Source organism: Ornithodoros turicata, chromosome 5 (assembly GCF_037126465.1).
Source record: "Ornithodoros turicata isolate Travis chromosome 5, ASM3712646v1, whole genome shotgun sequence".
NCBI lineage: Eukaryota > Metazoa > Arthropoda > Arachnida > Ixodida > Argasidae > Ornithodoros > Ornithodoros turicata.
Window position 1 is genome coordinate 34,110,623 of NC_088205.1, and position 72,089 is coordinate 34,182,711.

General features: G+C 46.9%; 1 protein-coding gene and 1 long non-coding RNA gene across 2 annotated transcripts; both read right to left on the reverse strand.

Annotated features, from left to right (window-relative positions):
* Nucleotides 1-11,975: 11,975 nt before the first annotated feature.
* LOC135394334 (CD9 antigen-like) lies at nt 11,976-35,544 on the reverse strand. The gene is made up of 7 exons (XM_064625028.1): nt 35,435-35,544; nt 28,209-28,406; nt 26,528-26,608; nt 26,285-26,380; nt 23,405-23,506; nt 18,422-18,505; nt 11,976-12,091 (listed from the first exon to the last, which is right to left on the reverse strand). Exons 1-7 carry the CDS (start codon nt 35,519-35,521, stop codon nt 12,032-12,034), a joined length of 708 nt encoding a protein of 235 aa, XP_064481098.1. The 5' UTR covers nt 35,522-35,544; the 3' UTR covers nt 11,976-12,031.
* Nucleotides 35,545-39,610: 4,066 nt separating this feature from the next.
* LOC135395495 (uncharacterized) lies at nt 39,611-40,290 on the reverse strand. The gene is made up of 3 exons (XR_010423123.1): nt 40,260-40,290; nt 39,926-40,003; nt 39,611-39,760 (listed from the first exon to the last, which is right to left on the reverse strand). It is a non-coding gene; the product is annotated as an uncharacterized LOC135395495 (long non-coding RNA).
* Nucleotides 40,291-72,089: the final 31,799 nt, after the last annotated feature.

Below are 72,089 nucleotides of genomic sequence, written 5' to 3' on the forward strand. Positions count from 1 at the left end.
ACTCGTTCTTTTTTTTCCTTTTTTTTTTTTGTTACTGGGCTCTGAATGAAAAGGATGTGTTCCTGTGATGTATCGCCCTGCTTGGTCAGAAAGTGTTTCCCGAAATTAATTACTGCTTTGAGTTTGCTTCAGATGATCGCTCGATTGATATTAATAAAAATATTCTACTAGTTGGGAAAGTATTTTTAAGTTGTGTGCGTTGATTTTCACTGTAGGAAACTTTTACATTAATTTGCATTTCAGATGATTGTTTGTTTGCGGCTTCTGCGTGTAGAAATTACTATTGCAAAGTTATCATAAAACGATGTAATTAAATTTGATTCTCGTTTTCGAATGAGTATTGTTCCTATCAATGAATAAATTTGACTTTCTCTTTTTGTTTCAGATATTCACTCGATTGATATTTTGTGAGTTGAGAATAATGTATGCATAATAATTGTGTCAGATGTGAAATACATTAAAATGCATCGTTTCTCGTTTTGGTTGAGTATTGTTTGCGCCGATAATATTTCTCATTTGCTTAGATAATGTTTCTTTAAAACCAGTTTGCACTGACATAAAAGTCTATTCTTAGATTTTTTGCGTGCTATTGTTTGTTGATAGAATTCTTATTGTGTTCTTGAGAATCGAATAATTCCAATGTCTATTGCGATCAATAAAAAATTTCGTCTCTGTACACCGGTCCAAAGAATATTTCATTTTGCAGGAAAGAGTGTGAAAAAGAGAGAGGGTTTCCCCACTCCATAGATTGACAAAGGATGTGCGGTTTCTTCGCTTTTGGGCGTATAGAGGGAGAGAGTGACCCCACCGGGCTCAAGTAGCATAGATTGGCTGTACTGTGTAAAGCATAGCTGTGTTGCGTGTGTACCTCTGTCAAAGTAATGTTTATAGTGCCTGAGTAAGATGAAAATTCTATATAGTTAGGTCGCAAGCTTGATTTTATGATAGTTCAAAAGATAGATTACTTCCATTTCAATTTATTAATGATTGATAGTTTGTTTCAATAATATTTTCCTGTCTGTTGTTTACACGTTGGCAGATGCGCTGTTTAGAGTATTTCTCTGCTATGCAGTGTTAAGTGCGTGCATGATTCTCGTTTTGATAGATTGTTCTTCAACTATTTATCCTTTGTGTACCTCTTGTTTACGTGAACATTGGGTTTTGGTTCTCTATTAGCTGTTAATCTTGTTTCAATATTATTTTCCTGTCTATTGTTTACGTGTGGATGATGCGCCGTTTAGAGTGTTTCTCTGCTATTCAGCGTTAGCTCCGTGCATGTTTCTCGTTTTGATAGATTCTTTTTTAATTATTTATCCTGTTTGTACCTCTTGTTTATGTGATGGGTTTTGGTTCTCTAAGCTGTTGATCATGTTTTTTATTATTTCCTCGCGTGTGTGCTATTGTTTACATGTGGATGGTGTGCCGTTCAAAGTGTTTCTCTGCTATTCATCCGTGCATGTTTCTCGTTTTGTTAGATTCTTTTTCAATTATTTTCCTGCATGTGCCTATTGTTTACACGTTGGCTAGATGCGCCGTTTAGAGTGTTTCTCTGCTATTCATCCGTGCATGTTTCTCGTTTTGATAGATTCTTTTTCAATTACTTTCCTGCATGTGTCTGTTGTTTACATCACGTTGGCAGATGCGCCGTTTAGAGTGTTTCTCTGCTATTCAGTGTTAAGTGCGTGGATGTTTCTCGTTTTGATAAATTGTTTTTGAATTATTTATTCTTTGTGTACCTCTTGTTTACGTGTGGATGATGCGCCGTTTAGAGTGTTTCTCTGCTATTCAGCGTTAGCTCCGTGCATGTTTCTCGTTTTGATAGATTCTTTTTCAATTATTTATCCTTTGTGTACCTCTTGTTTATGTGATAGGTTTTGGTTCTCTATTAGCTATTGATCGTGTTTCTCATTATTTCCTTGCGTGTTGGCTATTGTTTACGTGTGGATGGTGTGCCGTTCGAAGTGTTTCTCTGCTATTCATCCGTGCATGTTTCTCGTTTTGATATATTCTTTTTCAATTATTTTCCTGCATGTGTCTGTTGTTTACACGTTGGATTGTGCATTGTTTTGGCTCTCTATTAGCTGTTGATCGTGTTTCTCATTATTTCCGTATGTCTATGGTGTTTACTTAATAAGAAATTGATTAACTAAAAGCTGTGTAATGTTGGAATAATCAACTTATCTTCCCTATTGCGCTCGAAAATGTTCATAACTGTCACAAAACAGTCGTACGCCTCCCGTCTTCAACAAATCAGGGCAGATATTATTAGAGCTGGTTGTTGGCTAGGAGTGTGCTATGCGGTGAAGTTCATTTTTTAATATACTTTCGCTTTTACCTGTACACTTTCTCTTGACGGTTGCTCACGTGATGCATTGTATTACTGTCTGGTTGTTTTCTGTTTACTTGGTTCTGGAAACCTGTTTTATTGTATCTGTTCTCTTGGGTTATATATATATGTATATATATACTTGTGTCGCATTTAGTTGTGTAACCTGAAGATGTGCAGTCTCTTGCACGAAAGTTCTTGTTCAAATAAATCTTAGTTGCTCCTAACCGTTTTTCATGTTACGTGTGATTCCCTCATCGCGGGCTCCTTGACAGTGTTTCTCCTTTTTTTTTCTTTCCCTTTCTGATGTATATATTTTCTCTGTTGGATTCATAAAACAAAGTAAGGTTTGTAGTGTCTCTTAGAATGAAAATTGTATGGGGTTCGACTAGATTAAGTCACGAGGATGATTTTATGATAGTTAAAATGATAGATAATTCTCCTCCTCTGTTGTTTTGATTAAGAATATCTTCTTTGGTTAAATGTAGTGTTATATATTTTATTTCCTCTTGTGTTCGTGTTATTCTTGTCATTCGTGTCCCATGGTCTTCCAGGTTCTCTGCTGTCCACAATTAACTACATACATCTATCGGCAGTTGTAATTAAAGCTCCACTATGGTGGTCACGTATAATATTGTTAGACTTTTTATAATAAAACTTTTAATTTTGATTGTAATCATATTGATTGAAAATATCTTCTTTGATTAATGTGTCATCAGATTTTTTGCTAAGTTTTTCTCCTTCACATAAAGTCATAACATAATTCCTGACACTAATGACTTTAATAAATATATTTTCACTTGTACTTTTGTGTATGGCTATCCTTTGCATGTAAACCGCCTACTGCACACCTGTTGTATCAGAAAAAAATTGTGAGGGAAGTCGTCCCAGGCGGAGAAATGACGAAAGAAGTCGGCCCAGGCTGAAAAATGTGAGCGAGTAAGCGCGCACGTAGCCCTCCCCCCGCCGATAAGCGCGCGGACAACCCTCCGCACACGCACCGCGCGGGGAAAAATACGCGCAGGGCTGAGGGGCAGGGGTGGCAGGGGTGCCATAGTTTAACATGGCCGTAGTTTAACACAAGTTGTATACTACTCGTAGAACAAAAGAATGACGTCGAAATAGATTAGTTTTATAGTGGAAGCGCTGAACCTTATTAGCATGGTCTAAGCATGGAAAACTGGCATCAGAACGAATTATGGGGGTTCGTTCCGTAGATGACATGGAAGAAGCGGTGAAAAAGAGACAGTCGAGCGGCATGGTGACGGTGCTCAAGTAGGGTCAAATTATAGTGACGTTTTAATGATGATACTGATGTGGAGAAGGAGAAGTCGTTAGCAATGAAACCGGCAGCTCTGTTCTGGATCCTCTCAATGGTCTCGGACAGGTAAGTTTGTGGAGGGTCCCAAATTGCGGAGGCGTACTCCAGTTTTTGCCTTACGTAAGAGGTGTGTGCCAGATGCTTTAGGTAAGGGGGTGCTCTTTTAAGTTGACGCGTAATGTAGCCAAGTGAACGATTTGCCTTAGTAGAAATGTGTTATATGTGATTGCTCCATGTGGGATTGGATGACAAGTAAACGCCAAGGTATTTATAACAGTCAGTGAAGGGGAGGATTGTGTCATTAATCGTGTTCATCCGGGGCACGAAAACTATGGTGACGACAGAAGGGAACAACATTACATATAGGTAGGTTTAATGGCATGTGCCATCCCATGCAGCACAATGTACTGAAAGTCGAGTGCAATGGGGGTGGACGGTATGTGTCTTATCAATGTTCCTTAGTTTCACAGGTCTGTTCAAGGCCTTTCACCTACCCGTCCACCCCCATTGCACTCGACTTTCAGTACATTGTGCTGCTTGGGATGTTACGCACCGCTCGTGTAGTGTACACCCTCAAAGTGGTCTTGTAACATACGCTGATCAAAGGAAGAAACAACTTTTCGGTAGATAACGCAATCATCTGCGAACAGTCTGACAGTAGACGAAATGTTACTTAGTAGGTCATTAATATATATCAAGAATGACAGGGGGTGGGGAATATGTTTAATAGAATGAAAAGAAAGAAGAATGGAAATGTCAGCCGAGCTAATGCCGGCTTGCTATTCCAAAAAAGAAAGAAACTCAAAATAAACAAAAAGTAAGAAGGAAAATGACAAAGTAAAAAAGAAAGTAAGAAAAAAAACAGTTCGTACAGCATAGGCACGACATGGCACAAGAAAGCCCAGTCAGAGGGCAGACGCAAGGCCCGAGTCTTTCAGGAAGCGGAGCAGGCCTGTGATGACTGGTGACGGCCCACTGGGTAAGGCCGAGGAACGGGACCAAGGATGGTAGCCATGGGCATTGTGTTGCAGCCAAGCTGCATTAGACAAGCTTCGATAGACTGTGTTGCGGCATGTGTAGCAAGTTTGTAGTAATGTTCTAAAGTTGTACTTGATCACATTTTGAGCTCTTAAGTGCGATATAAATAAAACAAAAAAGCAGTCTGACTGTGTTCCTTCCCTTGAGCGAACTCATGGGTCACAGCACGGGCGGCGTGAGTTCTCACGTTTAAAAATTATAACCCTCGAGATTTTTCTATATGTTTGAAACGAAGTGTTATACTGACCATCTGCACTGTAGTAAACGTTCTACTTCGGCCTCCACAGCGATTGGGGTGAATGTAGGCATTTCTGGCAAAATTGACTCTTTCTTCATTTTTTTACTCTGAAACCGTTACAGCTTAGATGTTCATTTTTCGTATGTAGCTTGGCACATCTATTGGCTACCATGTGATTTTTTGTCCTGACGATCAGGCGAAAGAGAGACGCTCAGCACTCCAAAGTAATATCACGTTTTTTCGCCATATTCGCGTCTCAGAAAAACTATCGTAATTATAAGCAATGTGAATTTGCATGCCTAGGTTGTATGAACCTGTTCTTTGTACAGAGTTCACAGTTTACAGCTGAGAGCCGAACCAAACCCGAACCGAAAACCGTTATATTTGGCCGAACCGGAACTGAACCGAACCGAAAGAGTCGACGCCATCTTGGAGCTGAACCGGTGCTGAACCGTTAAAAAAATTCCGGTTACCGGTTCAAATAACGGTTCACACGGAATTAAGGGCGAACCTTGCATGTTGTGCATGAACATAAAAACTTTTTTCTTTTATTGGCTTCGTAGCCTTCCTCTTGCTTGCCGAAAAATTCATGCCCTGCAGGAATGATCTGAATTTTTTCGAGCCGCGAAATAACAACAAATATAGTAACTCAAAACCGTTATGACTACTAATGTCTAAGACATACACATGAATATACAGGGTGTTTGCTCTTACGTGTCCAGAAATTATATTTAAAGATAGCGATAAAAGAAAAGCGCGTGGTACTTTTCTGCTACTTGAGTAAGAAACAGGTACTGCTTCACTAGTAGCACCTGTTTCTTAGTCAAGTAGCTGAAAAAAAGTAGCACTCGTTTCTGTTTTATCGCTCGCTTTAAATAAAATTCTGGACACGTTAGAGCAAACACCCTGTATATAAGAATTAGGGATCAACGACAGTTTTGGGTAGCATTCATTAAGTGACATATATTATAATATACTAGTGTCCACCCTAACAGCATAAATGATCGCTGACCAGAGCCGTCGCGAGGCGATTTTGCGCCCAGGGCAGGGCAAATCTGAAGCGAATCCCCCCCCCCCCCCCCCAGGATCTCCCGTTGCCGTCAGAAACCCTGTAAATAAGGATATCTAAACGCTTATTTCCACTGCCGAGATCGTAAATTCAAATTCTTTTCATTTCCGCTTTATACTGTCCAACCAACCTATAGGGCCTGCCGTTCGGCGCCCTCTTTGGCGAGGACGCCAAGGGCGGCTGCCCCTCTCGCACCCCCGTCGCTACGGTTCTGTCGCTGGCACATAGCGCTGTCAAAGAAGAACTGACACTACCCTATGACGTTTGTGTTATAAACAGGTGCTGCATTGTAAGATCAGCCCGTTTGTAACACAAACGTGATAGGAGATCTGTCAGTTCTTTGACAGCGCTATGTGTTAGAGATCATTTCGACAGTTATCGTGAGCATTCTGTATATAAATACGTGTACGCGGACCAACCGATGGATATGTCGTCGGCTGTGCGACTTTCGGTCTTTTAAATTTTCTCTTCTTCGCTTTTTTTCTTCTGCTCTTTTTTGTGCAGTGCATTGAGAAAGCAAACTATATGAGCATGCGTCCGTGTGTACGACGTTGCAGGATTAACTCCCAACACTCCTCTGTGAACTTGCATAAGCCCCTTAGAAAGTAAAGCGCCAGCCACCCTCATGCTGGTCAGAATGAAAAGAACATACCAAGCTGGCTTTCTTTGTGCATTTGAAATACAAGAGGTAAAAACAACCATATGACATCGTATCTAAAAATCGCCAATGGGTCGAAAATGAGTCGAACTCTCTGTTTGAACTTACTCTGTCTTTGTTCTACAGACACTTCACTCTCACGGCGACATGGTAGCACAGCTGCGGGCAGCGCTGACACGATAACACAGCTTTTACATAAAGACCCCGAGCTCAGAATCGCACCATTCCAATCCAATTACTATAAAGTGTCGTTTGCTGATTAACGTGTATTCGCGTCTCTGACTGGTAATCAATAATTTCAATGACTTAAATGACCTAGGTCAAACTAGCAGGCTTGGTCGACTGAACGAGCGTAGAAATGCGGGGTATAGTTGGTAACTGTACATAATGATAAACGGAACGCACGGACGAGGAAGTGCACAAACGAACTGCTGGTCGACTGTTATATTCCTGACGAGATTCTGCGAACAACCCGGTGGGTTAGTTAAACACCGCGACATGAGCTACGTGCTGGGACAGTCAACCGAAACCGGTAATTCATGGTTATGCTCCTGTCGTAACCACTGCTAATCTTGTCTCTCTATGTCGCAAAACCTTTCAAAATCTGGAACGACTGTTGACGTCTTCCAGCCCACTTCAAGTACTGTACTGTGACGTCCCTCGCCGTAGCCGGAGCACAAAATTCACAAAGAATAGGGGATACACTCAACGCGGGCACCCGCAGAGGCGAGAAGGAATGACAATTACACACTTCGTTAACAACAACAAAACATGATTTAATGAATACCACGAAACACGTATTATTCACTTTAAATTATCCATAACACAAACCGCGACAATAACAAACGTGATTTAGTATAAACTCTGTTAAACGCTATAAGACATTATACTTCAAATGGACAGTAACACAAATCGCGACAATAACACATGTGATATCAAGCGGACACAGCTTAAATATATGACGTGACATGCTTTAAACAAATGGTTACGCAAATCGCGGACAAAGAAAAGCTCGAGAATCATGCGCAAACGTGGGAGAGACAACAACGCGGCAAGAGTGACTGACCCTGATTTTGCGCACCCCGACGACACCACATCTTCACCAGGGCATGGACGATGTCGTGGCAGACGAGCTCTGAAGACGACTTCGGCAGTGACCTACGCAGCCGGCTTTCCATGCTGTGGCTTTCGGTTGCTGCTTCCGTCGATCTTTATCTTCTCTGGCCTCCATTCTTGGTCCACGGCCGGGTCAAACAATAGCGAAGACGGCGACTTGGCGGCTGTCTCACTTGGCTACTGTCCCACTGTCCACTGTAGTGGGGCTACTGTCCCACTTGGAGGCTCGATCCCAGAAGCTCGCCCACCGCCCTCGTTGATCCGTCTCTTCGCTCGCCACACCGTCGTCGGGTGCACCTCTTTCGGTCAGTCACCGCCAGCTGGGCCTCCAGGTCGTAACTTCGGTTCCCCTGACGTCAGCGCTGGTCGAAGGAGACTTTGGGGACGAACCCTCACGTCGAAGGTGGGTTCCAGGCATCAAGGCGCCGCCGTCGTCCATCTCTTTCCGGGCATCCGTCCGGGCTTCCGCTCTGGATCACATCTTGACTCTTCTTCACTGGTTCCGACCCTCGACGCAAACTACGACGACTGTTTAGGCGACTGTCTCCCTCTCTCCCTCTCTCGAAGTCATCCATGGTTTATATACCTTCCCGCGTCATGTCACAGCCCGCGTCAGTCACGTACGCAAGACCAAAAACACATGTGCGTCCGACACTGCATTCGAAGAACGCTGTAATTGCCACTGCTTCCGTTAACATACAGTTATGCTGCTTTCTACACAAAGCCGCCTCTAGGGGAAAACAACACACAACACTGTCTAAGGGGGAGCAGATGTCACCCTTCCCACGGAGAGACACTGCGTACATGTCAACTAAAGTTTTATGGCTTTCAACTGTAGGGGAACACGAGCTTTTGCGACCCTTTGAAAGCAACAGGGCGCGCTGTCCCTTTGATGTTAGAAAATTTGAAAAAGTCTGTGAAACGATTTTATCAAGAAACTCGGACCGTCACAGTACCACACAAACGGAAGTCTGCTTTAACCTGCCTGTTGTGCTTCATTCCCACCTGTGGCCCCTGAACGGGTTCGAGAAGCGAACCGTTTGGAAAAAACCGGTTCGAACCGTTATAGTTGCCTTCCGAAGCAGAACCTAAACTGAACCCTTATCGTCGAACCTAAACCCGAACCGAACCGATAAACGTTTCGGTTCGACTCTCTGCTTCTTAGCTCTCTGTTCGACGCTTCTGAGATTCGTGGCAGCTTCAGAAAAAGATACGTAAAATAAGGTTTGCGGCATTTAGCAGAATTTGAGAGGGCTATAAACTCGAGACGGTTAATAATTGGACTTGAGAATTTCTCGACGATGTTATATACGTAATAAAGAATCCACACAATTTTATTCATGGAGATCTGAGGAGGTCGAGCGACGCCCCCGGGACGTTTGCCGTGGAATGACCCAGCTGGCAGTCCATAGCTCAGCGTTTCGGGCCTTCGAAACTCACGATCATAATCATCCGATAAGGCGTGAGTTCGGGCCCTGCTGCGAACTCACGTGAAGGTCGACATGGCGTATCGGTGAGCTCGATCATGGCGGATGTTAGCGCACTCACCACATAACATCACACCTGGGGCACAATGTTCAATATGTCGTTATCCCATAACGAGCGTTAAATGCATCACTTTGGCCCGTGGTGGTGGTGGTGGTGATGGTGAAAGGGTCACTTCGGCCCGTGATTCGCCTCGAGCTCTTGCGTGAGCCTACCACAGTGGCTTTGGAGAGTGCCAACTTTAAATATAACGATAACTATCAGTTCAGCATCGGGCCCCTGCTCTGTTTACAAGTGTAATGTTATCCGGTGAGTGCAGTAATATGCGGCATGATCGAGCTCACCGATACGCCATGTCGACCTTCACGTGAGGTCGTAGCAGGGCCAGGACTCACACCTTATCAGATTATTGTGATCGGGAGTTTCGAAGGCCCGAAACGTCTATCTATGGCTGGCACACACTGTATAATGCAATTTCGTTATTCCTGAGTTACTCAGGCAGTGACTCTCCCAAGCAGTGCCTCTGATACTCATGATTTATTATCTCAGCGTAGGGGACACTAGGGGCGGAGACAGGAAGAAAACTTCAAATCCAGCGTCTACGCTAAATTCCTCGCTCGTTACACACAAAATGCAACTTTGTTTCAGATCTTCCTTTCTGGAGGTACTTAGGTACACTAATTGTAACTTAATTACTTGGAATTTGGAACTTTATACTTATGGTGATAGAAATTGTGACAGCGCTCTCGGGCAGGCACATTGCAGCGCCGCATCCAGCTATCTCACAGTGCCTGGAAGAGGAGGCCAGCATCGTGCCCCTTTCCACTCTCTTCTCCATCTCCTCTGCCTCCTCACTCTCTCTGTACCCTTAATGGGTGCCGGAAATGGTCTCTCCATGCGAACCAATGCTGCAGCAGCCAATAATGCTCCAAGGTCCGGCGGGAAAGCGATAGCGGTACTTTCTCTATCCAGTGACCTTATGTTCACACATAAAGACAATCTTAGACAAGCTTCCTGTTGCACTGTTGAGATGGACCAAGCCTGAGTCATTACAGAAACTTCTTGTGCCTTGCTGTCGGCACTGCAACTATGTTAAAGATGCACTGGGTTTTACTTCAAAGACTGTTTTCGAAAGGCGAGACGCAGCGGGTGTCGTTGCTTCGAACTGGTTTGCATGGTTGTGATACGCTGGCTGCAGTGCCCTGACGTTTTTATACCATACTGAATTCGCAGATTGTCATCCGTTGACCACCCGTATTTCCCTCAAATAGTGTCTTGCGAGTTGTGAGTGACAGCCAAAGAATGTGCGTATTAACAAGCTGTCCTCTTACTCGGTCCAAGTGGTTATTCGTCTCAGCGTGTGTAGGCCCAGGACGACGTCAGCCACAGTGCCTGAACGTTAAACAGCGCACACTCGATAAAAAAAATAATAACGAAATGACGTCAATGAAACACATTTATTCCACATCCCAGCAAAGTAATTTTTACTCCCTTTGAGAGTTAAGTTAATAAAGCGACTACTATGAAGAAAAACGTTAACTGCTGATAGAAGGAGGCGATACTATTTCGTCGTCGTTCTGTTACCACCGTTTTCTTTCAAGACAGACTGTACTACATATGAGTGCCCATATGAGTATGCATGTCAAAGTGACAGACAAGTGAACACAACATGTGAATATTGGACACGTACATGAAAGTGAAAGGTCAATGATGCACAAAAGCAACGAATACCAGGGTATGGCACACAGCAAGGGGTGGCGATGGTGGGAGTTACCAAGCTCATGTACAGCCAAATATCATCCTCACGACAGTCACTCTTTCGGTTCCTCAAAGGCAACGCCGACATGTGGACTACAAGGCACATCTTTAAGGCAGTCTTTGCCAGGATGGTTTCCAACGTCTCTTTGGAGTGACACATTAAACATCGTTCCAATGTCCCTTTAAGCATTCATCCTTCTATTCGCTGTCGCGCACTTTTTTTTTGTGTATGTGTGTGTGGTGACACGAAGTGGTGTGGAGCACTTCGAAATAATGTTTCAAGCCACGACCAAGGTGATGGCTACACTTGCGAATGCCCTCATCTGCACGCATCGTCGGCCTGGGATCGGCAGTCTCGACTCTGGGGGTTCGGGTGTCCCAGAAACCGCGTCATTCAATGATAATAAATCAAATACCACGCGACCTAGAATCACGCGGTCAACGCCATTTGTTCTTACTTGGTTTTCGGCCACTTCCTGATGCTAAGTTAATAATTTAAGTTTTATTGTGGAAGCTTTTACGAATTGAATTCGGAATTTGCCAAGTAAAGGTCGCGTTTTTCCCTATCAATGTAAAGCGCGTGCCGAAATGACTCAATTTCATGATAATTGGCACGGATATTGAGGAGCTACCCCATCGGAAAAATAGCCGAACATCACCCTCCTACCTTTCCTCCCTTTTTTTTTCTTTGTTCTAATAAATATACCCCCCCCCCCCCCCGCCACAACATCGCGCGTGTCAGAGCCTAGCAGAGTATATAGCGCTGGACCACTTTTTGCACGACCTCGCTGTCTATCTGACGAAAGGAGGTTGCTAAACGCGTTGCAACGGGGCATCCTGCAATCAGCGCCGTAACGTAAATTGCAGGGGCTGATAAGAGCCTTCAGCAGTTAACGCGCATATTTCCACTCATTAACAAATTGCACCGGACACGCCTGAATTAGCACGAGACACAGAGGCATTCAATGAAAGTAAGGAAGAAGTATATGGGTGATTTATTGTACATATTGAGGATACACTTTCTATTTGCTGTCCTGGCGGAGGGTGCAGAAGAGGCACAAGGAGATGATCATGACGATGATCTGCGGAAAGAGATAAGTCGCATAAACGGAGAGGGACTTGCATTTCAGTTGTGACAGAGACGACAAATAAAAGGAAACCAGGGCGCTTTGTACTCTACTGCCATAACAGGGAAAAAGTATATTTGAAAGGAAATGCCGAGAAGAGATACATGTCCTGATACGCCGTTTCGGGTTTTGGATGTTTCAGATAGATTTTGTTTCTCTCCATTTACAGTTTGCGCTGAATTTCACGTTTCATTAACGAAATTTTACGCGAAATTTGTATTTTCCCCTTTTACGGTTCTTGTACAATTTTTTCCTCATCCTCCTTTGACTGTCTTTTTTTTTTTTTTTTTTCGTTTGAATAGTGCGATATTCTTGCTTGTGGGGATCGTCGTATTTCCAATCCCTTCGTTCAATCTACTCAGAAGAAGGTCAATCTTATAGCAAGCGTCCATACGTTCACCATCGAGTGTGCCGCTCACTACCGTTTGTTAATATGCGAAATCAAAATGTTAGAAGAGCATAACAGAGGCGATGCAGATACAGGTATGTCTGACAGTAGTCCTGTAAAAGGAAAAGAGAAGACAAAATTTGCTGACTTCATAAACAAAGGTAGATGCAATAAACTCTTGCAATTTCCTCGTCTGAGCAGCATCTCTCGTCTTTTTATAACTTTTTTCTTATCATGCGGTAAGCGGGCTCACATCTCCCGCACATGTTGCAGTGGAAGAGACCAGCATCTTCAAGACCGAAGAAGGCGAGGAAGGTCAAGAGTGCGACCAAGAGCATGCTCATCGTTTCCTTCGACATTGGCGGAGTTGTGCACGGTGAATGTGAATTCGTCCCTAATGCCCTGATCGTGAGCTCCCGTTTTAGTGCAATGTTATGAGGCGTCTAAGGGGGGACATTCGGCGCAAAAGACCGGAATGGGGGGTGGGGGGGCTGGGGGCAATTGGATGCTCCATCATGACGATGCACCCGCTCACAAAACTTCCGAATCATATCCGTTTTTCGGTCGCAACAACAGGACCACCATTCCTCACCAGCCCTATTCGTCGCTCTTGGCCCCCTGCGACATCTTCCTCTTCCTGATGATGAAGCCCAAGCTGAAGGGCCGCGGTTCTGAAAGCGCAGACGAGATTCAGAGCAAACCGCAGAAGGTGCTTTACACCCCTGAAGACCTTTCTGGGAGCTTTCCGAAAGTTGAAAAAGCGGTGTATCGCCGCACGAGGGAACTACTTCGAGGTAGATTGTGGCTAGACTAAACAAAGTACGTACTCTGATTTATACAGCCCAGCCGTATTTGCAGCGCGGCAGTCTATCGCGGGATTTCTTGTTATGGCAAAATTGAGGTTCTTTTTTGACACTCCCCCCACACCCAATGTGCACTGGCCCTTCGTTAGACACTACGGTACGTTCGCCTGAAAAACTGGATGCAATTTACAGCTGTAGTTGAAGGTAAAACATATCAAGTCGATGATTTCGACATGTTCAGTGCCACTGTAGTGGAACAGACGATCGGTGCTACCACGACCATACTCTGCCGAAAAGTCAGTCATAGTGGACGTTGAGTATGAAAGGTTTCGAGCCAGCCAAGAGCAGAACTGTGACAACATAGAAGTGTGCAGATTTCGCCCGCTACTCGGCATATGTGGAAAATCATTAAAGCAAAGAGAGTTCGCCTGCTACTCCATTCCGACCGCAGGCATTACACCACGAAGGCAGCCTTCGGGCTGCTTTCGAAACAACCGGAGGGGTCTTTCTCGGACACATACAGACACATATCTACAGACACCAGCCGAAGACGAGTCCTTGAACGTCCAGTTCACGATAAGGGAACCAGGCGGTGCGCTCCGCTGCTACCAGCACGAGTCTGCGCCAGGTGAAAGCGGCGTATCGTATGAAGATATCTAGAACTCGGAAATGGATCCTGAACGAGCGGGGTAAGTTCCGTCTTCACGGGAAGCGTGAGTGGTTGTCCTAACATAGAAAATACCCTAGGTCAATTGTCTTATTATGGTGAAGTCCATTATCTGGTCTCCTCACTCAGGCAGATTTTCTATACATTAAAAGGGTATACGATTCCGTCAGCCACATACATGTAGTGAGCGCTCTTTATCAGAAGGGAATCTGCGGCCGCATAATAACGTAGATCGGACGACTTGACAGACAAGTCGTGGACTTGTGCTGACAAGTGGTGGTGCCAGCAACACACAGGGCCTCATTCAGGCGTACACTCTAAATCCGGCACCCGATATGTACCGCATGAAAGAGGACCCGCACCTGGGCCAAGCGGTACACATGAGGTACAGACCTCAACCAGCAGGTACAGTTCTCGACCACTGCGAAATTCAAGCGGCACAAGGGCTCCGACACCCATCCGTACCGGCTAGGTACCTTTTAAGCGCCGTGTACAAGCTTCATGGTGTATACCAGCGCGGTGTGCAAAAATATTTCGCGTGATTCCGAATATCAGTCAATAAATTCCCTTATGCAGCAGTGCCGTAATGGCTCTGCACTGTCATTCTATCAAAAACGTGCAACAACTGGAACCCGTGACCGTGAGGGATCGCACGTTCGGGAAGAATGCGTTTCTTCCAACCGCTGGCAAATCAGTTTGTTTTGAAACGTCGGGAAGCGAAGACGAGCCTGCTGGGTCTTTCAAGAAACTCGCTCATCGCTTTCAAGATTGAGTCGTTTGAGGTTTGTATTATATCTATGAAGTAATTATTGGACGCATTTTCGTTCATCTTCGATCTGATTCCCAGTTGTCCTGATCACCGGTAAGCTTGACACAACGACTGAGGATAGACAACGAACTCTGCGCTTCATGCACGAATGTTGATGCGTGCATTAGAGAAGCCTAGATTGCACTTTATACCTGGATTACACAAGCAAGTAAGCATGGTTCTCAAGCAAACTTTTTCGGTTGTTGGATTTTTTTACATTGTATTTTCTCCTACGTTACGTCCAGGCGATGTCGTAAACGGGTGAGTCAATCATCTTCTGTGGTTAGTACTACGTTCTGCGGAAGGAACAGAAGTTGAGGAAGAACAGGAATCCAAAGGTGTGGAAAAGATGAAGAAGCGTGACTACCGAGCAGCTGCAATGGTGAAGGAGAGAAGCAGTGAGCGTTCATCCATACGTTGTGCCCCGTGTGTTCGACATTTGTGCATCATGACAATGCACGCTCTGCATGGACAATGCATGGACAAGCCCTCTTGAAAGGCATGTAACAACAACAACAACAACAACAACAAATAAATCCTGACTATGACATGGCATGTAATTTTCGAATAAAGGTGATATTTATCCTGCAGCATGGCTTTTCGGGGCTGTTCATATATCGTAGAGGAGGGGAACCACCCCGACGAGTAGGCCTAAATCGCAGCGCGCTGTGCGTTGCATGTACCGCATGTGAGGGCGTGTGTACCTCTTAAATTTAAAAGGTACATTTTTAAACAAGATATACCTCTTGGCCAAGCGGTACTTAACCGTTACATATGCGTTACCTGGTTTAGAGTGTACGGCAGGGTATTGCATTGAGCTCTTCAACGTCGTTCTTATACCGACTAACATAGCATCATCCCGCGGGGCGTACGCATTACCATGTGCGCAGACATGCACCGTGCTATACGCCGTCGGTCGAATAGACCTCTACAAGAGAAACGTCATCATGACGTTGGTAGACAGACTGAAACCGAAACAATTCGGAAGGAGAGGGCTGACTTCCACGAAAGGGCACTTGTTCGCTGCCTTCTATGGAAAGAACAGTAGGACCGAAGGTCGCGTCCCTTTCAGGGACCATCGTAATCTCCAAGACCGTGGCTTTCGGGCGCGACCTTGTTCGTCCCTAGCTTCGAGCGTGGTTCAACTCTACCAAATTGGTGGCGCTGTCGAACACTATGACGTCATTTGTTTACAAACAAGGAGAGGTCTACTCTGGCATACATAAGACTATAACGCAATCCTGCTAGATAAAGAGCTGCAAACCCCGGTCTGCCAAGAGTGGAGTCTATCAGCCAACTGTTACTCCCATTTGGAAATGATGAACGATGACAGGACGCTTTCACAGAATTGGTGCAGCACCATCACTAATGTGCTCAACCTGTGGCGTCAGAGAACATTCGCAGCACATTCTGATAGCACGCGACAGCTTTTGTACGAGATGGCTGGCAATCCACACATTGGATGATGATGAGGTGGGCGATTCACCGCCGCTGTGGCGGCACAGTTCGATTAGAAGTCGGCCCAGGACGCACATTCCCCAGGGCGTCAGTCGTGACGTTGCCCACATACGTGAGGCCGACAACGGCAAGACCTTTCACCATCACCACCACCACCGCTGTGGCGGTACACTGCCCTATTGCACATTGGGAACGGATGAGGGAATGATGAGGGGACCACTTCCAGAGATCCGTCGCCAGACCCGTGGAGCGCAGGAACTCCGCATGAAGACGAAGACCTTGCATCTGGTGGGCAGCGTTCGACCACGGTCCGAGAATCTTCGCAAGGTTGAACTGCCGTTTGTCAATAGTTGCATAGCAACTTCCATGAGTGCAAGCTCTTGGTGACATTGCACACAAGCCAGGATGACGTGGCAGAGGTCGCCGTCCACTCCACAAGTGGGGTTGAAGGAAGACGAGGTGGAGCCGAGGCGGTGTTTAAAGGCAGGTGTGAAGGCAATGTTCAGCCTCATGCGGTGGAAGAGTGCAGTAAAAAGGCGCGGTAGTCGCGGAAGAATTTCAAGAGAAAGCGTGGGGTCTACAGCAGAGAGAAGGGAGTGGGCTACGTCGTGTTGTCATTCAGCCTGCATCTTGGGGCCGGTGAGTGTCGAAAGGAGTTATCTGCGGTCGCCCGGAGACATCATTATCGGGGAAATATAATAATGCGTGCTGATGGGCGCTCAAGGCGGCTCTGTCTGCTTCTTCATTACCGCTGACGTCGACATCCATGTATGACATCACCGACATTACCGTGGACGAGGATCCACTGCAATGCGGCTGTTGCAATCAAGACTGCAAGAAAAGCTGTTGCAAGAACCACGAACTGAATCAATAGAAAGCCGTTGACGTAGTGAAAATGTTAGGCAACTGGCCTGCTTCCCATCGACGGACAGCACAAAGTTCACTTGTACCTATTCGTAAAGCCGTAAAGCCATAGAGGAGGAGACATTATCATAATAGCAAAATAACCAAATGTTTTTCCATAATAGCTCTGGAGTAGACTGTCTCTCACTAAACGGCGCGTATGTCTCCACATTTTTGTCTACTACCATCATCACCATCGCCATCATCTATGAAGAAACTCGTAAGTCAGCTTTCCATACCGCCTTCTTGACTGCTAGAACTCTTTTAGCTGTAGTCTGTGTACCGGAATCTCGTAATGCGACAGGCACAGAACGACTCTTGAGGAGGCGAAGGACCGATTTTGGTTTCAAATCTGGATGCACAGCAGAACCACTGTGTCCGTTCAAAATAGGTTCAAAACCCGACCACAACTGTGTATTTCCTGGTTCAGTGATTCGTACGGAACGCTGTGGATTTCAGCCATCCCAATTTCTAAAGGGTTGAACCAACCTCTTTCCACTAGGAAGGTGCACGAACGTTGAACTACTCTGCCAAACCCATGGCACGCTTGCTATTTAAACGCGCTTGCACCGTACCATTTTCGATGATGCTCACGCTTCCACGCTCTTCGGTGCAGCTGACAGAAAACGACATTATGGTTAACGCCCTCGACAGACAATGGACCACCTAGGACAAGTATCACTCCCAAACTGATGCGTACACTGTGAAGGCCGATCCGCGTGGTAGAGTGCTTAATGCCATACACGCTTGCTGGATGAACCAGTTTACAAGAAACTGGAATTACGGGACGCCGACATCCACGCGGGATTCCTGAAGGCTGGACTACTGTCTACACTTGCAGCGGAGAAGAACTGAACACTTTGTGAGGCAATGCAGTGTAATGGCGCAAGAAACCGTGTACATTAGTTGCCTCAGTGTCCTTGGCATAATTTCTTACACTTTTCGTTCGCGTAATTTTCTGTAATTGGCTCCAATATTTCGCGGACCTTTAAATTCGCGAAGAAAAGAGCGCTCGCGAAATTCGCGAAAATTACTACTCATACAGTAACACAGCCGCTATAATATATTAAGGTGTGATTCAATGTCACACAGAAGAGGCAAGAATAAACCAACAAACGTCAAGCAATCCCAACATGGTGTCCTCCCCAACAGTAAATACTAGCACCTCTTGTGTGGAAACAAATATACATAGATGACTCAGACAAGATATTGAGCAAATTAAAGCTATATTCAAGCGTGCGTTTAGAAGGCATCTTACCTGCACGAAGCCGAGGGCCAGCCCCATTCCTCCGACGACGGCACCTGTTCTCTCCAGGAGAACACGAAGGTTTTCGCTGCAGCCCTGCAGACCATAAGAAAGGCTTTGAGTGAAACACGCGCAAACTCTACACCATCCAGAAAGAGCCTTTGCAACTCATTTCGCTCTTTACCTCGGCCAATGTACAAATGTAAACCGGAATCGCTTGCTTCATTGCCTACGTTAAACAGAAGGGGTCGCCATAGTCAGTCTGCAGAACGGCGTGTCAGAACACATCTCCAAAAATACGATTTTCGATAAAGTGCAGTACTACACAATTACATGACTGTTTATCGCGAACTTATTACCTTTGTGCCTCCGTACAGAGTGATTTATAACCATGCAGTTCTACGAGTTCTGTTTACGATACAGTGGTACCTCAATGATGTGGTGACGCTTCTCGCACATGCGCAATGGTCTCGTGACGTTCCATCAAGCACTCTGATGCGACAAGTGGATTCCTGACCTCTGCTTCACCATGCCCTCCCGTGTCCCCGCTATTTTGCATCGCTGGTGCACTGGCTTCGTCTCGGGGTTGCATTCACCTCCCATTTCAAGCATCTGATCGGCTGCTCCGACTCCATGCTCTGCTCGCGCTGTGCTGTTTTGGCGGATATCAAACATGTGCTACTCAACTGCTATCTTTACAACTCCCAAAGAGCAGTACTTCAATGTCGTCCGCAATCGATCGCTGCTGCACCATTCACATTGACAACCATCCTCGGCCCTTGTTCTAATATGCTCGAACATCGTCGTGCTCTGGAGTACTTCCTGATTTTTCTCCGTAACACCAGTCTCCTCCCTACGCTATTATGTGCCCCAGTGTGCTGTGTGTTGTTGTGTGTTGTGTTTTTGCCTAGCACTTTGTTGATGTTCTCGCCGCCCCTAATGTTGACTCACCGACTCCGCTGACTGTCGACCACTAACTTCAGCGTCATTCATCGTCTCATCATCAGGTCACATCTCATTCCGTCCATTGCGCCTTGGGGTAGTGGGCCGCACCTCATGTGGCGAATTTCCCCATTCATCATAATTAATTTATATGTTGAGTTTGGGCTTGAGTTTGAATATATACACAAAAGGGAAGCACTAACAACCTGCGCTGTGTGCCCTCGCGAAGTACCTCAAGGACATACGTGCTGAAATAATCTTTTAAATCATTCAGTGCTTTCGCACATCAAGCGTCATGGAACAGCTGATCGCACCAGTGCGACCTGCGTTTCAATTTTTTTCCTTTCTACTTCTATTTCATTCTATTCTAAAAGTGAAGATATTGAATTCGTCACCAGACGAATTCGGTTACTCCGACAAAGATCCCCTAAATAAACCCCACAGAAAGGAAAAAGAAAAAGAAAATGCGGTCCTAAAAAAGAATGCGGTCCTAAAATACAGATTCCATATCACTGCTCACTATGAAGTTGACAAGCGTTGATAACGCCGCATCTCTCTTCTTGGGTTCCCATACACCCAACACCTTGACTATATCGAAGGTTCTATTGTCCAAGCGGTCTAGAGCAGACTTCAATGTAGCTCTTTGGGATGCATATCTTGTTCAGTGCATAACGATGTGTTCCGTGTTTTCCACATATACACACTCTGGGCAGTTTGCTGAACTAGCCCTGCCGACTTCATGGAGAAACTGTTGACCATACGGAACGTTAAGGCCAAACCGATGCAAAAGTGTAATTTATATGTTGTTGTTGTTTGGGATGGGTGCGTCATTGTGTGGATATGGCAGAATTTCTATAATGAGTGGCGATGTGATTAGTATTTCCAACCACATGGACAGACATAACACATTGAGCGAGTCCAAAGTTAAACCTTACCGTACTCACAGCACTGAGAATGATGAACAAAGACGGGACACACAAGACAAGAATCTCAGATTCTCGCCGTGGTTCTCATGTCGAACACTCGGGTTCTCAGACTCTCTGAGAGAATCTGCTCTGCTAAAACAGAGCTTCACCAAATAGAACACTCCTAGCCAGCCATTTTTATTGAGCCTAAGAACCAAAGGTAAATGAATTGCATCTTATTCTTAGTGTCAATTTGCTTTTGCCAGACTTCTACGTAACTCAGATCACGGTGCTTAAATACTATGCACAAGTAACTGTACCTTAGATACGTTTGAAAGTAACTCGGTATCTTACAAATAGTTTCAAAAGGCACTGTATTTTAGCCTCAATACTTTCTGGCAGTAATTATGTGCCCATTTCTTAACTCCTAAGATACTCGCTTTCATTTTTCTATTTTTTTTTTTCTTGGTGGGGGGCGGGGGGCGGAGGGTACAGGGAAGGTCTAGAAAAAGATTGCCTTCGTCTGTTTTGGTTGGGCGCAATGTCACTTACATGTGCATACATTTCATCTCACATATTCCCGGGTACACTCCTCCTTTTGCGGCGTAGCCTGCAGAAGCGGGCGGCGCCTTAAAGTAAAGCGACAGTGCGGACCTCCGGAGGGATTGCGACTCCATTCGATTGTGCTCCACACGTATACCATCCACGTAAACTAGAAAGGGTGAAAGCTTCCCTGTTTTAGAGAAAATCAATTAAATCCTACGGTTAACCCATATCCGGTTTCGGTTTCTCCGTGACGTCACTGTTGTTCCGGACGTCACAATTGTGCAAGACGACACAACAACACTCAGCGCTTGTTTGAGGTGGAAAGTGAGATTTTCAGGTGAGACTTGACGCAGTTGGGATTGGCGATTTGTTTAATAACTTATGTTATTCCTAACTATGTAGCTTGTAACATTTTCTATGCAGGTGTTGGTGCTGTAACTCAGAGAGACGCGCCTGACAAATGTTTATGCTGTGTAGGCCAAATCTGTGACGAGAACGAGGTCGAAACTTAGCAACGCTTACTTGTCTTTTCAAAAGGCACTGGTACTACACCGAGCTTTTATCCAGGACAGTGAATACTGGCTACCCCCCACTGTTTTAGGGGTTCGGTCTCCGCAAACGCGAAAAATGACACGCACGTTGTGTTTTCATTCTTGTTCTCACGATGCACTAAGGAACACCTATGCTTCATCGCTCAACATACATCGTCACATATGCAGCAGGAATGCCATGCGTATTGAAAGTACGGAAACCAAGAACGGCGACGCACAAAGAACATCAGCGCGCCGGGAGGAGCCGAGCAGATGCCGCAAAGGCCGGAAGAGAACGCTCCTGGCGTCACGACTGTCCAAGTGCGGCTTTCAGTCGGGGGCAAAAGATGAAAGTTGAAAATTGCATTACAAATTCTCGGAGCCGAATATAAACGGAATATTTTGCATGGTGGCCTACATACAAGGAATCATCTGATGAGTCCTATTTACTTCACATCTAGGGTCCAGACTGTCCCTTTAAAGTGGGCACGCGGGACAATGTATCGACCTGAAGGGTACGTTGGTGAATGCTCTGGTTCTGTGGAATCCAGGGCGGATGACCAGATTTCGTAGAGTCGTAGTCGTAGAGACGTAGGTGGCTTGCTTGCTTGCTCACGTTCGTTTTGTGTGGCTCCTCCTCCCTCTGAGCACAGCATCGTGCCTGATCGGTTAACTTCGAGTGCAACATTATCGGGCGAGACGTCCGCGGAGAAGAGCGAGGACGAGAGCATGCACCAAGAAGATATCACGAGAAAACGAGAGCATTCGAAAAAATATTCGTTTTTATCTTCACTTTCGGACTTCACTTTCACAATCGGACTTCACTTATTGTGAAGGGGCTCAATATTTCATTCCCCGCATCACCACCCGCAATGGGGTAGAGTATCGCCTCTGGCGATGAGACTCCCCATTCATCATCTTAAAATAAACTTGTTGTCGTTGTTGTTGTTCAAAAATTGCAACCTGATAGTGTCTAGAAAGTAACGAGTTACGTTTGTGATTATAGTTAGCATTCTACCTACTAAAAAAAGTTTCAACGTTGAGTCTTCAGTAGTCTACTCAGTTACTTCTTTGCCTGGTTTTCAGTAATTCTACCTAAATTCTGTTCTGTTGTACAAGCGTAGCTTTTGCTGATTATGTTCACAATACATGAAGGCAACAATTAAATCACTTGCCGCGTTTACGTACCTGACGAAGATCCAAGGCCGTTGGTACGCGAAGTTTTTGGGAATCAAATGTTACTTGGGGCGTCCTTATGAAGTACTTGACATGAATACAAGAATGACCCCCAAAATTTTGCATATGCGAATTCTTGTCGTGAATACTTCGCTGCAAATCGAGGTTGGCCTCAAGCGCCTTTCTTGTTAGACCATCTGCTGGAAGGAACAAAGCATGGAAGCGCGAAGGAACAAAGCATACGCAGTTGCTTTCGGCGTATCCTGTCGTTTAAAGCACTATCAATAATTGGATATTAATATGTCAAAATTAGGAATTATTATGTGACGAACGCCCTTTTGGTACAAATATGCACTGTTGAGTTGCTGTGCGCATCCCTGCTTCACCGCATGCGGTTGAATGTTGCATTTACACCAGTTATGAGGCAGCGTCTTGGCCGTGCGCCCTCGGGCCTTTGTGCAGCATGCAGTGTGCGTGAAGACCTGCACCACCTACTTATGGACTGCCCGGACTACCAGCGGGAGCGTGCGATATTGCAGCACGAACTGCATGCGATCGACCATCGCCCCTTTACCATAGGCAAGGTGCTGGGCCCATGGTCCAGTCCAGCTCATACACGCCAAGGTCTGCGTCACCTCTGGGACTTCTTGTCATCAACAGGCCTCTCCACCCTGCTTTGATTACCGGACCCCTTATCATATCCATCATCATCTCTCATCACGTACAAGTGGCACTGGGGCAGCGCCCAGCCTGCTGGCCGGCATCAGCCCCATCTCATCATCGTATCTCTATTTTTGTGTGTGTGTGTGTGTGTGTGTGTGTGTGAGTTGCTGTGCAGTGTGCCCATGCATATTGTGAATATTTGCGTGGCAGGCAACTATTGTGACGTCACTTACGTAGATGAAGATGTTGTTCGTGCGTGAGCTGCTGCAGGACTGTGGAATGGTCATGGCGCGCACTTCATAGTCGTGCTTGGAAATGGCGCCGCAGCATTCCAGCTGGAAATGGAGACATGCTCTTAGATTCGTTTTGTAAACACTGGAGAATCACGAAAAACGCGAGGCGGAATCCGTTTTTTGTGCCCATGATTGAGAGAGGAAACGTTTCGACCAATTTTATCAGAACTGACACAACCGTTCCCATGTTCTCGGAAATATGGACGGAGCTGTTTTTAGGCATTCGCACAGAAGTCGGGGTTATTTCTATCGCGATATTCTCCTATTTCTTCTGAAAATCGCACCAAGGCCATCAATTATTTCGCTATAACTGACCCGAGCCGGACAGCAGTTAAAGGCGAAACATTAACGGATCACTTTAGTTCTCACGCCGATTTACGGTCGGTGATGACGTTACGCACGAAAGACGCAAAAAGACGATTGTTATACACAATGCATTCTTCTTCCGTGCTTCATCCCGTTTTTCTCCCTGTGATCATTAGAGCGCGAATAAATATGCACTGACAATCTTCGAAATATGCAGTAAAAATACTCAATATTTCAATGTTGTTCATTGTTCTTGGTACGAAAACAATGTAGCAAGTGCCTATTTAAAAAAAGTGAGTACTTTATTAGGGATAACGCTGTAAAATAAAGCCGCCTTCGTTCTGCAGCAGACAACAAAGAACATTTGCGCCACAGATATACATCATGGAGCTGAACACTTTGCGTTCTCGATTGATAAAATAGCATAAGCGTATGCTAGCTGGTGGACGAAACCCATGACGAAACACGACTGAGCATTGGCAACATGAAAAACACAGCAACAACAATGAATGAAGTGATGATGACATGGGATGCTTCCCCGGAGTAGCCCAGGACCCCACCAAAGAGGTTAATATGAGAGGATGAATTAGAGCGCGAACAGGTGACAGATTTGTAGAAAAACACGAACATACGCGTATGTTTGTGTTTTTCGTGTTGCTTCTACTCAGGCTTGTTTCGTCATGGCTTTGCGTTAGGCACTGCATCATGCCGATGAAAGTGCGAACGCCGCTCGTCTTCGTAACGGTAATGTGGCGAAGGTGTAGTACGGCCCATCGGCCATACACGCAGTGGAGGATGAAGCAGCCAGGGTACGGGCTGAACACCGCACCTCACCCCACCGAAACATGGAAAATATTCGAATTGGACCAGAATTTTCGCGAAAGATGACCCAACGCCGTACCGAAACCAACAAAACCACCCATAAAAAAGAAGTAGTAAGCTCTCGCACCCGAAAATATCGCACAATATGCACTTTTCATGCGCTTTCTTGCAAAATATGCCACAACGTGCAAAACATATGCATTTATTTTGAACGGTAACATCTCCTTGAGTCTGAGGAGCAACATGGGGACGAAAACAGGACGAGCACAGGACGGGACAAGAACCGACGACGACGACTCATTTGAGTTCAATCGTATACACCAGCTTGCTTGCCTCCTGTTCTTATGTTCAATGCATTTATATGCACCATAGAACCCTTCTGATCGGTCCCAAACCAAGACCAAAAGTGTTTTTTCGTCGTCCAGATACGAAACCATATCGATAGAAAAACATGCATTTGCATGAAAATCTGCTCTCTAGTGATCATGGACATGCATATACTATCCGGGATCCCTGCAATCGTGCACACATTCAATAGTTACAGCTGTGTGGACGAGAAATAATACAAGCACCGCTTCACGCTTTCGCTCTTGGCTTTCACTACATTCTATTACCACTCTATCTTTTCTTGATAACAAACTCAAGATGAATGCAGCGTTCCCAAACATTTTCTTAGGATGTCAATTCAAGTCCACTGCAAAAAAATGACAGTTCTGCCCTACGCCCTTTCAGTGCACTGCGCTTCTACGATTTCTGTAGGACCTGTTCGCAACGTGCAAGTACGCCTGTTCCGCGTAACGGTATAGTATTATAATAATCATGAACTATAGAAGGAGTAGATTTATACACAAAGTAAGTCAGCCTATATAATGCTTTTCCATTAGCGGCATGGCTTGCTGAGCTCACCACCACCACCACCAACGAGATGTTTCTACCCGATTGGCCATGCCGCTGATGGAAAAGCATTATATATAGGCTGACTTACTCGCGGGTTCGATCCCGGCCGAGGGCGGTAGCAATGTGGGGGAGGTAAACATTGCTTCCATCACCGTTAAAAAAGAAGCCCAGGTGGTCCAAATTATCCGCAGTCCTACCCTGCGGCACGTGCAACATGTCGCCACACTGGGCAGACAAACCTTACGTGTAACATCACGGTACCATTACCATTTTTATTTTATCTCGTTGGTGGTAGCCAAGGTCGTTCTGTAGACTGGGAGGTGGTGGGTTCGAATCCTACCACCGGCTGTGCTGTCTCCGGTTTTCCCTGGGTTTTTCGGTAGACTTTCGTGACGGATGTCAGCACAGTACCCCATAAAGTCGGCCCAAAGACAGGTTCTGTGGGTACGACTGGATACTACTGTCGGTACTGCGCCCACTAACCCCAACCCCCCCGTCTCCCACACTATCCTGCTGTCCTCTTTCCATCTGCCCACGTCTGTACGCCGCTCATAGCCACAGTTGCTTCGTGACGCTAACGCGGAATAAAAAAAATAGTTGGAGATGTTGGCCCAACTCTACATTGAGACGGCTACTGATTTTCCATTGACGGGTATCATTCTCCTTATTCTTTTTAGGGCTAAGCGTCATGTAAGCCACCACGACGTACAAGAACGGTAATAATACATGTGAAAAGTTACAGTTTCAGAGATTGTTACAAAGGGAAAAACCACCGAAGAGAGGATCTATACTCACGTGCACTTGCATCAAGTCCATGAATCTTCTTGCCTTAGGGTCTTCGTTGATTTCGTCGATCCTTTCCATGATGGTGGTGGCCAAGTGCCGTTGTAACTGCATACACGAGGAAAAATGGAATTAGTGCGCACAATTATACTGCGTAATGAACAATTATCCGGTAGAGTATGGCACCTGGCAATGAAACTCCCCACTCATTATCATTTAAATAAGGTTGTTTTTTCTCCGTAAGATGTAGCATACCGTGTCTCCGTCAGCCACCTTCCAGACGAGACCAGCCACAGCGCACTCCATCAGCAGAAGTACCAGCATCGCTATGAAGTACTGCAAATATTATGCGATAGCAAGTATTATGAATAACTCGCAGTATCAGTAAGATAGACAAAAACAGGAGCTCAGTCATGCGGAATCAGAATTGGGAAAATTACTGTTATTTTCTTTGCCATTACTCATTACAGTTTCTGACAGTAACGCATTACAATGCTCATCACTTTTCATGTATAGTAATGCATTACTAATGCCATTATTTTCATCAACTTATGGCATTACTTCGGCATTACATTTTCTCTTTACATTACAAGTCTCGAACAGACTCATATGTCGTGTTTGAAGCGCGCGTACAGGTTAAAGGACGTGATTAGACTTTCAGTTTGTTGCACATTACCGGTGACGGTAATCAGCAAAATATCTAGGGACGAATAACTTTGTGGAGAGATGAAGGCAGTATGCATAATCTAAATGGGCAACCCTAGATAAGATCAAGTGCAACGTAGAAGGAGTTGGTGTTCAAAGACGACACATGCACTCTGTTGCTCCTTCTTCGTGACCTGGTCAGTGACAAAAGCGCCTGTACGTGGCACAATTTGTAACGATTAGCTTTATACAATGCCTAAATTTTCAAACCAGCTAATGAGTAATGTCATTACGCATTACCCGGCCAATAACACTTTAGGTATGGCCCCGTACCCCGTAATCCCGTTCCTTTCGTATTACTGTCAATGTAACGGCATCTTTGTTTCAGCAACAATAACTTTTTTCACTTTTGTGCCCCTTTAATGTGTCACATGTTTGTCACTCTGTTGTTCTCGAGACGGGCGACAATAACTTGAAAAGGTAACTATAGAGAGATGATATAAAGTATCCGTTAACCACTGGGATAATGCATTTTGCCTTAGTCTACGATACTTGTTTAGCCGCTTTGAACCTTTAGTTTTGTTAGTCCTTAGTTTTAGTTTTAGTATCCTTAGTTTTATTCCTTTCTAACAACAGTCATTGAGAAACAGTGTGAAGCATTCATGCAAAGAGCTCTCCAAAGCTGAGACGACCGCGGGATCCGAAACTTATACCTCTGTCAGACGGTATATTCTAAATGGCCGTTAACATAAAGGGCCTTTCGATTTTGAAATGGGCTTGATGGAGTAGCCTCTGTCAGACGAGCCATAAAGGAGCCTCTTGTTTCCGGCTCCTTGAGCTTGAGCCATCTAGTTCGTTTCTGTTTTATTGTGTACCCCCGTACTGCAGTTGACATCGTACCAAGGGCTTACCAACGTGGTTATAATCTCTATCTTTTCGTCACATTTAGATGTTTTCTCTTTCACGTGAGCATTGTCAGAAGCGATGCGGTTGGATGCTGTTGTCGAGAGTACTCCGTTTTGAATCGTAAAGGCCGTTGGGAAGCTCCGTTGGTCGTAAAGGGCAATTTTTAAAATGGGCCCTTACGCTCTCGTTTGACATGGTTGTCAAAGGGCATTTTTCGGAAAGGCCAATTCCCTAAAGGTCTTTGGGCTTGACGTCTGATAGGGGTATTAGTGTGTTTATTGTGTTGCTCTCTATAGGTTCCCGTGTTATACAGCTTGTTACAATCACCGAGTCTTCTGCGAGCTTCTGCGAGCTATACTTCTGTAAAGTAGAGATATTGTCTCACCGTGAGCAGCATACAAGGGCTGTCGATGGCGGCGGCGCAGCATCCCATGAAACCGAGAATGAGCAGCAATACCCCTACTGCCATGACGACGTAACAGGCGTCGTAGTAATTGGACAAAGGGAGGTTGTCCTGGTAGACCCAGAAGTCCGGGTCCGATCGGATCCAGATCCCGATCGACAGCACACCCAGGCCCAGCATCTGCCAATGCACATGCGACAGCGTATAATACACTAACAGATCCAGAGAGGAAGTCGTAAACAGAGCTATCTATAACGCGCGAACACGTAGCTGTTACTGATGCTGATGCTGATTTAGATGATGATTCCCACCACAGGTACTTGCTCACTTTTCGTCAGCTACCGTCCCTGACGTTTCTCCGGAGCTATACAGCTCCGGAGTACATGGCTAGCTAGTCCAATCCTACAACGACGTCTCCTTGTAACATTAACGAGAGATGAATGACAACCGTCTGCACCACCCTATAGCGCAGAGCTACAAAAGGGACCGCCCTTTCGATATATTCCAAATATTTTCCTTTGTTCCTTAAGCGAAGCACCATCTTCAACTTCGCCGAAAACGGCATAGGGGGAAATCGTTTAGGGGTGGCGTGTATGTCTAGGTTACGTGTTCGAACCCAGCCGGAGATGCCAGCAACTTGGTAGTAGGGTACATGTTGCTTGGACGCACCGTCTTCCGCGAAGGGCGTTAAACACAGTGCGTCGTGTGCTCAGGACATAATTGTGTTCTGTGCTCCGTGTCTGTGCTCAGCACAGACCGGCCACTGTGGTGTCGCTCATGATCATAGTTGTCTCGCAATGTAAAACCACGAATTCTAATATATAATTTCGGTTATCGTGTTTCTGAGTATGCATTAACGGCAAGGCGATGGTTCGTTCTCCGCAATGACGTCGGATAGAGGCAGTACGCTGCCCGATCATTTCAGCGGCCCGAAACGGTATAGGAGATATTCTCCAGATTGAAAATTATGACACTAGTGCGTCAGAAACCAGCTCCCGTGGCATAGTGGTTAAGATGATCGCTTTCCACGCCGAAACTGGGAACTGACACGGGTTCGAATGCTGTCACGGGCTGTGCTGGCTGAGGTTTTCCCTGGGTTTTCCGAACACTTTCCAGACAAATGTCGGCACAGTTCCCCTTGAAGTCGGTCCAGGACGCATACTAACACCCCTGTCCCCCACTCCTTCCTGCTGTCCTCTCTCCATCTGTCCACGTCTGTACGCCGCTCATAGCCACAGTTGCTTCGCGGCGCTAACACAGAATTTTAAAAAAAGTGCGTCAGAAGGGGCTTTGACGTCACACATCTTGACGCTTATTTACTGAAACTTATTTCATACTTAGCATGCTTATTATTATCATTTTTGTCCGCGTTGCACACTTCTGTTGCCACACCCCTGATGACGAGCTATGATGGGGTGTGATTAGAGTTGCGCCGGTAAAATTTCAAACTCCGCTCTTTTCTTTTTTTTTTGGGGGGGGGGGGAGGGGTTCCAGTAACCAAGAGTCCAGCGCGAAAAGCCATTCCCAGGTGTCTCGTTGGCAAGGTTCATTTCCTTTTGTGGCGAGAATGCCTCACAACGCGGGTTCCGAGTAGGCGCGACATGGGAGTGTGGCTCTCTTCACTCAATGCAATTTAGTTAACAATACGCGAAGCATCGGTGTGATTCGAGTGGTACTCCGTCCTTGTCTCTCGACGTCGGAGTCCCTTGACAGGGCACCCTGTTTACTGAGTCTACTCGACATGACGACACGTTGAGGTCATTTCGAACATTTCCCAAGCCTACTTGAGAAAAAAAATCGAAGGTTTTACTTCCTCTTTTTCTGTGAATCATATGCTTGCCCTCCTCCTCAAAGTGGAGAAGGGAACACAGATGACACACAAATTATCTCCTTGAAAGGGTAGCTATAGTTGATGGAACCAGTGATGGCGATTTCTTGAGTACTTGTTACTTCAAGTACTTTAGTACTTTTCTTTACATTATTACTTCACTACTTTATCCTATCGGGTCAAGTACTCAAGTACCCTACTGGGGCTCAGACAAAAGTTGGTAAATACCAAAGAAGAATTTCTCTGTCTTGAAGGGGCATTTATGAGGAAGAAAATTGATTGTTGACAGGCTCGAAGTGTTGATAAGTTATTAAGAACTTAAACTTTCATGTTGTTCTACCGATACAAGTTGGGACCTTTTTGCATTTTTAAAATGGTCCATTGGATTACATTGCTGCAGATAACAAAGCCACATAAAAATGAAGGTTCGCATTGTGCTCTACGTTCTTTAGTGTCTTTTTCTTTTTAAAATATGTGATATTTCAGAAAGCAGCAAGGAGTTCTCAGAAACTCAGAAATGTGTAGTCTTTTGTGCCTTTTCGTCGCAAACCTAACCGCATTGTACACTATACCCAAACATTAGTACGAGAACACTGTGCTCTATGCCGAGGGATCAGCAGGGATTTTCCCCAGCATCTCCTGCACACATCCCTCCCCCCTCCCCCCCCCCCCCCAAGGAAAAAAATGCACTGGCGATTTAGTGGTAAATACGAGAGAAATGCGTTAGCATTAACCGCTTTTTCCGGTGCATACTTGACTTCCGAGTATCCACTTCCAGTCTAAACCCGACTTCCGGTTGTCCACATTCCGTCTATACTTGACTTCCGGTATGCATTTCCGGTCCAACTCGACTTTCGGTTCTCCACTTCGGGTCTAATCTGACTTCCGGTTGTCCGCCTCCAGTCAATGCTTGGTTTCCGGTTTGACACTTTCAATTGCTATATGTAAGTCCATTTAATTAGCCTTTAATTAGTGTCAATTAATTTCAATTACCCTGTAATTACCCTTCAATTACCTTAGGTAACCGCAGGTTACTTGAGGTAACCTTGAATTCCCTTAATTACCTTTAAATACGTTTACTTGCCCTAATTACCCTCAATTCCCCTTTGACCTTAATTACCTTTAATTACATTTAATTACCTCCGGTATAACCCGCGGTTACCTTCGGTATTCTTTAATTTTATTTAATCTTTCTCTTAATTACATATATCTTACATTCATTACGTTTAAACTCAACTTTCTTGTTTTAACTGCCTTTAACTACCTCTAATTACCTTCAATTACTCTTACCTCTTACTCTTAATTACCTTCGACTACTTCAATTTCCAATCATTTGCCTCCATTTACATCCATTGCCTCTTATATCCCCTTTACATGACCACTTATACCGCTGTCTCAGTGAGGCTTCACCATCTCACACACGGACACACACATACACATACATACAGCTTTTTCCGCGTTTGCACTCCTAATGCTAACACATTAAAAAAAGAGAGTCTTACAGCACCCCAAAAATGTTCTGATATGAATTTATTTTGTACGAAGATGCATGACAGTAGCCAACTGAAAGGGAAAACACAACCCCAGCAGAATGCTAACGCTCCCCTAAGATGAAAATTGTGGGCAAATCACAGGGTATCAGTCAAAGTATAATACTACTTTGCACAATCACAGCCCACAGCTGCTTGTCTGTGTGCATGCAAATGGAAATTACGCCATCCGATTCAACTTAAATTCGCGAGTAAGCAATTAACCAGAAGGACTTCATAGCACTTCCCAAAAATGCTTGCCAAAGCTTTGCAAAAAATAAATAAATAAAACATAATACCAGACGGTGAAACGCAGAGTGATGTAAACTGAATTGGCAGTGTACTTGGTGAGTACTTTAAAGTACTTTGCCTAGTGCTTTGTACTTTATTTGAAGTACACTTGCAATGTGGTACTTTGTACTGTATACTTAAAGTATACTAATGATGCCGAGCACTTGGTACTTTACTTCAAGTACAATTTTGCCCATCGTCGGTTGGAACGCAGTGGCATGGGACTACATTGTCTACAAGTTCTACTGCGGACAGTAAGGGTTCTTTTTCTTTTGTGTTTTTTTGCAAGACAAAGACACTTCTCATTCTTTCTGCGAGTACATCGTTTCACAGGCGCCGCTTTTTCATCATCTCGCAATAAAGTTAGTGTTGTTAAATATTAACTCAGTAGAAAGAAGTAAACGCAAAAAAAAAAAAAAAAACTCCGAATATGCCAAGAGATAACCTGCGAAACCCCCGAACCCTAGTTATGACGCTGATGTTCAATGATGGTGATGGTGGTGTGTGTATATTGATAGGTTGTCTGTTTCAGAATTGAAATTCACCGTTTACCAGCGCTTAAACAAACTAGATGCACACCGACTTTTGCCGCCCAAAGACCGACCGAAAAACATACGTCTAATCAGTCCAATTGTAAATACCGAAAAAGCGGAACCCCACCTACATTACTTTGCGCCTTGTAAAGGAAGGCACTATAGCCTGCAAGAAGGCCCACGAGTAACAAAGTAGGGAGCCACATGAAACACGTCTACTGAACGCAAAATGAAACCGTCGAGTCTTGCCCATTGCATTTGGAGGAGGTAAAGGGAGACTGTATAACGCTGGACAAAAGTTTACGGAACATTGGAGCGTCGTCTTTGTCTCCCTCGGCGACACCCTGTTGCCGGAAGGAAGCGGGCACGTGTACCCATTTAGAGGGGTGGACCACTTAAAGCCTCTCCAAGCTTTAATAATGACTGTAATGACATTAGAGTAATCCAGAGGCTTAAAATGATGCCGCGCTGTGTTCCGTAAACTTTTGTCCAGCACTGTACTACTGCCGAGAAACTAGTCGCGTAAAAGCCTGCGAATAGGCGAACACATTAGCTGGTACCTGGGGTGAGACCAACCCGCGGGACATTTGTCAAATGGAATTCCAAATATCAGTTCGTAAACCGCGCACTCTGGCCGTGAGTGCGACAAAGAAATGGTATTGAAATATTGAAAAATTGATATGAAATATTATTTGAACAGTCAGTGTCAGTCCTAATGAGCTTTCAAAATTAATTCCCTTATTAATACTGGAAAAACTGGTTTAAAACTGGAAAGTTGTACATTGGAGCCCTGAGGTCTGCAATGCGCAAACCGCAGAGACTTTCTGTGAGGGGAGAGGTTTTTTGCAGTAGCTTCCAGAAGGGGAGCCCGCTTTACTGACCTAACCGGCGGCACAGTCTCACGCCCGCACCGCCTAGTGCGTGCCTGGGGGTGGGGGGGTGGGGGCGCCCCCCAGCCTTCCCCCCCCAATCTGTGAAACCTAAACTGACCTAACCTCACTAAAGTGAGGTGCGCGCCTTCTGGAAGTTACTGCAAAAAACCAAAACCTGTGAGGCGGTATGAAAGAGGGCGAACCGTAAAATCTGCGCGCGACAGGCGGAGTACCGTTTCAGAGAAAGTAGCGTTTTCCGTCTCGCCCTCGCTGTGTCACACTCTCTCGGTCTGCTGGCTGGCTGTTCCTCAATGCGTGGTCCATCTCAGGCTTTATGCTGCCGAGGAAAAGCGTTGATCGTTCTATTTTTTTTTTTTTTTTCGCTATCGTCTAAATATCACTTTAGGCGGTGATGAAGCAGCACAAAGCGGGCCCTGATGAAGTGAAGTTTGCAGTGAGCTTGGTGGGGAGGTGGAGGTGTTTATTTTGGGCCACTAATTGAGCTCTGGCATTCACAGCATCTAAGTCAAATCGGTTCTTCTACATGGTGTCCTTGTTTCCTTGAAACGGCAGCTCCCAGAAACGCATAACAAACTATGCCAGATTGAAGAGTTCAGGGATGATCATGTGATGATTACTGTTCAAATACGAAGATTGTTTTTGTTTGTTAGTTTGTTTATTTCTCCCTTTTTTATGACTCGGTGAACAACGTTTCGGAGCACTGTATACTTTGAGCACATCGTGTAAACTTTTCGAGCATATGTCAGCTCGAGACAAATAACAACTCCAAATCGGTTCGAATGAACTGCTTGATACCTTTCTACAGTTTTTTGACTCAGGTCTTCTTTGTTCTTTTTTACGTATTTTTCTGAGTTTGTCAACGATGTATACCAGGGAAGCTCTGTCGTATCTTGTCTACTTTTGCCTTGCCTGTTTCCGACCACTTTGCGTCCGCATTACGCATTTATCCGAACACGGGACGCAAAACTAGAATTTCCCAGCCCTTCGGCTGAAATCCAGACAAGTGAATGAATAAGATAAGTTGCCCGTTTGCTGATCAGGTACGGCTTCCAAATTTTACAGACATCGTGCGCAATTTTTCGGCTTTGATAATGTCCCACACTTGTTCTTTACGCTTCCAAAGTCCTCTAATGAGGTCTGAACAATTATTAGTATTACTAAGACATTTCACATTTCTAGGAATTCCCAAAGAGTATCAAGTTTTAACACGACGGCGAAGCTGAGAATGAGGTGCGTGATTGATCGCACACACGCCCGATACTTTTTTTTTTTCACAAATGTCGGCACCGTTCCTTGTGAAGTCGATCCAGGCCGCACGGTCCCACCCTGTGATAGTCGTGATGTTGCCCGCCTGAGCGTGGCTGACTACGGCAAGCAGTTCCATCACAATCACGGGATATCCACGCTTTGTAATTTCACCCACATGTAATGCACAATTTGTAGAAATTTATTTTCGGCTTTCATTTGAATCAACCTCGTATGCACGTAAATGGGGAACATTCTTAGACATGGAGGTTATTTGCTCAGGCATTGCTCCTAGATGAGTAATGTTCACTTTCCTTAGGCTGCTTTACGCTCGTGTTTCGATAATGCAAAATATATTTCTAGGGCTTTTCCTGTGTTCGAATGTGTTCGAAAGATAGAAAGTACGTGCTTATCGTGCGGGACAAGCAGTATCTTAAGGCGAATGTATAAGATTGTTGTACCCCGCCCGAATCCATAGGATCTATCATAAAAAGAATAAATCTTGTAAAGGCGTTATTGTTTTCATTCCCGCAAACATTTGTGTACATTTCATTCGTGTTTCAATTCGTACGTCGAACAACCGAAGCGTCTAAGATAGGAAGAGGGAAAGCATGTAGTCCTTTGGAACACCTCGTGAGGCACGAAAGCCACACGTAGCGCCCGGCTGCAGTAAATTCCTCCACCAAGAGAGACGTATTGTTGCCTAAATCGCAGCTTTCGCGAGCTGAGCAACGATGACTACTACTGTGCCACGCACGAACTACACTATTTACTTAAGTTTGTTAAGCTATGGCCTCGAATCTTCCCCCACCACGCAGTAGTCTAAAACGCAGCCTATAGCTAGAAACTGTGAGGTGTGTAAGGCATCGAGGACCAAGTCTGCACTCACCCATACTAGCAGGTTACAGGCGATGAGAACGTATTTGACGCAGGCTATTCCGTCGTCCATGGCCGCTGTGTTCTGCCCGTTTATCATCAAGGTGTGGCTTCTTATCGGGCCCAAAGTCCGGACGCTCCAACGGTCGCTCATTGCACAGCAAACATTTTGACGCCGCGTCGGTCGACACATATTTTTCACGCTTCCTCTCAGTTGCTCGCAGTTTTTAATCGTTAACACAATGAATAAATTGACTATTGTAATCCCGTATAATTGTGACCCACGCAGTGCCAAAGGTTCTGCTGGACGTAAAATGGATTGTACAGATGTTACATAAGGCGACATCGCGTTCGCAATAATGGGAGCTGGCTGATAGAATACCTAGAAGAGGAGGTCATCATGAATTCCTCTTCTGCACTCTGGTAACTCTGGTATACTCTAGGTTAGCTTCACTGTTGTTAGCTCTGCTGATTTACATTTTATGCACGATTCCAGTTCTTGGAGAAATGTGTACGAGTAACAATATGTAACTTGTTTCCGTGAAATGTCGAAACCTATTTCGGCGATGCCATTTTGATCGGTCGATATGTGTGAAACTTTCGAAGTTATTGATATATTCGATATATTGCATTCGAGAGCGTTGACTTTTTTCCCCTCTAGAGTGTCACTTAGCGAATACAAATTGCGGGCAAAAATGTAAATAAATATTAATATAGTAGCCTGCAGTAACTTACGACAACTTACTACAGAAAAGTACGTTTCACTACATGGCTGTAACCCATATTCGCACAAATCCTTTTAGCTGGTTGTACGGCTAGAGATACTGACAACCTGACAGTTAAAGTTGGCCCACTCATTCGTGAAACCCCCGCGGTTGTCTATCAGGTCTTACTCACACCTCGGTATCACGATGACGCTACCTACACGCTGGTCTTCCGCCATCGCCACACCCACATTGTTGACGTCACGCATTTGCTGATTCGAAGGCCCGTAGACTGAAAGAAGAATATGTGAATCCATAGCATTTTGACTGTATATCACTGTTTCGCGTTTCGTAACTGCAGGTTTCGTAACAGGTTGCAACCCAGGCAGCACAGCGCGACGACCCAACGTCGGTGCGCCGGCGGCGACCGACCCGACCTGGTCGGCTCCCGACCATGGTCCGGCATACGGTTTGCAACACGGGGATGTTAATGGTCTGTTATCGGCAGCCTGTATCGTACCCCAACGATTTCCCGAGGTGCAGCCAATGCACACTTGCGGGTACCTCCTACCCCCCAAACAAGAGTTAATTTGCGCGATTTTTAAAAACAAAATCAATATGTCATTGTAGAAAACTCTTTATTGCATCATAGTCACAAAATACATGGGTTCTTTAATGCATCACTTCACCAGCAATGAAAGAAAGAGAGTTACATTGAAAGTATATAACACCAGTCCCGCATATGTACTATTTACTTCACGAATATTCACTTAACACAGGTTATATGGAACAGAGATAGAAGTTGGAACTCGTTACCAGTTAAGTCCTAACTGTTGAAAGATGGAAGCCACTGAAAAGGTTAGCCAGAACATAATTGTAGGCCGGTTCCACGTTAGCTCAGACAGGGACGTCCCATGGATCTTCTGAATTTTCATGAGTTTTCATATATATTTAAACGCTCATCGCAGATGATGATCAACATTGGTAGAATTAATCATTCGAATACTTTCCGTGCAAAAAATGGAGAAATCCAGCCCTGAATTCGATTGTTGCAATTTTGCCGTGTTTGCACGTGTATACATCCTGAGTCCTACAAGATATCGTAGTGCATTTTTTTGTGTGCTTTAGTATACCTACCTGCCAGCACTCCAAGCGCAAATTTAGGCGCACAGGTGGAGCACTGTATCGTATAAAAAGCGGCCAACATGCTCTGTCGCGCACTTTTGTTCAAACTTCGACGCTTCTTGCTCTGGCTGTCGATATCTCCGACACGTTCGTACGCAGTGGGGCCGCGTTTTAACGCGCTAATCAGCAGTATACGCCTTTGGAGAAGAAGTTTTTGCGTTAATTGAAAGGCCTAACATCGGGCCATATCCTGGCAAAATATATACGAAATTAAGTGGGACCTTTTTGAGAAATACACGCGCAAAATCCACGTTTATTTCGAAATATGCCTAAACATTTGCCTATTTAAGCACATGCCGCTAGGAAGTATATGCAGGATAGATATATCAGATGAAAGAGCATTAAAAGATGAGTGAGCTGATACCAAGTATTGCGATCAGGGACATCTATAGCCAGAGATATCAGGCGTTGAAATTAGGACAAAAGTGCGCGAGAGGGCATGTTCGCCATTTTTTATAGCACACAGCGATGCACCTGCGCGCTAAAATTTGCTCTCTGACAGCTGGCCTGTAGGCATAATAAAACAGCATTAAAAAATTTCAGTATCTCTTAACACTCGGGAGGTATACGCGTGCAAACACGGCAAAACTCAAACATCAGAATTCAGGGCCGGATTTTCTTAATTTTTTTTGCACGAAAGCTATTCGGCAAAAATGTTGATCATAATACATATACGATAAGCTTATAAATATCAAAAATACTGAAGACCCTGGAGGTCGATGGGACCTCCCTGCCTGAACTGACGTGAAACCGTCCGGTAACTAAATTTCAAACGCAGTTACACGTAATAAAACGTAATGCAAATTGACGTGAAGTTAAGCTACTTTAGAAATGTAACAGGTTACCTTCAAGTTATTTGCTACTCAATATATATACTTTTCAGCTCTTGACCTGTCTATATGGTTAATTCAGACCTTGCTGTCGCAATGGGCGATTCAAGACGTTTCAAAATAGTCTTGATATACAAAAATGATATCAATATCTGCTACGACAAAAGAAGCCTACATTTACGGGCCTCTTTAGGAAGGGATTTGATGATTTTAATCTCGTAATAACGTACATGAAAAAGGGGCACAAAGCAAGTTTATGCTCTACGAGTTGTCCCCAACATACATATCGTAAAACTGTGCAAAGTTTTAATCCTGTTACTCAATGCCCTCTATCATTATCAATACACTTCTTATCGTTAAGATGCGCGATACCTGAGCTTCCTAATGCTCGGCTAAAACATAATTTGTAACATTCACCGTGTAACAACACCGTGTAACCGGAGTTAGTCGCGCCATGCACGTGCCATCTTTCATCTCAAGTCATGGGGGAGGACTCTGCCTGCGATGTTTGTAGACCAGGATTGAACAAAAGGAACTTTGAACATTCTTCAAGTTACTTTGACGAACTTAACCCCCCCACCCCCCGAAACAAAAGAAAAAGGGAAAGGAACGAGCTCTTCAAGAAGTTACTGGAGCCCAAAAGCAAAGAGCTATGCAAAAAGTTACTGAAAATAGCTAAGCAGAGTAGCCTAGTTACGGTATCGAGTTACTGGTAACGAGTTACGCCCAACAACATGGAACACGTGAACAACTTGAGAATCCGTACTACATGTGGCATGATCGTTCTATACCTTCTTTTAAGAAAATTGAAGAAATATTCGCGCACCTTTGCTAATACGAGGACAACATACAGACAATTTGGGAACCACAATCTAAGGAAAAGTGCGTGAGAAGGTGGTAACTTCCTTAGTTACCTCCTAAGCCAACATGATAAGGGGTGTAAAAAGCTGGTAAAAAAAATTATCATTCATCCAAATTACAACAAAAAGGTGTACGCCCCCCTCTCTCACCGAATCAGAAGCGGTAACCATATTATTCGTGGCAGAGAGTGAGGTAGCAAGTAGAACTTTGCAACCTTTTAGGCACAACATATGCGACAGCTATTACCTCCTAAAAGGTCCACCCTTTTTTCTGAGAGTGCAGTATGGCACATGTAGTGTGACTCGTACCCTTGTCTTTAGGAGAAATATTAATGTATCAAGAAGATGCCTTTTCTTATGGCTTTCTTGCTAGGAACGCCTCTTATTATGGATACCTGAAGTTCTTTTAAAAGAAAAACAACACAGCATACCAGACTGTATTCCTTTCAAGCAATCATCACAGCGCGATAGGTCATAGTGTTGTAACCGAAGTGCGGGGTGGATTCTGAAAGTGGAAGATAGCTCGAGGTCAGGGTTACACTGAGAAAAGTACACCACACCACATGATGCACACGTTATTGAATACAGACCAAATAGCCAAACTTACAGTTTTCAGCATGACATGACAAGATCCGCTAGAAAAATCTTGACCATCATCACTGGCTCTGAGGCAGAGAGCTGGTGGTGGGCACTTCGGTGATACCTTCATCAAGGCATTGATTCCTTTAAGCACGCTCTGGTAGTGGTCCAGCATGACATTCTGAATGAAAGATCAGGATAGCTTTCATCCACTCACAGTTTCAAAGAAATTGACATATCATGCGTCGATCACATTGCGCAAACGGATTAAAGCGGAATAATTTATTCGCTTCGGAGGTTCCTTTTTTTTCTTTTCTTTTTATTTAGACTGACTCCAAAAACCAACCTTGAGCTGAAGTCCTCCAGCATTCCAGTTTTGTACGCACGCAGGAGATGAAAAGCACAGCTGCAGCACGCAGTCATCCTGAGAAATGGGTACATTGCGTTTGATGTCAAATACGCAATACATACGATTCCACACTTTACTGAACCATATTTTCACCAAAACGGAGTCCATTATCCTAAAAGCAACGCATAAACCACAATGGATCACTGAAATCGAAACTATGCGATGCTAAGTTTCGAGAGAAGCCTCCTAGAACGGTGTCACTCATGTTGAAAAGCATCTATGAGTAACATTTATCAATGCGAGGAATACCACAAAAAGATATAGCACTTACCACTCGATGAATCGCTTAAAAATGTTGGAATTCCTCGATAGTTTCGGGAGCACGGCCGGATACATTCGTTTCTCGCAGCGAGAGCGACGGGGACTCCGACAGTGCAAACACGGCTGGATGATCGAGGAACATCATTGGCCAGATTTGAAACTGTCGGTTACGTGATTGCATCACTCGGCGCCTGACTGTCTGGGAAGAGAAATCCGTTGCTGCACCCCGGTCATGTGACTGATTATCGTGAAGTGATCAGATCAGCATCGGGGAGCGATCCTATATTTTGGTCACATGACCAAGGTCAGTCCAGACCGGGAAATGATCAGAGCAGCATCGGGGAGCGATCCTATATTATTGTTTACATGACCAAAAGGAGACCAGAGCGGGAAATGATCAGGGCACGGTCGGGGGACTACCTTATCTTCTCTTATGTTCTACCTCCTCAGTTCCCACACCGCTGGGAACCAGTCGGGCACTATCGCCCGTTCAGGAGCCGGAGCTCCCATTGCGTTCCCATTCTTTTCCCGAGTGTTTGTGCTGCCTGGGAAACGACATAACTCCTTGTCCCTGTTTGCGTGACTTTCAATGTATGCGTAAATTGCAGCTTTCTTCGTTCTTCTTCTCCGGGGATATGAGAGAGTATTAAAGTAACTAGGAAAGATCAGCCAGACAGAAGTAGGCTTGCTACTCTTCGGCATTGCTTGTAGCTTTCTTTCCGGCGGATGAAGAGAGGGTGACCTTTGGTAAGTTCTGCTTAGTGCCGGTGGCGCTCTATTGAGACCACAAGTGTAAGCACACCTGTTGCGAACTTGTGAGTGTCTGTGTGGTGGCGGTTGGGGGAAGTAGGTCGGTGCTCGAGCTCTTGGGCTGCTAGGGCCATAGAAATAATAAAGCAAGATGTTATACCAAAAGCCAGGAGAGTGGGAAAGGGGGAGTGCAAAGCGGATGAACGGAGGAGTTTCCCTCATCAATGGCCAAGTGCAGAGGCGGTCATTGACGACGTGCGCGACCACCTGTGACACTGCTGTCGCGATGCCGTGACGTCACGGACAGGATCGGTGCGTGGCGCAGAGCAGTGCGGAGCCTGTGCCGTTGCAGAAAACCAGGTAGCAGGCAATATTGGGGCCATATTGGAGGAGCATTGGTGGAACCCGTTTTGAGATTTTCCCCATATTGTCTTGTGCACCCCATATTGGCTGAAAATATGGGAAGTGGGACGAACCCGTGTTAATAATAATGACTATTTATTTCACACTCAGAGTGTGGGGTGAAGCCAGGACAAAAAAGCTACAGGCTTGAGAAGGCCCTAGATCCCCTACCGCTCAAGTAACGATACAAGTAATTTGCAGTCATGCGTGTTACATAATACGCATACAAAATACGCAAGACAAATAAGCATACACATACGTCAGATATCACAGACTACATCACAAAAAAGGAGAAAAAGAGAACATGCTTAAAACAGAAATATTAAACTAAAAAAGGGGAGAATATGTATAACAGAATGAAAAGAAAGAAAAATAGAAATGTCAGCCAGGCTAATGCCGGCTTGCTATTCCAAAAAACAAAGAAACCCAAAATAAACAAAGAAAAAGAAAAGGAAAGAAAGAAAAGGAAAAGTAAGGAAAAAAGAAAGAAAAACAGTTAGTGCAGCACAGGCATGACATGGCACAAGAAGGCCCAGTCAGAGGGCAGACGCAAGGTCCGAGTCTTTCAGGAAGCGGAGCAGGGCTGTGGTGACGGCCCACTGGGTAGGCCGAGGGACGGGACCAAGCAGGGTGGCCATGGACATTGTGTTGCAGCCAAGCTGCATTAGACGGCGACGAAGGGCTTGCCGTTGGGGAATGTGCTGCTGGATTGGCCCATTTTGTAAAGAAGCAATGGGATGCGGGCAACGTTGAGACGGAGGCGGTGCAGCAGCGATTCCTCCTGACGACTGCAGCGACACGCAATGAAGAAGGAAACCGAGTGGTCGATGGACTGCATGTGACTGCTGTAGGCGGCAGCCTCAGATCTAAATGCTTGGGCACGGGCGGCACACCGGCTCCGAACAGATTGGCAAGCCGAAAGTGTAAGGGGCAGACGTGCAGTGCAGTAGCAGCTGTGGTAGCTCGTCTTGCAGCCGCGTCTGCGCGTGTGTTACCGGTCAGGCCAACATGACCGGGCACCCATTGTGGGGACAAAACATGACCTTGCGCGGAGCCTGTTGTACGTCTGCATGATCAGGCTGGGTATATCCTCTATGAGGTTGGGGCGGGACGACATCAAGCGAAGGTGGGACGCCCTGCTGTCGGTGAGGACGACCCATTTCCCAGGTGGCAAGACAGAAATGTATTCCAGGGCGGTAAGGATGCCGAAGCCTCTGTGGACGACATGGGGTAGGGCAGTTTGTAGGCCTGTTCATGGTCTGTATCGGTGACGTAAAAGGCCACGCCCGATGCGTCAGGCATTACGGAGGCATCGGTGAAGAATTGTCGGCAATGGGGATGAGTAGAGGTGAGGTTTGCCAAAGCGAGTCGTTGGGCTACCACAGGGCTGATTGCCTGTTTTCGGGGAAGGTCCGGTATAGTAGCGTGAATGCGAGGCCGTTCTAAGGTCTATATTGCTGGCACAAAGAAGGGGCAGATGTCGAGGACGGGAGATAGTCTCGTAAGCGGGCAACTGCATTGGCAAAAGCGGAAGCAGGGCAGCTCACAGCAATGCGGCGAAGAGAGCGTTGCGTCAGACAACGGGCGTAGACGCAGAAGGTGGCAGAGTCCCGCAGAATGGGGATAGGCTGCTCCCGAGTTTCGGCGAGTACGGAATATGTATCCGTTGTTCGAGGAACTCCAAGACAGACACGGTGACTACGGGCTTGGAGGTTCAGGAGCTCCCGTTCTTGGGTGCAGCTGAGGGCATAAAGGATCGGGAGGCTGTATCGCAGTGTGCCCAAAAGAAGAGCCGTATGAACCCGGTGGAGGTCCTGGCAGCACGGGCCCCAGGACGCACATGCGATACGTTTGAGGACATTGACCTGGCTAGAGGCTTCCGTAACAAGCGTCTTCACGTGAGATGACCATGTGAGGCCTCGGTCAATTCTGAAGCCCAGGTCACGGCAGGTTTTGACAAAGGTTAGGAGCGAACCGTCGATGAAGAGTGGATATTTGTAGAATGATCTACGTGAAAAGGCCATGGCTACAGTCTTGGCGGGTGAAATGGCTAGGAAGCAAGCGAGCTGGTGAAGATGATGCATGATGTAAAACTCCGAGACTAGGATCGCCCACTATCTTGCCGACCGCGGCATAGCCATCTCGCATTATGTAAAACTCCGAGACTAGGAACACGAAGGGACAGACACAAACACGAAGTCTCAAACACAGCTGAAAATTTTACTTCCACATACAAGAAATATCGATATTTCTTGTATTATTGCCGCTTATATTGCCGCGGTCGGCAAGATAGTGGGCGATTGTGTCTAAGGAGCGTTGTACACGACGTTGAATCACATCACGACGAAGAGCAGAGGTCCAAATACAAATGCCATCTTCATAGATTGTGATGTGGGTGTGGCTTCCCTTATAAAAATTGCAGTTGAGTGTCAAATGAAACTCTAACGACTTCACTCAATGTACCATACATAGTTTCAGATGAAAAGCAACTGAGTTCCTAACGATGGAGCTGTTGAGTTCTTACTGTGTGGTATTGAAAAGTGGCCACCGTGTGCTTCTGGAAATTCTGTTGAGCTCGAGATGAGTGAATTTCTGTTGACATTCATCTGGATATGAACTGGAAGACAGGAACTGCTGCGTACCTGCAGCAGTTCCTGTCAGGAGCACACTAGTCTTGACGATGGTGTGGGCAGACCCGTCACTCTCCCGAGGGTAGGCAAGTTCCTGTTTTACTTTAGTGACACCGCTGGAACAGAAGTATTCGAGTAGCTGGTCCTCGCTGTAACGTCGAGGGACGTCAGTGATCATTCCGGTAGTGCGCAGGTAGGACTGTGGGATAGAGGCTTTGACTGCGATCCCAGCGACTGACCCAAGGCTCAGTAGGCGTTGCGCTGAGTGCTCCGACGAGACGTGGACCATGAGAGTGCCATGTTTATTGATTCGGTGGTGGAGAACCTTCTCTTGCGTCGTGGTGAGCACATCATGAGCTATTGAGTTGGGGTTGACATTCCAGAAAGAGTCCGACTCCACCACGCATTTGAATGCAATTGGGATAGCTACTCGGCTATCCCAGTAGCACTTCGCCGGGATGGGATAGTATTTCGGCGGCTTTTCTTGTATGTGACGATTTGGAATGGCGAGCTAATTGAAGTTGAAGTTTCCATTTCCGGCGCATGTTTGAATATTCGAATTCTCGACGTCGCCAATCGCTCTAAATCCGCTAGTTAGCACTGTTTTTATGATCTAAGACGTTTTAACTTGAAGTTTTCCTAAGAGGAGGAGGGTTGTGTGGAACATCCAAGGACGGCACGTCTCCGTCTGTCCGCGGGAGCGTCACCTCCTCATCATCGAAGGGATTAAGGAGTTCCGTTTGTCATGTCCCTGTTGTTGGCGTAAGTTCTCCATTGGAGCGTCTCCCCACCGGGGAGCGACTCCTGTCGCCCGCGCTAGTCAGGTCTGATCGTCAGGGGTCAGGTGCTTCCTCGGTGCCGCGGACTCCTGGGGTCTTGCGACCCCGCCCGCCTCCTGCCATGGGTTCTCCTGTGGTTGGGGAGGAGAGCTTGCCTTCGGTTAGTGAAAAAACGGAGGTAAATCAGAGAGCAGAGAGAATACTTCTGGTTCGACTGCTTCTTCTTCTTCCACCCAAAAAGGCTCCTTTATATTTCTATTTGTGAGACAAAAACTATTTAGGTTTGTAGAATACAAATCATTTAGTAAGCTGGGTGCCTGATAGGTAATAGACTGAAGTCCATAACTCGTCCGGGAGAAAGGAATGTGCCACGGATGCAGTGATCTAAGGCTATATGTGGTTGTATTCCTCTCCAAAGAAAAAAGGGTGAGGTGTGGATTTTCTACTTTGACCATTTTCTTGTAAAACTGCAACAAGAGATATTTATATAAGGAGCCAATCTTTAGGCTTTCATATTTATTAAACGAAAATTCGGCATGGTCTCTGTAACCTAATCCTGCAATTGTGCGCAAAACCCTTCTGTGTATGACATAGATATTGTGTTGATTAGACCTGCCTGTTGTGCCCCATACTAGCGTGCAGTAACAAAGTTGGGAATAGAAAAGTCTGTTAAATAACATTAATTTAACATTTGTTGGGAGAATGTACCTGCACCTATTTAGTGTACCAGACACCTTGCACAATTTTTCCCTTAAAAATGAATGTGGTGGTTCCATGACATGTCATGTGAAAATATAACACCCAATGATTTCGCTGTGCTTGTGTATTCTATTTGCAGGTTTCCAAAACGTAAAGGTGAAAGGGTTGATAACCTCTTATTTTTGCCTAAAAACTATTGCTTTCGTTTCTGATGTATTTACTTGCAAACAGTTTTTGTCCTGTCTGTCATACACAGCGAGGGAACTCAGGACCTTCGAGCGACCCGAGAAACAGTACTTAATTCTTCGAGGCTCGTACCCTACTCTTACTGAGTCCCAACTGTGTGCGCAAAAGAAAGATTGAGGTTTTGGACGGTCAACTGGTGCCGTGAGCACTTCTGGAGAAGCGGGAGCGGAATGAACTGGAGGCCAAACACAGGCGTAACCTTCATAACATAACAATTTACTTAATCAAAACAATTGTCAGATACTATAGGGGTATTCAATTAAACAACACTATATCAGTAGGAGTGAAATCGGAACAATAGGTAGAAGGGCAGTTATTCAATGGTCACTGAACTTTTAAAAATATGGAATTACGGATTGAGGGTATATATTAGACCCGTCAGAACAGGGTTGAAATTAGACAGCTTAGCTGTGTCGGCGGTGGAGTCCAGAGTCCGAAGTAATGAGTCTCGGGCGGAGCCAGCTGATGAGGTGATGCTCGGTGTCGGGGATCAGCGGTGAACACACACACAACACTTGGCGCACTCGATCCTTGGTGACTGTCCCGAAGTCCCACACTTCGTCGACCCGATCTCGACACACAACCGTTCGCTTGCACCGCTGCTTTTCAACTCCCCGTTGTCTCTGAAGTCTTCCCATACTTTTTCTTTTCCCGCGTTTTTGCATTCTCAGAAGCATTGTCATAAAAAATATACAGGGTGTCCCAGCTAACTGTGAACATATTTTTTAAAAATATATATAACACTTTTTCCAAAATGAAGTCAATTGCAATATAGCATATGCTGAAGGGCACTCCCTAGGAGGGCATTATCAAAGTCCAAAGGCAATGTCTTAATTAACTTACATTATTTTTTAATTACAAAAGCTACAAAGTTGTCCCAATGAGAACATCTGTTCCTTTCGGTCACCTGATATCGTGGCCGTTTTCAGAACCGTTCGATAGATCGCCCGCAAAAAATTTGTGAAGGAACGCAATTTTTTTCTTTATTTTGTTCATTGCGCATCTTCGCAGACGCGTATTTCCTTCACTCCCAATGTGAGAGGGAGAAAGAGCACACTATCGCCTCTCGCGTCCTGGAAAAAGATTAAAAAGAAACAGAAAATGCAACCCAAGATAAGGCCAGTTCCGATAAAGTCACCCGATACGTTTGTTTTTGTTTTGTTTCCGCAAGCTAAAGCTCATCTTCGACGCATGAGGCGGCACTGTACTCCTTTCCCCTCTCACGTTGGGGATGAAGGAAATACGCGTCTGCGAAGATGTGCAATGAACAAAATAAAGAAAAAAATGGCGTTCCTTCACTAATTTTTTGCGGGCGATTTATCGAAGGGTTCTGAAAACGGCTACGATATCAGGTGACCGGAAAGAACAGATGTTCTCATTGGGACAACTTTGTAGCTTGTATAATTAAAAAGTTAATTAATGAAAGTTAATTAAGACATTGCTTTTGGTCTTTGCTAATGCCCTCCTAGGGAGTGCCCTTCAGCATATGATATGTTGCAATTGATTTCATCTTGGAAAAAGTGTTATATATATTTTTTTTTAAATATGTTCACAGTTAGCTGGGACACCCTCTATATACGGGCCGCTCGCTAAGAAAGGGAACATCCCCAAAACCAATTAACTTGAGCGCCATAAACGACACTCTGCGGTTACAGCTGCGCTCCAGTTTGCTCTGTCCGACTTTCGGCAGAGGCCAGACCCATAAACGCGCACTGTTAACAAAAGAAAATCCAATTGCTTGGACTGTACGTACCCGTGGACCCTCTTCTTACTCTGAAGAACACATGAGCTTTGTGACACTCTCCAAACTCAGATTTTTTCAAGAACAGTATTTCCGCTCTTTACTAAGTTCGTCTCGTCTGATGCTGTTATCACCGCAGTAGTGTCGTCTGCATATACCGGGTGTTCCACGAAAATCCGTTGGCTGAATAATTCGTGAACAGGTGGCGCCATCGAAGAAATTTCTTTTTGGTAGAGATCCTGAGTAGTGAGCGGCTCATTTGCATACGCTCATTAATTAAATAAACATCCTATCTTTTAAGTTCTACTTCGCACGCTTATGGAACCTCTGGTTTACGCATCGGGACCTTCAGCGAAAAATATTGCAAGAAAAAAAAAACGCGTCGACACTGAGTGGTTTTTCCGACACTTGGGCGAAGAAGGAAAAAATACACAGTCCAGTCTGCTAGTAGTGGGAACACAATAAATCCAGGGAATGAAGCACTCTTTGAAATAAAACTTTAATATACACAAGCCGTGCAGAACCTGCACTTCATCAGGTGAAGATACAAATAAACGTACAGCAGAACCGGGCTATTATAGTCTCACACATGTCTAGTTACCCGCCTCTTTATGTTAATTATCCATCCCCCCACGTGAAACGGCACACTTGACAGGACCCCAAACCCAGAATTTATTACCCACCCTCTGTGTCCCGAAGAATACAGGAAATGCCACACATCTTAACCCCCCCCCCCCCCCCCTGCCAGCGTTTTTGCGCCTCCGATTGACTGTGCTTTGTGGTGACAAGTTAACAATCTCGCTTCACTTGATAAAGAACAGACCTCGTTCAAAATCTTGTGTTTGTGTAACTGCTTTCCCTGTATGTCCATACGTAAGTGAAAATGGTGGCATAGCAGACATGGTCAGTAGGAAAAAGTTAAATATATGAGGGGTGTTCAAGTCAAACCCGGACTTTCTGTCTCCTGAGTGTACAAATGGCTCGCGCTACTTCGTTTTCGTCATTTTCACACGCGACAGGCCTCCGCGTTCACCATGTGGTGGTCCAAAGTTTGTGCAAAACAGAAGACACGTGCTGGACAAGATGGCCGACAACGAGGTGAGCTCGCACATCGAACAGCAAATTGTCATCAAGTTTATCGTGAATGAAGGCGTAAAGTTATCTGAACTTCACAGAAGACGTGAGGCTCAGTATAGCCATGATACACTTAGCCGCAGCAAAGCGTTTAAGTGGTGCAAACGGTTCCGAGAAGGCCGTACATCAGTGCAGGACGATCCCGGCCGGGGCGGCTCAGAGCCCAGTGTCAGAGTTCCTGAGAACATCCAACTTGTGGAGCGCCTGATCCTCAAGGACCGACGGATAACATGTCTCGAACTGGCTCGAAAGACTGACCTTTCTGTGGGAACGTTGAACACTATCCAGTGAACACCTCCAGTTTCGGAAAGTTAGTGCCCGTTGGGTCCCGTGATTTGACCGGCAGAGAAGACTGGAAATCTCCCAAGAGCTAAGGTACCGTTTCGACACTGAAGGACAGCCGTTCCTTGATCACGTGCGATGAAACGTGTGTGCAACATTTCAAGTCATTTCAACGTGTCATTTCAAGTGTCAACATTTCTGAGTCCAAATGCGCATCAAAACAGTGGAAGCATCCGGGCTCGCCAGCTCCCAAGAAGTTCCGAAGCACCCCGTCTGCGGGTAAGGTCATGGCCACGATTTTCTGGGACAAGGCTGGCGCTGTTCACGTTGATTTTCTGCCCAGTGGTACCACCATCAATAGTGCATATTACTGCCAGGTTCTCAGGGATGTGGATAAGGCGCTGAAGCAAAAGCCGCCGGGCCTCATCACCAAAGGAGTCCTCCTCTTACAGGAAAATGCACGCCCGCATACCGCGCACCTCACGGCACGCACCTTACAGGAACTTGGCTGGGAGTTGCTGTCACATCCCCCTTACAGTCCAGACCTCGCCCCCAGCGATTTCCATCTCTTCGGGCCACTGAAGGCGTTCCCTGGGAGCCGCCACTTCAGCTGCGACGACGAGGTCAAGAATGCGGTCCGATCATGGCTACTACGCGCTGGTAAGGATTTCTACGCTGCGGCAATCCAAGCCCTCGTGAAACACTGGGACAAGTGCATTAGTGCAGCTGGAGATTACGTTGAAAAATAAAACTAATTTCTCGCCCGTAAGTTCATTTTAGTTTTGCGAAAAATGAAAAGTCCCGGTTTGTCTTGAACACCCCTCGTACGATCCTGTGCCAGTGAACAAATCAGGGAAGGGTAACGGTAATGGTAACGGAAACGGAAACGCATACCATGGTCCTCCATTACCGGAAACAGAAACGGAAACGAATTTATCGCCCGGTATTGTATTCGGGTAATGGCTATTCCTGTTGTGCGATGGCATTTAAGTGACTTTTCATTTTTTGCTTTTGTATTTTGATGACTCCATTCCCTGTAAATACTGTTTCTACTATTTTCTACTATTCCCTGTTCTGTTTCTGTTTCTACTATTCCCTGTAAATAGCACGGGAAGAAAGCGCAAATTGGATCTCGAGAGTGCATCCCTCACTTACCAGGCCCCAGTCTTCATAACTCCATGACATCCACACATTCTATACTCCACCATAGCACGAGGATGCAAGCCTATGATTTTTAGTTACTTATCTTGTACTTTTTTTCTTTTCACTGTGGCCATGGCAGTACACTGTGGCCATGGCGCTTATGAATGCGACATTGGATGAAAGTTACGCCCGTCTTGAGTTGCTGGACTCCGAGTGAAGACTGAAAACATGTTCCTACATATATATTTTTTTTTATCTTGCAATATGTGCGCATCCCAACGACGTAAAATTGCTTGTGCAGTGTGTACGCGTGACACCGAAACAGCACTTGGGCAAAGCAGGGTGCTGATAGAGCCGGACGGGATGTTCTCCCGCAGCTCTGTAACAACCGTTCCATTACCGGAAACAGTAACGGAAACGAAACGGAAACGAAATTGAAAGGTCTGTAGTGCATCGTCTTCATCCTCTGCATTCTCATCGATATCGTCCGCTCGACAACCGCGAGAGCGCGGAATTAAACCTTCATTCTCATCCCGACCTTCTTCGGACTCAGTCGTCTCTTCTTAGTGGTCCTGACACCACAACTGGTGACCCGGATGTTGCAAGCTGGACACCGCAATGTTCCCAGGCGACCGCTCCCAAGCATCCACCCCTGCCACGGCGGCCACAGCGGCAACGTCCATGGTTCCCTCTTTCCCGGGATACGGACCTTTCGGTACAGGACATTTCGGTACAGGACCTTTCGGTACGGACATTTCGGTACACGGACCTCTCGGTACACGGACCTTTCGGTACACTGACCTTTCGGTACACGGCCATACCGCTGGAATATGGTCTTCGGCTTATTGGTTATGACAACGTGTTTTGTTCTCAATACAGATTTTTTATTAAAAATGTATGAGCTACAGACGTCCTGTTTTCACTTCTAACATCTCTGGGACGGCAGATATTCTTTGCCAGCTATTGTCACCCAAACGGCATATTTGGGACTCTTACAGATTCTGAATAAAGAATCTGAATAAAAAAAGACACCCTGTATAAGGAAGGGCATTACAAGGTTTTGCACGTACGAAAACATCAGTTCGTTGTCCGTTTCGTTGTTCACTGTAAATTGAAATTACCATGACCTTTCTTTCTTTCTTTTTTCTTTTCAACGAAAATACGTTTGCTGAAAAGTCCGGCAACCTCTTCATTTCCTTTTTTACGAACATAACATTTTTGACGACCTACATTAACAACAGGCATCTGGGATGTCTTCTGTGAACAAGAGAGTAGGACAAAATAAGCCAGATAAAAATGCCCGCCTGCTATACCGGGGGCACTTTTTTCCGGGAACGTTTTCTCCGGGGTCATACTTTCCTACGCCCTTCTGGTTGCCACCCGTAAGGCACTGCCGAAAGGCTACTTTGCGATCATTGCAGCATGCAGATACAGGCATTTTTAGGGGAACATCTACACTCCCGTCACCACATTTACTACCATTCTTGAGCCCTTATGTGTCCTGCAGAGGGAAACCCATCAGAAGGTCAAAACACGAAAGGCCAAAAGATTAAAATGGCCAACAGACGAAGGGCCGAAAAATCAAAACACCGACCTATCTGAAGACCTAAGGACATTGTTCAATTTTTTCGCACAAGATTTCAACATAATGTCGGTCCAAGCGCGTGTAAACTGTAAACACTCTTTTTGAACTAACCATATAAAGAAAATTTAACCTAACCTTAGCCTTGAATTTTGACTTTGGGTTTGTTCGGGGATTCGATTTTTCGGCTTTATGGCTGCCACTCCCTACAGAGGCAATGCCTGGAAATTATACTTTTCGCGGCGACCATCTAAAGACATGTATCGTGCATGGGATGCTTCGAGTATTTCCCTTGGATGACATACTGAAACAACGCATTGCATGATTCATGCATAGTCTTGGTACTCGCGACTTTAGGTACTCGAAAAAAAAAAGAAGAAACAGTCACCGTTTTATGACTAAGAAGCCGAAGACCACCTTCCATAGGTGTGGCCGTGTACCGAAATGTCCGTGTACCGAAATGTCCGTGTACCGAAAGGTCCGCGTACCGAAAGGTCCGTGTACCGAAAGGTCCGTGTACCGAAAGGTCCGTGTACCGAAATGTCCGTACCGAAAGGTCCTGTACCGAAATGTCCTGTACCGAAAAGTCCTAGACCCCTCTTTCCCAAGCATCGCCCGTGTTGCTGATCGGCTTCCCTCATTTTTCACCGCCCCTCCTGACCTATGGTTCAAAATGGCCGATAGTCAGTTCGCGCTGGCTGGCATCACCCAGCAAGCTACGAAGTTTCACCACATAGTCAGCAACCTACCTCCGGAAATCGCGGTGGAAGTCTGATATTCTGACAGCACCCCCCACCCCCAACGCCTACGACGAACTTCGGAAGGCCGTCACGGAGACAATCATGACGTCGGAACGCGAGCGCTTGCGCCAGCTGCTAGCAGCCGAAGAACTCTGCGATCGCAGACCCAGTCAGCTGTTCCGACGTATGCACAGCCTCCTCGGCACTCGGCTTCCAACCTTCGACCGATCTCTCCTGAAAGAACTTTTCCTGAGCCGGCTCCCTCAGCAGACACAAATGGCACTCGCGGCACTTCCCAACTCTTCCGCGGAGGTACTCGCTGAAGTCGCCGACCGGGTAATTGAGGTTTCATGAGGCACAATTGCCCACGTTCCCACACCATCTCCTGCTTTTGAGGTTGTGCCGCCCTCCACTTCTGGTCACGTTCCTCAAGCGAAGGAGCGACACTCCTACCCTGTGCCTCCTTCGCCTGCAGATCCAGTCTCCCTTCTTCGTTCGGAAGTTCAGGAACTCCGACAGCTTATTGACCATCGCCTGGCATGCAGCGTTTCGCAGCCGTCTTCCTTTCCACAGCATCCAGGCAGAGTTGTACGTAACTCGTTACAAGTAACTCGTTACCCAGTAACCAGTTACTTTTTTGGTAACGAAGTAACGACCTAGTTACTTTTCTAAAAATTGTAACTAATAACGTATTCAGTTACAAAAATCGGTAACTCGTTACTCACGTTACTCGTTCCCTTCCTTCGTTCGCGCTCGGGTTCAACATGGACGACATGGTCAGTTAGTATGTGGAAATTCCCGAAATCTCGTACGCTTCTAACACGAGGTGACCTGACCTGGATGTTCAGCTCCTGGGAGCCTCTGGTCGACAGTCATTCTTTTGTTGAGTCCTAAGGTGACCGGCATGACGAATGCCGCAACACTTCCCGGTCGTGTCATTGACCATGAAAGCATTCTTGGAAAAATACCCTGGATTTGTTTGTGGGTGTGTGCGTTATCTCCCAGCAGCTGCCAATGGATATATTAGAGTAACTAAGCTCGCCAAAGCTTGGATTCTGAGATGGCATTGTCATTCTCTGCTGATTCGCCGTGTTGTAAAGTGGGTCCACCCGACGTGGACCATGAAATCCCGGGTTTACTATATGCAGCTCGCCCGTGTCATTGGCCTAGCCGCGTATCCCGGGAAGAAACCTTAGTCTCCGTATTTTCGCTCCCACCTCCACACTTGTGGGCTCCAGTGAGGATCACTCGTTGGATTATACGATGTCACAGATGATAATCACGTGAGTGTGGCCTGGGTTGGACGAGACGTTCAGGGTGAAGGCGGCAAAAGGTGACGGGAATGTAGTATTTTGGTGTCTTCTTTGCCTTCCCAAACTAAAATAACCGAGTGCATCCCACTCGTCGCATTCGAATTTGGAGAAGCGTGCTCAGGTAGTAAGAGTCTTCAATATTTTAGTTAGCTGTAGCAGTTACCGCATCTAGGATTATACGTTAAAGGTACTGCTTTCCATGAATGAATCGAATACCTCGTGGAGCCAATGCCGTGTTGTGAGGAGGTAGCCCGAGAACCTTGACTGCTTTGATGGTTTACAACGGGGGGGAGGGTGGGTTATATTTATTAAAAGGAAGGAAAGGTTAGCTATGCAAAGAGCCAGTTTATACAACGGCTTGTAGACGTTGGTGTAGCATTTATCAGTTTACGTAAACGCACAATATCGCCGCTGACGTCGTGCCTCCTAACAGTGGTGCCAAAATAAGGGAATAAAAGCAGCTGTTGACCTTAAATTCCCAGAACAAAAAATAAAAAAGAACGAAGGAAAGTCGGCCTCGCTACTAATTAGGCGCATCCAACACATGCATCAAACAAAGGTGGCTGTATTTGATGCAACCATGCCTTTCCACAGCAATTTTTCAGTCTTGCTGCCACACAGGCTCTCTCGAGCAAACGCACCAAAAATAACTGATGCCCATTTCGAGTACCAACTATTCTTCAAAGCGAATTCCATAGAAATTGTCGGATCAAATGAAGCACCTGCCAATTTAGACATGGTCGCGGCTCTGTAATAGCGTGGTAACGTAAAAGTAACTCGTTACTATCGAGTAACGGGAACGCGTTCCTTTTGTTACTTTGGTAACGGGTAACGTGTTTAGTTCCTTTTTTTCATGGTAACGAGTAACGGTATTTAGTTCCTTTTTTTCGGTAACGTGTGCAAGTCTGCCTCCAGGACGTCAACCTCGACTCCGCTTCCGAAGCCCTCGACCGCGCAGTCCCCGCCCGTCCTCCCCTCGCACACGTCGCCTTTCATCACCACCTGCGAGCTGCCCATATTGTTTCTATCATTACAATTTCGGTGCCTCGGCGCGCAAGTGCACCGCCCCTTGCCAATGGCCGGAAACGACATGGGGCGTCGCTAGCGGCGACAGGCTACACCCTCAACCACGCACCCAGTCGCCTGTTCTACATAACAGATCGAAACTCCAAGTTGAAGATGCTCGTCGACACGGGTGCAGCCGTGAGCATCCTTCCTGCAACAGGGGCTCACAAGCGTCAAGCTCCTATCTGGTTCCTGACGGCGGTGAATAACACCGGTATTCCCGTTTTCGGCCAAAAATCTCTGACCCTAGATCTCGGCCTGCGAAGGCAGTTCACATGGTTGTTTACCATCGCCTCCGTCAGCCAGCCCATCCTAGGCGCAGATTTTCTCGAGCGGTTTGGCCTTATGGTGGACCTTGCTCGGCGTCGCCTCGTGGACTCTGCCACATCGCTCGCAGTGCACGGAATAAGCACTTTCGCGTCCCCTAAATTTCACACCGAGCCACTGTCTGCGCTTGCATCGCCGTACGCCGACATCTTCAAGGACTTCCCGTCACTTACACAGCCCACCGATTGGTCCATGCCTGTGAAGCATGATGTCGTCCACAAGATCATAACTTCTGGCCAACGAGTCTCCTCGCGGTTCCGCCGACTGGCTCCTGAAAAGCTGGCCATAGCCAAGAGCGAATTCCAACACATGATCGACATCGGCGTAGTCAGGCCATCATCAAGCAACTAGGCGTCACCGTTACGCATGGTTCTCAAGAAGACTGGAGACTATGTGATGATTACCGCGCGCTAAACCTTACCACACTACCTGACCGCTACCCCCTCCCCAACATTGAGGACTTCGCCGTTAAGCTCCAGGGCCCCACCACCTTCTCCAAAATTGATTTAACGAAGGCGTACCATCAGATTCCCATGGCTCCAGAGGACATCCACAAAACAGCAGTAACGACTCCATTCGGCCTCTTCGAGTTCGTTAGGATGCCTTTTGGATTGAAAAACGCAGCCCAAACATTTCAGCGTTTTATTGATTCGGTGGTAAGGGGACTACCCTTCGTTTTTGCGTATATGGATGATCTACTCGTCGCAAGCGAAAGCCCCGAACAACATCGCCTCCATTTACGCCAGCTCTTCGCGCGCCTTCAAGAATACGGCATCATAATCAATGTGCAAAAGTGCCATTTCGGAGCCGCGTCCCTGGAATTCCTTCGTCATCACCTCGGATTGCAACGGCATCAGACCGCTTCCTTCGAAGGTACAGGCTGTCCGCGAGTTTCCAAGACCGGCTACACTGCGCCAACTTCGACGCTACCTTGGGCTACTCAATTTCTACCGGCGCATTATTCCGAACTGCGCGTCTGTGTTGGCACCGCTCGAAGCCCTCCTGCGTTCTCCCAAGAAGTCTCGCAATGCGGCCGGTTTTGCTTGGACGGCGAATTCCGAGGACGCTTTCCTGGCTGCCAAAGAGGCTGCCGAGGCTAGAAGGCAAAGAGCAGACAAGAGCTCGGGTTCGTGCCAGAAGCTCGACTGTTTATTCTGCAGCGGCGCGCTATGCTCGAGATGATCGGGATGATCGATGACGATGACGGTGCCGCTACAAGGCACTCGCCAACGCCGTCATGCTCATCTACCCCCAGCATGATGCGCCCACCTCACTAGCGGTGGATGGGTCTGGCTCAGCCATCGGAGCCGTGCTCCAGCAGCACATCAACCAGCAGTGGCAACCCATCTCCTTCTTTTCCGTCAAACTCTCGCCGGCCCAACAACATTACAGCGACCAGCCAATGACCAGCCAATATGGGCCCAATACTGTGTGCTGCCTGGGTAGTATGTACGCCGACGACATATGTCTATGGTCTTCCGGAGTGCATTTACCAGCTCTGCAGCAGCGACTCCAGAATGCAATAGATTGTACAGTGGCCTTTTTAACCGAAAGGGGCATGGATGTATCCGCCGAGAAGACTATTTTCCTTACCTTTACTCGCAAAAAATGTCACAGTTTCAATTGAGACTTCATGACCAGGCGATAAAGAGGGTGTCCCATCATCGGTTCTTGGGAATAGTTATTGATGCACAGCTTTCATGGGCTGCTAAACATCAATCATATTAAGACCAAAGCCGACGCACGAGTCAACATTATACGTCGTATAACGGGCTCCCGCTGGGGAATGTCCATAAGGGCCCTACTCTCCGTACATAGTGCACTGATACAGCAGATGCTGACCTACCATCTACCCGTCTTATATGGGATATGCGACTCATCTGAGAAGATGCTGCAAAGCATCTTAGCCAAAAGCCTCAAGGTATGCATATAGGTGTACCTCGTGCCGACACTAATGTACTAGTTATTGCAGAGGCCAGAGAACTTCCAATAGGCATTTTGCGAGCGCAAGAAACAGTGCCCATTTCACTCTTACATTTTTCTCACTCATACACACAATCATACGACGGGATCGACGCAAGCGGCAACTGTTGAACATGAGAGAACTGATGTTCTGAGGCTGGAACAACATAGAAGGGACAAATACATACAAAGCCTCAATTTGCCTAAGAAATTAACGATGAAAGATGAAAGTCTCTCAAAAGGTTAGCTAGCTGTAGGGCTCGAACCCACATCTTCTGGATTGCTAACACGCCTTCTCAGCGACTTCCAGGGTGCGTCACCCATGACCTACTACTATACTAAAGACCTGGACATCCGCAATGCTTCCAGCACCGGGGTAGTAGTTCTGGAAATCGCCGCTTGGCTATGGGATTTGGCGCTAGCTCGCACTATTCGTTACCACGTGACTTGTCGAAACCGCGGCGATGTATGGTAGGCTGTGTTGACAACGACGAAGCAGTATGAGAGAGATAATAGCGCGTGCTTAGCAACAGCCTGTGTATCCCTGCGTAGCAGACTAAAGGCGGTGGCAAGGGTGATTCCCTCTCCCCAATAATGCTATGTGGCGCTTGCAGCGGTCACTAACGTAACTAACCCGTGTCCCGTCTCTCCCATAGGGGATCGCCAGCTGTCCTGGTCTCTAGTATAGAGTAGGTCGTGGCGTCACCTGAAGGGACAACCAGCCACTCTATCTCACTCATCCTCCTTTCACTCTTACACTGTTCATGTTCTGAGTTCAACAAGTTCAGTTCTCTCATGTTCAACAGTTGCCGCTTGCGTCGATCCCGTCGTATGATTGTGTGTATGAGTGAGAAAAATGTAAGAGTGAAAGGGGGATGAGTGAGAGAGAGTGGCTGATTGTCCCTTACGATGACGCGCCCTTGGAAGTCGCCGGGGCGGTGTGTCTTTCATCGTTAATTTCTTAGGCAATTTGAGGCTTTGTATGTATTTGTCCTTTCTATGTTGTTCCAGCCTCAGAACATGCATCAGTTCGCTCATGATAAATGTGCATTTTACGACAACCTAAATGTGCACTTTTGCTTGCTTTTATGATTGACTCTCTTTTCTTTGTTTGTTAAGAGATATGACAGTTCATGAAGATCAGATTGAGAGACCCACTAACCTGATAATTTTGTGATGCCAAATGCAGTTAGGATCTGTTGTCAAAAAATTGCCCAGTCAGAGGCGTCATAGTGAAATAGGGCATACATATTAATAGACACAGGAAGAGCTCAGCGTGCATGAGCTTCTCCTGTGTTGTCTGTTGTTTACCTAACTGTATTACTCAAATACAAGGCCAGCTCATGTGGATCACATAGAGTACTAAATGAAATGCTTAACATATGCGCAAAATGAGCGGACTAGGTGCTTCGTGGTATTGCAGGGCATTGTGATACAATTTAAGGGAAAGATTTTGAGCAATTGAGGATTATAGGTACAACTGTATTTGCAGCAGAAATGATATATCGTGGGTTATATAAAATGTACGAAATACTTTGAACATAAGTAGAGGAGACAAGCGAGCTGGTGTATACGATTAAACGGAAACATCTCCTTGAGTCTGAGGAGCAACGAAGGGGGAACTAGACAGGACAGACACGGGACAAGAACCGACAACGACGACTCAAATCGTCGTCGACGACTCAATCGAGTCGTCGTTGTCGGTTCTTGTCCCGTGACTGTCCTGTCTAGTTATTTATTTATTTATTTATTTTGAAATATTGCAGGCTAATACAAGCCCAAGCAGGAGTGAATGTTGAGACGCCCAGAAGGATATGGCGTCATAATGGTGAAAAGAAATAGTTCCCCCCCTTTGTTGCTTCTCAGACTCAAGGAGATGTTTCCGTTCAATCGTACGAAATACACATGACAAACACAGAAATGTTGCTTCATTTGCACAATCCAATGCAGAGCTCTACGTATTTTTCTTGACATTGTAGAGGTGCTGTGCAAGGGCATCGTGCACACGGGCACCACTTTCTGTGGCAACAGATGTGTGATGCTCTGGCATTTCTCTAGCGAGCTGCCTGAACTCATCTATCCAATGTTGTTGCACTTTGTCATCCTTTGTGCAGAATTCGGAACCTGGCTTTACACTGCCAAATGCGTTTTCGACTACTTGTCTTGCACCCGAGAGTCTTGCATTGAACTCCTTCCGTTCTGGAGTGTTTGTGGCTCTGTCTGGGTAAGGCCTCATTAGATGGTTTTGGAGGGAGAAAGCCTGGTTGCACAGTATCAATGGGCCGATATCTATACCGTGCAAGCACACTGTCCACAATTTGAAGGCGAGCTGCTGATTACAGAAGGACGCCTTGACCTCTGGAACACTGCAGAATCGTGCGCTCTCCCAGGGGAGCCCACATTTACATACAAGAACTTGCAATTGTGGTCAGCAATAGCGAACAAGGTTACACTATACCACCCCTTTTAGTTATAATAGTCGGAGCCCTGCTCCTTTGGAGGGCAGACTTCGATGTGACAGCCGTCTGAAGCTCCCATAGCTTGTGGAAACCCCGTAACTTTTTGAAACATACGGAGGTGTTCCGTCAACTCGTTTTCTGTGGGCATCCGAACAAACTGGCCTTCGAGGTTACTAACAACCGTCAAGCAAAACTCCCTGTAGACGATGTTGACTGGAGATCTGCCGACACCAAAGAGGTTCGCAGCGGTGCGATCCTCTGCCGATGTTGACAGCCTGTAGAGGGCAATAGCAACCCTCTTTCTCAGTGGCACGGATTTTCTCAAGGGTGTGTCAACTTTCGCCATGATTTGGAACACATTCACCAAATAGCTAAAAGTTGCCCGTGTCACACGGAAGTCAGACTTGAAGTATTCGTCGGGGAGCCCTGGTAACGCCGTCTCCCACCAAGACGCTGGCCGGCGATGTTCACGAACTTCCCTTTCTCTAGTGCACAGTCGCAGAGCAACAGCAGTTAGATTCTGCTGCTCTCGTTGTGCTCGGTTTCTCTTTCGTTGTTGGCTCGCCAGCTCTTGGTAAACGCTTTCAAGTTCGCACAGCCGTCGCCTTAGTTGGGACTGAAGTTGTCCGAAACAAAGGAAAAAGTCCCTCTCTTTCGCGGTTTCTCGTGGACACAGGTATTCTGAGCGACATGCTCAACGTGCGCAGTACGATGAAATACAACAGAAGATATATAAGAAAACCACGACCATCTCTATAATACACGACCATAACACTCGCCCGTTCGCCTATGGGACTTCCGTCCGCGGCTCGAGGAGCGGAAGTGCCGTATTTACGCGCGGAGCGCCTGCCAGGGGCGCCACTTGCCGTACCCAGAAGAGCGCCTGCTGTAGTTCAGCTGTGTGCAGTATGAGTGGCCCTTGTGGTTAATTCTTCGTGCGTACATGTTTGTGTATTGTCGCAGGTTCTCTGTGCATGTAGAGCTAAGAGTTATGAAACTAAATACTCAGAAATGAGCTGTGCTCTGAAGCGTAAGGTGGCATGTAAAACTGTGAAACTCGCGCGCTATGTGTCGTACATCGTAAATATAAACTTGGCAGCAGCACCTTGTGTGTTGGGCCAGTTATCATGCGTTTAAGATTGTCACACGCATTAGTTTATGATTGTCAGATGCAAGCGCGTTCAGAGTTTACGTTTCGCGTGAGAGGCCTTCCGTGTTAACATACAGAGCAGATACAGAGAATGGGTGAATGCGACCGTAAGAAGAAACTGTAAGAACAATACGACGCCGAGCAGAGCGCCGGTTCCGTCGTTCTGGAAGTCAACAGGACTACCAGGAAGTATGTAGGCTTCGTAGCGTCATCCGAAAACACCTCCAGCGCCTGGGTTCCAAAAGCTGGAAGTAATTCTGTTCCACGCTTTCCCCTTATGCACCTACCGGAAGAATATGGCAGATTGTTAAGCCTCTTAGTTGCCCTGTTGAGCAAGAGGCTCCCTTCAGAGCTCTCGCGCTTCATTTGAAGATCTCAGAAATTACAGCTGGTGAAGAGTTCTGCTGTCTCCTCACACGGCCATCATGTGCCTCTTCGACTGACGCCCACAAGCAATCGGTTGTTGCTGCTCTTAGTGGTGTTGATTTCGGCTGCATGGCTTGTCACCCTGTCATGGACCTGGAGTTTACCATCAACGAGTTGCAATCAGCAATCTCCCACTCTAGGAAAGGATCCTCACCTGGGGCCGACGGGATTACGTATCAGGCCATAGCCTACTTAGGGGATGCGTCGCTTGAAAAACTGTTGGGCTCCATTAATGACTCCTGGAGAACTGGTGTCGTGCCTGACGTATGGAAAGCGGCTCGAGTTATCCCAGTTTTGAAGCCAGGGAAGTTGCCAAGGGAGCTGGCGTCATTTCGTCCCATTAGCCTCACAAGCTGCTTGGGCAAGGTAATGGAAAGGCTAATATTGGACCGTCTTGACTGGTTTTTGGAGTCCCGGACGCTCCTACACCCGGCGCAGGCAGGTTTCAGGAGAGCTCGTTGTACAATAGATTGTGTCTTGAATGTGGTAACCCACGTAGAACTGTATAGATCGGAAGGTCTACTAACCGTGGCGGCATCCCTTGATATTAAGCCAGCTTCTGACACTACAAGCCACGGCTATGTACTCCATGAGATTTTCTCCCTGAGCGTTACTGGGCGAGCTCTCAGGTGGATAGCCAACTATCTACGTGGTAGAACTGTCTTTGTGATGACTTCGGATGGTGAAACGTCTCATCACAGCACAACAGCAGGTGTCCCACAGGGCGGGGTCCTCAGCCCACTCCTCTTCAATGTCGTGATGGCTGCTCTACCAGCTCTCTTGCCACGGGGCGTCAACATCAGCTTGTATGCTGACGATATTGCCACGAATCATCATCGCGAAACTTCCAGGGCAGCCACGAAACGGTACATCGCATCCCGGCGCATGCTGAAGAAGAAGCAAGAAGCTTCCAGACACCATACAGACACATCGCCTGCTCTCTGGCAAACGCATGTGTTGTTTCTAGACTTTTCGGCGCGACGCTTAAATGCTTGTGCGCTCCAAGCTGGAGCATTCATTCTTTGGACTCAGTTGTGTTCAGAGAGCTATCACTCTTGTGTTTTGCTACCAAGTAGTCTAATAAACCGTTCGCTGTTTATTCGACGACTCTCCGGCCCATTTCGCTTCGTGACATTTCTGGTGGAGGTGTGGGGCCCTCCTTGTCCAACGGCCTGGAAGACCAACTGCGACAAAGCAGAAGACAGCTTGGTCTGCCTGCAGAATTCGGTCCATTAGAACCCCCTAAACGCAAGAAGAAGATGACTGCGGAGACCAGTACCCAAGTGGCGCAACCTGTTGCCACGCCCATAGCCCCTGCACGGTCGCCGAAGACATTCAGCGGGGAGTATTACGACGACGTGGACGATTGGGTCGACCACTATGAACGGATCGCCAAGTTCAACAACTGGAGTGACGACCAAAAGCTCGTGAACGTCTATTTCTCCCTGGAAGGCACCGCGAAGACATGGTTCGAGAACCGGGAGACTTCGCTCACGTCCTTGGACGTCTTCAAAAGCAAACTCCGCGAGGCGTTCGCTTTTCAACAACGAGCTGAACGCGCTGAACATCTGCTCCAGAGACGGATCCAGCTGCCAAACGAAAGCGTTACAGGCTTCGTCGAAGATGTGTTGCGGCTCTTCCGGCGAGCTCACCCCAAAGCATCCGAGGAGAAGAAGGTTCAGCGACTCATGAGGGGCGTAAAAGAAGAAATTTTTCGCGCCCTGTCCCGGGATCAACCCGCCACGACCGACGCTTTTCTGGACGCAGCCGTCCGCATTGAGAGGACACTGCTCTCTCGCGCTACCGTCAACGAACGACACCAGGGCTACGAGGCTTTCTCCACGACGGCTGGCCTCGACGTCGGATCGCTCAGACAGCTGATTCGAGAGGTGGTACGCGAAGAAGTACGAGCTCTCCTCTGTCCTGAGAAGGCTCAAGACCCTTTGTCTTCGATCGGTGCGATCATTAAGGACGAGGTTCAGCAGGCAATCCAGACATCGTCAACCGCCAACCCCGACGCCGAAGTACCGAGACCAACCTACGCCGCCGCTGTGAGACAGGTGCCACCTACTCGTCCGTCGTACTACGAAAACCGTTGGACGCCTCCTCGGCCTGTCCAACCTACTCCGAGCGTCCCGCCACACTCTCAGCCGTTTCGCAAAACGGACGTTTGGCGGACTCCCGACTTCAGACCGCTCTGCTACCACTGCGGAGAGGCCAACCACGTCTATCGCCGATGTCCCTACCGACGACTTGGCCTTCCCGGTTTTTCACTCGACGCCCCCCGCCCCCAGCGCGGTAGTCGCACCGCCGCAATTGAAGACTATCTACGGCAGCAGAATGCTTCTGCTGGCTCGCGACGCGACCTGTCCCCGAGCGTCCCCCACCGCAGCAGGTCGCCAGGAAGAGCACGTTCACCGTCACCGGCAAGACGACCTGTGTGGCGCAGCCCTAACCGGGAAAACTGAAGACTGCAGCTCCGGGAGGTGAAGCTGCGGACCGACGACAAGATACAATTCCTCCAACTCGACGAACAGCAACGCAGCACCAACACGACGCTCGAAAAATTACCAATAACCTGAAAATACTCATCGACGGCCATGAGATGATTGCGTTAATCGATACCGGAGCCGACGACTCTGTTATAAGTGGTAAGTTGGCTAAGAAGCTTCGCAAGGTGCAAACGAAGTGGGATGAGCCTAACATCGGCACTGCTGGTGGACACGTCGTAACACCGACTGGCCGATGCACGGCAGTCATACAAGTGCGTGACATCCAATACGTCGTCAGCTTTGCCGTCTTGCCGAACTGCCCACGGGATGTAATACTCGGAATGGACTTTCTAGTCGAAAACGAAGCAATCATCGACTTCACAAGTGGAGTTATCTCTTTTAAAACGCCGGAAACAGCAGAAGACAAGTGGTGGGCACGAATAACCCCGGAGAAACGCGCAAACACGGACGTAACCGCCGTGACGACTCAGCACGTCAACCTGCCTCCCTTGTCGTCAGTCCTTGTGACGGCTACGTGCGAGAGAGTACTGACTGGCTGTTTGTTGGCTGAAGGCAACACGCAACTTCTCCTCGAACGAGGAATTGGGATAGCAAGAGGAATTGTGCCCGTAAGAAACGGAATATTCGAACTCCTGGTCACAAATTTTCGCCCGGAGCCACAATACCTGGCGAACGGCACGAAGATTGCCGTCATCGTAGACCAATACTCCACCACGGATGTTTGCCTGATGGACACTGCTCACATCGCGGTCACTACGGAACACGAGGCCGAACATTTCGACGTAAACCCTCAAGTCAATACAACTCAAAAGCAAACCCTTCTCCAGATGCTCAACGATTTCAGTGACTGCTTCGCTGCATCGTCGAAAGTAAGACAAACGCCCATTGCGAAGCACCGCATCATCGTCGACGAAAAGGCCCGTCCAATTCACCGCATGCCGTACCGGGTCTCCTGCAAAGAGCGAGAAACGATCCGAACGCAAGTAGGAGAGATGCTAAGAGATGACATTATCCAGCCGTCGACCAGTCCGTGGGCATCGCCGGTGGTAAGAAGAAGGACGGAACACTCAGGTTCTGCGTCGACTACCGGAAACTCAATGAAATAACGAAGAAGGACGTCTACCCGTTACCGCGCATCGACGACACGCTCGATCGCCTTCAAAACGCAAAATTTTTCTCTTCCATGGACCTCAAGACGGGGTACTGGCAAATTGAAGTCGACGAACGGGACCGCGAGAAGACTGCCTTCGTCACTCCGGATGGACTTTACGAATTCCAGGTTATGCCTTTCGGCCTTTGCATAGCACCAGCGACGTTCCAGCGTGTTATGGATACAGTTCTCGCCGGGTTGAAGTGGCAAACCTGCCTGGTGTACCTCGACGATGTTGTCGTCTTCGCAAGAATATTCGAAGAACATGTTGAACGGCTAAAGCAAGTCCTCGAGGCTATCAGAACTGCAGGGCTGACGTTGAAGCCTCAGAAGTGTCGATTCGGCTACAAGGAACTCAGATTTCTCGGCCATCTCGTGAGCAGCGACGGCGTACGCCCCGACCCCGACAAGACGGCGGCCATCGCAAATTACCGTGTTCCTTCTAACGTGAAAGACGTTCGAAGCTTTCTTGGCCTTTGCGCCTACTACCGACGGTTCATTCCGAACTTTTCAAGAATTGCGTCACCCCTGAATGCCCTCACGAAGGACGGATCCACGTTTATCTGGGGTGAAGCCCAGCAACAGGCGTTTGATGAATTGAAGACGCGTCTACAGACCGCACCCGTGCTTGCCCACTTCGATCCAAACGCCGAAACAGAAATACACACCGACGCAAGCAACGATGGTCTAAGAGCCGTGCTCGTTCAACTTCACGACGGCGTCGAACGTGTCATCGCTTACGCAAGCAGAACGCTAACCAAGGCAGAGAAGAACTATTCGACGACCGAAAAAGAGTGCCTTGCACTCATATGGGCCATCACAAAGTTGCGCCCCTACCTGTACGGACGGCCGTTCAAGGTGGTAACAGACCACCATTCTCTGTGCTGGCTGGCTGGTTTAAAGGGACTATGAAATTTCCCGAACCCCCATACTTTTTTTCGATGGAAACTGTTCTTCCCGCAGAGAAACTAATATGCCACAAATTTTTCCGGACGAAATCGCTCCACTCTGCGAGGAGCGCGCGCTGGAAATGTCTCTTCCGCGTTCCTCCTCTCCCGCGCATATTTCCCTGCCGATGGTGTAACTGTACGGACCGCTCTTCGGTTCCCCGTTACGTCACCGGTGTTGCACAATGGCAAGTAATGCCGCGAGCTCGCGCTGTGGCTGCCGCCACTGCCGAAATCTGCCGATCGCGCGAAAGCTGCTGTCATGGAGATTTCCACTCCCGATGAACGCATACGCGGGATCCTACGGCGCATGCTCCTGGCGGGATTCCTCGGCTCGGCAACACGTCACGATGACGTGTTGCTGAGCCAGCCGTGGTCGCGTCAAGTTACCCGTTGTGTCTCCGCTCGGCAGCTCGTCACGGCGCGGCGCCAGCTGTCCTCCCTTCGCCGCTCCGTTTAAATTTGCTCCCGAGAAATCCGCTCGCGCGGCGAAAGTAAAATTTCGGTTCTAGACTCAGAAAAATGTCTTCTTTCGAACGAAACGAAGAAAAAAATTGTTTCATAGTCCCTTTAAGGGACCCCTCAGGACGCCTAGCGAGATGGAGCCACCGATTACAGGAGTATGACGTAACCGTCACTTACAAGTCAGGAAGAAAACACAACGACGCCGACTGCCTGTCCCGAGCACCACTCCAGCGACAGGAAAACAGCCTCGAGGACGACGACGTCTTCCTCGGTCTAATGAGCGCGACTACCATGTCTACCAAGCAGTATAACGACCCTGACCAGGGTCGCACCGACAATGTTCCTCCCATCTTCAGAAGATCACTCCCAAGTTTTTCCCTACGTAATGGTGTCCTCTACAAAGAAAACCACGCACCACAAGGCGCTACGTGGCTTCTCGTTGTGCCTGGGGACATGCGCATCGAGATTCTTGAATCCTGCCACGACGAACCGTCATCAGGTCATTTGGGATACAGCCGGACACTGGCCCGTATAAGGGAAAAGTACTACTGGCCAAAACTGGCCAAGACCGTACACCACTACGTAAGGACGTGCCGGGAATGCCAACGACGAAAAACGCCGCCGGTACGACCTTCTGGGTACCTTCAGCCAATCGCACCGCCGTCGGCGCCGTTCGAGCAGATTGGGGTGGATCTACTCGGGCCCTTCCCACGTTCGTCTTCCGGAAATCGTTGGATAATCGTCGCCACCGACTACCTGACACGCTATGCTGAGACTAAGGCACTTCCACAAGGCACAGCAACAGAAGTGGCGAAGTTCTTCATCGAGAACATCGTACTACGGCACGGAGCTCCGACCGCCTTAATCACCGATAGGGGAACGGCATTTACAAGCAGGCTAACACAAGAAATCCTTCGACTCAGCCACACCGCTCACCGGAGGACAACGGCGTACCATCCGCAGACGAACGGGCTCACCGAACGCCTAAACAAAACCCTTGCCGACATGATTTCGATGTACGTCGACGTCGAGCACAAGACATGGGACGAAATACTGCCTTACGTCACGTTCGCCTATAACACGGCTGTCCAGGAAACAACGGGATTCACACCGTTCCGCCTTGCACACGGCCATGACGCATCGACTATGCTGGACGCGATGCTGCCCCACGAACCCAGTGATGTGGAAAACGACGCTCTGGACTTCACACAGCGAGCAGAAGAAGCCCGCCAGCTGGCCAGACTACGGATTGGTCAACAACAACGCGTCGATGAAAGAAGATACAATTTGCGCCGACGAGACGTACGCTTCAGTCCAGGCGACTTTGTATGGGTTTGGACGCCGATTCGACGACGAGGCCTGAGCAAGAAGCTACTGAAGCGGTACTTCGGTCCCTACAAAGTACTTCGACGCATTGGAGACCTGGATTACGAAGTTGTACCTGAGGGCAGCGTTCCCTCTCGACGACCCCCGAGAACTGAAATAGTTCACGTCGTTCGACTCAAGCCGTACTACAGCAGGTAGCGCTGAAGACTGGCTGGAAGGAAACAACATGAAAAAAAAAGAAGGAGAAGAAACGGCATCGAGACGATGCCCCGTCTACGGAGGAGGCAATGCCACGAATCATCATCGCGAAACTTCCAGGGCAGCCACGAAACGGTACATCGCATCCAGGCGCATGCTGAAGAAGAAGCAAGAAGCTTCCAGACACATCGCCTGCTCTCTGGCAAACGCATGTGCTGTTTCTAGACTTTTCGGCGCGACGCTTAAATGCTTGTGCGCTCCAAGCTGGATCATTCATTCTTTGGACTCAGTTGTGTTCAGAGAGCTATCACTCTTGTGTTTTGCTACCAAGTAGTCTAATAAACCGTTCGCTGTTTATTCGACGACTCGCCGGCCCATTTCGCTTCGTGACAATATATGCATATGGACATCCGGCAACCCGTGGCCAGCGCTACAGTGCCGCTTAGAGTGTGCCCTTGATGTTGTTGCTGCTTTCCCGGAAAGCAGAGGCATGGTCCTCTCTCATGAGAAGACTGTTTTTTTGCCTTTCACTCGCCGTCATTTGAAGAACTTTCAACTTCATATAGGTGGGAATGTCGTGCGGCGTGTTACACATCATGTGTTTCTTGGTGTGGTTCTTGACCGCTGTCCGTCCTGGAGAGCGGAGGTTCGTTGTCTGAGAGGTAGAGCTGAGTCTCGGCTGAGTGTCCTGCGATACCTCTGTGGTGCCCGCTGGGGGCTTTCCACAAGGGTATTGCTTGGTCTACACCGGTCCCTCATACGACAAATGCTGATGTACCATCTTCCAGTATTGCATAACCTTTGTCCTTCGTCCGAACAAGTGTTGGAAACCGTCCTTGCAAAGAGCATGAAACAGTGCCTTGGTGTCCACAAATCAACGCCAACTCTCCCTGTCATGGCAGAAGCCAAGGAGCCTTCGCTGGTCTTCATGCGGACGGCACAATCTCTTGGGCACTACATGAGTCTCTCCACTCGCCACTACCGTCACACATTAGTGCGCGACATTCTTCGGCGACCAGCATCCGGATACTGCCAAGCTGTTTTAGCTCACCGCAGCCTCATTCCGAAGCACAAAAAACTGGTTCTACCCGCAGTCCCACCATGGGCCCTTCAGGCACCACCTGTGCACGTCAATGTCCCTGGCTTGACTTCCAGAAAATCGGCTACAACAATTGTTGTTCTTCGCCAACTCACTCTCAGCCTGCTTCATCGCGATGAAGCAGAATTAAAATCTTTACTGATGGCTCATCAACGCAGACCGGCTCTACCTGTGCATTCGTAATCCCTGAGCTGTCGATTGAACGAAGCGCTAGGCCGTCGCACCCGACGTCGGCTGCTGCGGCCGAGATGCATTCCATTCTTATGGCGCTTTCCTTCATTGTGTCCCGTCAGCCACCCATGCACTGGACCATATACAGTGACTCTAAAACCGCCCTCCAAGCTCTGCAGTGCACCATGAGCTCGAGCTCCCTCGCTCCACTGGTGTGTGACGTCCTCAGGGAGTATTCGTGTGCTGTCACAAAGACACATAACATCACCTTGCAGTGGATCCCAGGTCATTGTGGCGTCCCTGGGAATGAGGCTGCCGACCTACTTGCGAGACGGGCTCATCTGGCACGTGGCGTACCGACGCACCCTACGTATTTCACCCAAGCGGACGCGAAACAAGCAATTGGTACTCTTATGAGACGTCTGTGCAGCGAACACTAGCGCAGCAGTGTCCCTTCTACGTCGTTCCTGCGCAAGGTGGACCCAGATCTCCGTTTTTATATGCCGTCAGCGCTTCCTCGACCCATCACGTCGCTCATCCACAGGCTTCGTCTCAACGTGCCATACAGTGGACGACTTTTGTTTAAGCTCGGCGTGGTCCCGTCCCCCAACTGCGGTCTGTGTGATGTAGTTGAGGACGTGGATCATATACTCCAAGACTGCCCGAGGTACAGTGCACACCGTTGTACCCTTGTGTCGTCCCTGTCCCGCCTGGATAATCGGCCATACTCCACAGAAAAGGTTCTTGGGTGCTGGCCAGCAAATCAGCTCATACCTGCCATGCGCGCCCTTGTGCAATTTCTCGTCTCGACGGACCTCTCTGACAGATTGTGACGCTCCTTGTTTTTGTGCTTTGAGTTTTCGCTTTTGGTGCCAAGCTAGGTGGTGATGTTCTAATTTATTCTGTTTCCATTCCGTTGCAAAGCGTCGAGTTTTGTGTAATTTCCCTTTCTTTCCCTTTCTTAATAACGCGTCCTGGAGTAGCCAGTCCCGAGTGACTCGAGACTAACATCTCCATTTCTTTTCTTTTAAAAATCAATCAATCAATCAAGAAACTGTTCCTGGCAAAGAGATGAATGACAGTTACGACGTCCAAAAGAATTTATTGTAGAAGCAAGCACTTCAGTTTTGAATCAGCAGTTGCTTGTTTTGTTTTCCTACTTATTGGTCCCTTTTTATGTTACTTTTACATGTATTTTTTCCCTTTTGTTCTTTTCTTTCTTTTTTTTTTTTTGCGGTCTGACATTACAATGCATGCTAATCTTTATTATGTTATTCGGATAGAAGCCACTTTGAGAAATTTTCTTGATGGTGGCTTTTCTGCGGCGCTACCTTGTAGTGCCTTTCCTGTGTTCCTTTTGCACTCGTGGGAGATGCAAGGCTGCCTAAACTTCGTGATCAGTAAACGTAGGTACCGTAGCCACGGTGCCACGTCTGAGTATTTTGCGCTTTGCGCCGATGCTAAAGTCTTCGGCCTTGAAATGACGAAAACACGTTGTCCAGTAGTCTGTCGGAGGCAGGGATGGGCAGTATTTAAATACATTGTAATTAAAGTACTATTTAAAATACGAATACCACACGTATTTATATTTTTTATTTAAATACCGAGTAGAAAAACGTATTTATAATTATATTTAAATATCAGTTTTGGGGCATTTATTCTTGTAAATACTTTATAAATATTCCTAAATATATACTCCTAAAATAAAAATATACAAATAACCACACTCTAAAATCTGTACCTCTTAAAACTCCCTTTTATAAGGTACATTTTTGCAAAAACGTACCCTTTATTTTATGCGGTACGAAAGCGCTTAGAAGGTACAACACTTTTAAGGTACTCCCGTCTAACAGGTACCCCGGTATAAAGGGTACAGCCGTCTAGCAGGTACACCTGTATAAGAGGTACAGCCGTGTAAGAGGTACTGCCATCTAACAGGTACAGCCATTTTAGAGGTACCGTCGTCTAAAGGGTACAACAGTCTAACAGGTACGCCCATCTAAGAGGTACAGCCGTCTAAGGGGTACAGTCGTCCAAGAAGTATAGAGTCCACACACAACGGAGAGGAACATGCTTGTGGTGACATAATTCGTACGTGACATATCGCACGCACAGCAAAATGCACGACGCGCATCATGTATTGTGCATGAGAGAACTGACGTTCTGAGGCTGGAACAACATAGAAGGGACAAATACATACAAAGCCTCAAATTACCTATGAAATTAACGATGAAAGATGAAAGCCACTGAAAAAGTTAGCCAGCTGTAGGACTCGAACCCACATCTTCTGGATTACCGATTATTATCCAGAAGATGTGGGTTCGAGTCCTACAGCTGGCTAACCTTTTCAGTGACTTTCATCTTTCATGTATTGTGCGTTTATGCTTTGGTATCGGTAATGGTAATACACACTCGCAGAAGTGTGCATCTGTAACATATGCGAAGGTGACCAACGTGTTGCAAGCACATGCGGGACAAAGACAAAAGGCTATCTAAATACTGAACCACTCTTTATTTGACCTTCAGCGATTTCAGCAGCTGCGAAAGCCGTGACTTTCTGTACGGCTTCGGGAATTCGTTGTCGCCCACAACATATATTGCAGCAGGCCTAACAACTGGCCAAAAGCAGCTGGGTATGTCAAGTTTTTTTACGTAGTAAACTGTCAAGCAGCAGAGCAGCACAAACTCATATAAGCACGCCCGACGGTTTCAGCTGCACAGCCTCTCCGTCACTACACCAAACAAAGCTCTCCTGCCCGAAAAAGACTTTCGGTCCGGGAGAGACTACCTCTTCGGGGGCGGTCTGGAGAGGAACGCCGCAATTAGTTCGTGTTTGTGCCTTCCAAGAGAATTGTCTCAAACAAAGGAAGCAGTCCATATACCGTTGATATCAGGTCATGCTTATTTTTTTTTTTACCCTAAGAATACGTTCACATCGACGAACGTCGGCGATTCTTTTCCTTCAAGGCTGAAAAAACCGCCAGGATGTTGGTCATCTCCACCATTGCTTGATCAAAGCTTTTGCGGAACCTGACGTCGAATTCCATATCAGCTGAGAAACAAATGAAGTTTAGATCTTAGAGATAAAACTACACTGTCGGCTTGAGCAGTAACAGCACAGCAAAACCAATCACTTCGATT

What these genes read in the sequence shown, in the direction of transcription:
- LOC135394334 (XM_064625028.1), bottom strand. Translation starts at nt 35,521, where the DNA reads ATGATAAACGGGCAGAACACAGCGGCCATGGACGACGGAATAGCCTGC. An exon ending in CCTGTAACCTGCTAGTATGG is followed by an intron (nt 28,407 to 35,434) that starts GTGAGTGCAGAC and finishes GTGCATTGGCAG; the next exon opens with ATGCTGGGCCTGGGTGTGCT. An exon ending in AGGTGGCTGACGGAGACACG is followed by an intron (nt 26,381 to 26,527) that starts GTATGCTACATC and finishes TCGTGTATGCAG; the next exon opens with TTACAACGGCACTTGGCCAC.